The sequence below is a fragment of the Nymphaea colorata genome, chromosome 10 (genome assembly GCF_008831285.2).
Source record: "Nymphaea colorata isolate Beijing-Zhang1983 chromosome 10, ASM883128v2, whole genome shotgun sequence".
NCBI classification, from domain to species: Eukaryota; Viridiplantae; Streptophyta; class Magnoliopsida; order Nymphaeales; family Nymphaeaceae; genus Nymphaea; species Nymphaea colorata.
The window spans coordinates 12040163-12101110 of record NC_045147.1 but is presented as its reverse complement, the minus strand read 5'-3'; the positions used below and the strand labels follow the sequence as shown (position 1 = coordinate 12101110).

General features: G+C 39.4%; 6 protein-coding genes and 1 long non-coding RNA gene across 10 annotated transcripts in view; 6 read left to right on the top strand and 1 right to left on the bottom strand.

Annotated features, from left to right (window-relative positions):
• Window positions 1-608: 608 nt before the first annotated feature.
• On the top strand, window positions 609-10440 carry LOC116262287 (cytochrome P450 704C1-like). Of its 3 annotated transcripts, none has more exons than XM_031641513.1 (6): window positions 609-1016; window positions 1167-1382; window positions 2191-2478; window positions 2577-2909; window positions 3594-3794; window positions 3946-4259. In XM_031641513.1, exons 1-6 carry the CDS (start codon window positions 720-722, stop codon window positions 4129-4131), a joined length of 1521 nt encoding a protein of 506 aa, XP_031497373.1. In that variant the 5' UTR covers window positions 609-719; the 3' UTR covers window positions 4132-4259. The 3 variants fall into 3 exon arrangements, with proteins under 3 accessions (XP_031497373.1, XP_049936008.1, XP_031497372.1); XM_050080051.1 differs by lacking the exons at window positions 1167-1382; window positions 2191-2478; window positions 2577-2909; window positions 3594-3794; window positions 3946-4259 and adding exons at window positions 7279-7494; window positions 8303-8590; window positions 8709-9041; window positions 9727-9927; window positions 10085-10440 and having other exon boundaries at window positions 613-1016; XM_031641512.2 differs by lacking the exons at window positions 609-1016; window positions 1167-1382; window positions 2191-2478; ... (1 more) ...; window positions 3594-3794; window positions 3946-4259 and adding exons at window positions 6449-7128; window positions 7279-7494; window positions 8303-8590; ... (1 more) ...; window positions 9727-9927; window positions 10085-10440.
• Window positions 10441-16066: 5626 nt separating this feature from the next.
• On the top strand, window positions 16067-20125 carry LOC126410452 (uncharacterized). 2 transcript variants are annotated; one of them, XR_007574465.1, is made up of 2 exons: window positions 16067-16850; window positions 17225-20125. It is a non-coding gene; the product is annotated as an uncharacterized LOC126410452 (long non-coding RNA). The 2 variants fall into 2 exon arrangements; XR_007574464.1 differs by having other exon boundaries at window positions 16067-16860.
• Window positions 20126-23680: 3555 nt separating this feature from the next.
• LOC116262615 (cytochrome P450 704C1-like) lies at window positions 23681-25593 on the top strand. The gene is made up of 4 exons (XM_031642103.1): window positions 23681-23966; window positions 24062-24390; window positions 25073-25273; window positions 25423-25593. Exons 1-4 carry the CDS (start codon window positions 23681-23683, stop codon window positions 25591-25593), a joined length of 987 nt encoding a protein of 328 aa, XP_031497963.1.
• Window positions 25594-28026: 2433 nt separating this feature from the next.
• On the bottom strand, window positions 28027-30879 carry LOC116262289 (uncharacterized). Its single transcript, XM_031641514.2, has 2 exons — window positions 29120-30879; window positions 28027-28829 (listed from the first exon to the last, which is right to left on the bottom strand). Exons 1-2 carry the CDS (start codon window positions 29384-29386, stop codon window positions 28713-28715), a joined length of 384 nt encoding a protein of 127 aa, XP_031497374.1. The 5' UTR covers window positions 29387-30879; the 3' UTR covers window positions 28027-28712.
• A 2567-nt stretch (window positions 30880-33446) lies between these two features.
• On the top strand, window positions 33447-36354 carry LOC126410450 (retrovirus-related Pol polyprotein from transposon TNT 1-94). Its single transcript, XM_050080049.1, has 3 exons — window positions 33447-33834; window positions 33993-34208; window positions 34669-36354. The coding sequence occupies exons 2-3, from the start codon at window positions 34197-34199 to the stop codon at window positions 36346-36348; spliced, it is 1692 nt and encodes a 563-aa protein (XP_049936006.1). The 5' UTR covers window positions 33447-33834; window positions 33993-34196; the 3' UTR covers window positions 36349-36354.
• LOC126410451 (cytochrome P450 704C1-like) lies at window positions 34716-41765 on the top strand. The gene is given in 5 exon segments (XM_050080052.1): window positions 34716-34792; window positions 39730-40107; window positions 40110-40439; window positions 41095-41295; window positions 41452-41765. Coding segments are annotated over 4 exon segments (759 nt in total). The 5' UTR covers window positions 34716-34792; window positions 39730-40065; the 3' UTR covers window positions 41638-41765.
• Window positions 41766-60369: 18604 nt separating this feature from the next.
• The window catches only part of LOC116262356 (serine/threonine-protein kinase Aurora-2-like), a 2278-nt gene continuing 1699 nt past the window's right edge, over window positions 60370-60948 (top strand). Inside the window, exons 1-4 of the mRNA XM_031641655.2 lie at window positions 60370-60457; window positions 60578-60643; window positions 60715-60825; window positions 60913-60948. The exon at window positions 60913-60948 is cut by the window's right edge and continues 111 nt beyond it. Coding sequence (XP_031497515.1) covers window positions 60617-60643; window positions 60715-60825; window positions 60913-60948 — 174 coding nt within the window. The 5' untranslated portion in view covers window positions 60370-60457; window positions 60578-60616. The remainder of the gene's footprint in view (window positions 60458-60577; window positions 60644-60714; window positions 60826-60912) is intronic.

Here is a 60948-nt window from a genome sequence, read left to right as displayed (position 1 = left end):
AACCACCAGACCCATTATCCCGTATCTTAGAAAATTTCTTATATTTAAATTATAAATGGAATTTGAATTTTTTTTTTTGGAATATGGAAACTTTGCACTTTAAAATTCACCAGAGTAACTTGCACTATAGATTTTCGGATATTATTAATATTCATGGTTCTTAAAAAACCGTTGTCTGCTATTATGTTCTCTCTAGTTTGGTGATCGGTGTCAAAGCAGCCTTTTGCATGCGACTTTCCCTTTAACCCAAGAGAAATTCAGAAATTCAAAAGAAGACGTTTCTATTGGAAACCAAAGGTTTGGCTGTGTTATTTTAGGTGGCATATTTGAAAAGTGTTTTTTTAAGACAGGTGTATGATTTCTTAGTTTTTCTTTTTCATTTTTCGGCAGGTGTCACATACATTTTCAAAGCTTTTCTTATATTATGACTTTTTTTCTCATTTGTCATATGCAATTCATTGCTATTGACTTCGTTTTCAGTTTTGTGGACTGCTCAATTGGTTGGATTGAGTGGTGGATAGTGCAATTGGTTGAATTGAGTCGAATAAAAAAATGTTGAACTTATTAAGAGTTCTGTTGTGGAGGCTACCAACCGGTTCTTAGTCCTTCCCTCCTCCCCCCTTCCCCTCCCTCTCCCTCTCCTTCTCTCTATTGTTTTACTAACCTCTGATTCCCCCTTTGGACATTCGCTGACACGGAGTGAGAGAGGAGGAATAGAGATGGCAATCTTCTTCTACATCTGCTGCGGTGCAGCTTCCCTTCTCCTGTTGTTTCCGTGTCTCTGTGTTTTGAGAATATTCATAGGGAAATCTCTAGGCAGCAAGGCGTACCCACCTGTGAAAGGAACTATGTTCCATTTGCTTAGATGCTTGGATAGTCTCTATGATTACCAAACAGAAGTTCTTGCCCATAACAAGACAGTCAGGTACCTTTTCTTCTCCCATAGCGAAGTCCTTACTGCAGACCCGCAGAACATCGAGTATATCCTGAAGACCAACTTTGCTAACTATGACAAGGTAACCAACAAGGGCCACCTTCTATCGTTTGCTCTGTTCTTGGTGGTTGTTACAAGCTGGCTTTTTGAGGCAAAGTTATTGAGTCGAGATGACGACTCAATGAGCAACCAGTGGTGGACCATGAAATGCTTTAATTCATTGCTTTTGCAGGGAGCGCATCATCAGGAGATAACGAAGGAACTTCTTGGAGATGGTATTTTTGCAGTGGATGGTCAGAAATGGCGTCACCAAAGAAAAGTAGCAAGCTACGAGTTCTCCACCAAGATGCTGAGAGATTTCAGCTGCGTCGTTTTTAGGAGGAACGCAGCTGTTCTTGCACAGAAGATTTCAGATAACGCAGAGGCCGATCTGCCCATGGATATGCATGTGAGCGTATTCACTTTGTTCACAAGACGTCCTGTCTTGCGCATGGATTAAGTAGATGTGCTTCTTAAGTTGCTGAATTTTCCATCCAATTTTCTAATATCAGAAATATACGCTTCGACACCACCATGTTTTTTCTTAAACGGCGACGCGAACATTTCAAAGCACAGTTAAACAGTAGTTGCCGAAACATCTGAATTGGTGACGAGCGCTGGTTGGTAGAACAAGGCTGATCATAAGGCTCCAACAACTCTGCGGCCCTTTTGGGGCAAGAGACCAGTATAGTTGCAGAGATGAAAGCTTAAAAGTTCAAGGAGCTTTTATCTAGTTCTTCTACCCGCTCGGTACTCTACCCTCCCAGAAAGCCCATGGTGGAGCGAGAGGTTAAAGTAACTAGTTCCACCTCGTTTTCCAACACTGAAGTAGTTCCTCTGTTCTCAAAAAAAATACAAATGCTCCCACTAAAGTAAAGTTGTTTCTCTGTTCTCCAGAGAAATGAAAACGTCCAGTTACCAGATTGGTGCGCTGCATCTTCTGGTTCCATGGCAAGACGACCATGCTTTTCAGTCTTCAATTATCGTTTTTCTTTTTCTTTTGGGGGTTTCTGTGCCAAATTCAATGTGTTAGTTGATCAGATTAATGTAGAACCAGAAAGGTTATCAAGTTGTTCAAAAGAAAGGTCTACCGATGCATGTGGTCATAATTCAAGAGCCTTTTTATCCTTTTGTTACTGTTTCTGTTAACTGTGCAGAACAAGTATTACGTGTGGTGTGTGATTGCTTTCATGTACGTAGCTCTGTGTCCAATGCAGGAATTATTCACTAAATATTCCATGGACTCCATATTCGAAGTTGGATTTGGGCTCAAATTGAATATTTTGGATGGATCTAATGAGGAAGCGATTACATTCGCCAAGGCTTTTGATGAATCAAACGCTTTGACATATCACCGTTACGTTAACTTATTGTGGAAGGTCAAGAGATTTCTTAATGTTGGTACAGAAGCAACACTCATAAAAAATATTGCAGTGATAGATGAGTTCATCTACAAAATCATCAGTACTAGACGGAAGCAGTACTCGTGCCATCAAAGTTCACATGTAAGCGTAAACCTTTTGGACCCTTTCATTTGGACGTAAATTACGTAAGTATTTTAAATGCAGAGACATGATTTGCTGGGTTTTGAAAATAATAATAGGTGAAGGAAGATATTCTGTCTAGGTTCCTTTTGGAAAGTGAGAAGACTCCGGAGACCATAAACGATCGTTGCTTGAGGGATATCATTTTGAACTTCATGATTGCCGGGAAAGATACCACTGGTGGCACGCTTTCATGGTTCATATATTTGCTCTGCAAGCATCCCCTTATACAAGAGAAGATTGCACAGGAGGTCAAGAAGATAGTTGGTTCTTGTGAAAAAGGACAGTTTACTCAGTTTGTGGAAAGACTTACAGAAGGGGCATTAGAAAACCTGCAGTATCTTCATGCTGCTTTGAGTGAAACCTTGAGACTGTACCCTGCAGTCCCCCTTGTAAGCATTATCATTCCTCTGCTTTGACACTCTTGTCTGACTGAAGACATTTTGGTTTAATACATCTTCGATAAATAGCATATAACATAACAGTTCCGTTATATAAGACATAGAAGCTTTGCACATGTTTGCACGCACCTGCACATACACGCACAGATTTGATGATGGTGTTTTGTCGTTCGGACTCTCTCAGAGTGTAGTTCAGTGCTTTTTCTATTCCCCTTTTTCAGATTTTAGCAGTAAAATGGTACTTCAAGTCATTAACTTGTTCACCAGTGACTAAAGCACATTGAAACATGGCATCACTCAAATAAAATAACCCTACCTTTCAATTTGCAGCTTTTACTTGTGATGACAGTTACTGCAAGAAAGTCTAGCAATTTTAGCAGAGAGACCACGGTGAAAGTGTCAATGTTTATGATATGCCACAAGATACACACGACTAGAGTTCCCTGTGTGAAGCTTGTGGTATGAAATCTCTAAGATAGTTATAGGCATTTGACAGTCTTCTGAAGAATAACTTTCAAAGATGGCCCCTCTTGTTTCTGAAATTGTAGGACTGCCTTTTTCTTTTTCTGGAATAGGGAAAGTCACGGTCATGCTGGCTTTTTGCTTTAAACTTGATCTTGATTTCTTCCAGCCACTCAAAGCAGATAAATATGCATCTTAATTGGGTTTTCCCAGGATAGACAGTGTGCGTGCAAGAATGACGTTCTTCCTGATGGATTCAAAGTGAAGAAAGGTGATGGTGTCAACCATGTAACCTATGCGATGGGCAGAATGAAGTATATCTGGGGCGACGATGCGGAGGATTTCCGACCTGAGAGATGGCTCCACGACGGAGTTTTCAGACCAGAATCCCCTTTCAAATTTCCAGCATTTCATGTAAGTAGAGTTCTTTATACAATCATATACGTACGTTAGCTCTCGAATGTTTTGCTGCATCGTTTAAACACATGATAACTTACATTATAGCAAGATCCATGTCAGGCCAGAAGAAAGAAAATCTCAAAAAAAAATTCATTCAATGTTACAGGCTGGTCCACGAACGTGCTTGGGTAAAGATTTCGCGTATCGGCAGATGAAGATAGTAGCTGCACTGCTTACTGCTTTCTTTAGATTCAAATTAAAGGACCCATCTAAAGAGGTGACTTACAAAACCATGCTGACTCTTCACATTGATCAGGGCCTTCATGTTCGTGCAGTTCACCGCCATCTGTGAGAGTCAACCGTCTTATTCATGAGAGAACGTCATATGAAATATGAATGTATGGTTGGGAAACTTTGTTCTTTCCATGTTTAAACAGACTGCCTAACATAAGCACTTAAATTAGAAGAGGGCAACATATCTTTTTCGTTCTACTAAGATGATTTGAAGGTTAGATTTGTCACTTCCGATCGGTTCCTGGAACTTCAGAAATCGTACGGTTTTTTTGAACCTTTCCACATTGAGCTATGGCTTGTGGTTTTGTTTTCTTGATCATCTTGGTATCAGGACCTCAATCTTTTTTGTATGTAGAATTTTATAAATTTTAGGGTGATTGCCTCCATAGAGTTTTCTTGATCCCACGCGTCGGTGAATTCATCTTTTTTTGTAGCGATAAGAGGTTTCTTGATCTTACTAAGGTGATTCAAGACAACTTGATTTCCAAAATATGACACTTTTGATCAAATCTTAGCTCATTAGGATCTTTTGAATTTCACCAAGGTGACTCTTAGGCATCTTGAGTTTTCAATTGTAGTGGTTGGTGAGTTGATGTAAGTTTCCAAAAGAACCACACGTTATCCAAAAGAGAATACTTATCAAAGTTTTGTTAAGCATTTCTGTAACCCCTAAAAGGAAGTGATTAATTCAAAATAAGACCCAAAGGAAAAAGTTTATCACCGGAAAAGTCAAAATGACCAAAACACCCTGTGGAGGGACTTAGTAATTCAATGAGCCATTTTCCAGTGGGGAACGAGGGTATTCATTAAGAAAATTTTCTACCACCCCACTTCCCTTTTAATTCAGCACCAAGGAATCCTGAAAAATGAAATATCATATTTTTGTGTCTTCAATAATTTTCCTTAAGTAGAATAAGGAATCTCATGCCTGGGTGGAGGCAAGCTATTTGTTGGTGGCATCCATGGAGACGACAGTCGCTCGGGGGCGGAACTAGAAATTTTTCATGAGGGAGGTGAATTAAAGTTTCTAAATTTTGATAGGTTCCGGAACAGTTATTTTTCAAAAATTTTATTTAAGACAAGTGAAATTTTTAAAAAATTTACATGTAAATTTTTTTTAAAAATTTGGGGCCAATGCCCTTGCGCCTCTTCACCTTAACCACCTCCTTCCCTCTTCCTTCATCTCTTCTTCTTCCTCCTTCTTTCTAATGATGGGTGGCCTGTAAAAGTACCTATGATGTGGAGCAGAGATACGTACAGTCTCTGAGTTAGGCACTCATGAAACCGAAACAATAAAGGTTGAGAACGAAAAGAGTAACATAAAGATAAAGAGAGGAGAAAGCCTCTTCGGTGACAACAAGCAGGACTAATCCTTAAAATAAATAATATGGTTTACAATATCAGACGTTACATGGTTGGAAATAATTACAAAATATGATAACAAGATAATGAAGGTAATATGCAAGGGACTACAACATAATTTTAAAATTTTAAAATTTCTTCTCTAAGTTGTGCTGATCCACCACCCGGCGATCTCATAATTCAATGGAATTCCATTGAGTCCAATTTGAACTAAATGTTCATTTGGAGTATGATAGCCAGCAGCATCAAAAGTCTCAACTAAAAGTTTAGTTTTTTGCAACTAAGAAACTATATCTAAATTACCTTTCTTAATAAACATAAGATCTTTTTGCAATAACATGACTCCAAGTAGGAACTGAGACCCATAGGATTTTTCCAAAGCAAACCATACTTCTCGTGTTGAGCAAGCCTTGATTATTTGACCAAAAATAGCTTCAGAGACGGTGGCATTAATCGGTGGCATTAATCAGCTTAAAACCAAGGTCTCGAGTTTGGTGATGGAAATACCAATCAAACAATATTAACTTCAGACAATTACGAAATACAGTAGTCGAACAGATCTTTATGGGATGAATCATAAATGAAATCTATAATTATAATCATTTGAAGGTGATATCGATGGGAGGCAGAAAAAGCTCAATGCCTACGGCAAGATTATATTACTGTATGCAACTAATTGACCAAAAATACCCTTATCTCTAGGGCATATTACTAGCAATAAGGTGATATCGAACACATCTTTACGGGATGAATCATAAATGAAAAATGCAAGGTCGGTTTTCATGGATTCGGACCAAATATTACATCATGGGAACAACCCATTGGGAAAATTATAATCATTTGAAGGTGATATCGAAGAGAGGCAGAAAAAGCTCAATGCCTACGGCAAGATTATGTTACTGTATGTAACTCATTGCAAAAATACCCTTACTCTAGGGCATACGAAAGAAATAAAAAAATCTCTTCACCGGACTCCCTAAAGAGGCTCGCCGCACAGAGACGGCCGGCAGCCTTCACTGATCGGCGAGCATCACTGTCGACCCTCGCTGTCCAATGTGGGTCACTGTCGACCCAATTTCGCCAAATAGTTTTACTCATAATTTTTTTTCTCATTTCTCATATGCAATCCATTGCTGTTGACTTCGCTTTCAGTTTTATGGACAGCTCAACTGGTTGGATGGGCGGTGGATAGTGCAACTGGTTGAATTGAGTCGAATAAAAAAAATGTTGAACTTGATTAAGAGTCCTCCTATAGAGGCTACCTACCGGTTCTGAGTCCTTTCCTCCTCTCCCCATCTCCTCTCTCTCTCTCTCTCTCTCTCTCTCTCTATTTCTTTACTAACCTCTGATTCCCCCCTTCGGACACTCGTTGACACGGAGTGAGAGAGGAAGAGAGATGGCAATCTTCTTCTACATCTGTTGCGGTGCAGCTTCCCTTTTCCTGTTGTTTCCGTGTCTCTGTGTATTGAGAATCTTCATAGGGAAATCTCTAGGCAGCAAGGCGTACCCACCTGTGAAAGGAACTATGTTCCATTTGCTTAGATGCTTGGATAGTCTCTATGATTACCAAACAGAAGTTGCTGCCCATAACAAGACAGTCAGGTACCTTTTCTTCTCCCAGAGCGAAGTCTACACTGCAGACCCGCAGAACATCGAGTATATCCTGAAGACCAACTTTGCTAACTATGACAAGGTAACCAACAAGGGCCACCTTCTATCGTCTGCTCTGTTCTTGGTGGTTGTTACTTGCTGGCTTTTTGAGGCAAAGTTATTGAGTCGAGAAGGCGACTCAATGAGCAACCAGTGGTGGACCATGAAATGCTTTAATTCATTGCTATTGCAGGGAGGGTATCATCAGGAGATAACGAAGGATCTTCTTGGAGATGGTATTTTTGCAGTGGATGGTCAGAAATGGCGTCACCAAAGAAAAGTAGCAAGCTACGAGTTCTCCACCAAGATGCTGAGAGATTTAAGCAGCGTCGTTTTTCGGAGGAACGGAGCTGTCCTTGCACAGAAGATTTCAGATAATTTAGAGGCCGATCAGCCCATGGATATGCATGTGAGCGTATTGACCTTGTTCACAAGATTTCCTGTCTTCTTCATGGATTAAGTAGATGTACTTCTTTAGTTGCAGCCTTTTCCACCCAATTTTCTTATGTCAGACACATACGCTTCGACACCACCATGATTTTTCTTAAACAGGGAAGCGAACATTTGAAAGCACAGTTAAAAAGTATTGCCGAAACATCTGAATTGGTGACGAGCGCCGGTTGGTAGAACAAGGCTGATCATAAGGCTCCAACAACGCTGCGGCCCTTTTGGGGCAAGTGACCAGTATAGCTGCAGAGGTGACAGTTTAATGAGTTCAAGGAGCTTTTATCTAGTTCTTCTACCCGCTCGGTGCTCTACCATCTCAGAAAGCCTATGGTGGAACGACAGGTTAAAGTAACTAGTTCCACCTGGTTTTCCACCACTGAAGTAGTTTCTCTGTTCTCAAAAAAATTACAAATGCTCCCACTAAAGTAAAGTTGTTTCTCTGTCCTACAGAAAAATGAAAACGTCCAGTAACCAGATTGGTGCGCTGCATCTTCTGGTTCCATGGCGAGACGACCATGCTTCTCAGTCTTGAATAATCGTTTTTATTTTTCTTTTGGGGGTTTCTGTGCCAAATTCAATGTCATAGTTGATCAGATTAATGTAGAACAAGAAAGCTTATCAAGTTGTTCAAAAGATAGATCTACCGATGCATGCGGTCATAATTCGCGAGCGTTAATTATCTTTTTGTTACTGTTTCTGTTAACTGTGCAGAACAAGTATACGTGTGGTGTGTGATTGCTTTCATGTACGTATCTCTGTGTCCAATGCAGGAATTATTAACTAAATATTCCATGAACACCATATTCGAAGTTGGATTTGGGCTCAAATTGAATATTTTGGATGGATCTAATGAGGAAGCGATTGCATTCGCCAAGGCTTTTGATGAATCGAACGCTTTGACATTTCACCGTTACGTTGACTTATTCTGGAAGGTCGAGAGATTTTTCAATGTTGGTACAGAAGCAACACTCAGAAAAAATATTGCAGTGATTGATGAATTCATCTATAAAATCATCAGTTCTAGACGGAAGCAGTACTTGTGCCATCAAAGTTCATATGTAAGCATAAACCTTTTAGACTAAGCATAAACCTTTTAGACCCTCTCATTTGGAAACAAATTATGTAAGTTTTTCAAATGCAGAGACATGATTTGCTGGGTTTTGAAAATAACAATAGGTGAAGGAAGATATTCTGTCAAGGTTCCTTTTGGAAAGTGAGAAGAATCCGGAGACCATGAACGATCGTTACTTGAGGGATATCATTTTGAACTTCATGTTTGCCGGGAAAGATACGACTGGGGGCACGCTTTCATGGTTCATATATTTGCTCTGCAAGCATCCTCTTATACAAGAGAAGATTGCACAGGAGGTCAAGGAAATAGTTGGTTCTTGTGAAAAAGGACAGTTTACTCAGTTTGTGGAAAAACTTACAGAAGGAGCATTAGAAAAGCTGCAGTATCTTCATGCTGCTTTGAGTGAAACCTTGAGATTGTACCCTGCAGTCCCCCTTGTAAGCATTATAATTCCTCTGCTTTGACATTCTTATCTGACTGAAGACAATTGGTTTAATACATCTTCGATAAATAGCATATAACATAACTGTTCTGTTATATAAGAAGACGCATAGAAGCTTTGCACATGTTTGCACGCACCTGCACATACACACACAGATTTGATGATGGTATTTTGTCATTCAGAGTGTATGTCAGTGCTTTTTCTATTCCCCCTTTTCAGATTTTAGGAGTAACATGGTACTTCAAGTCATTAACTTGATCACCAGTGACAAAGCACATTGAAACATGGCATCACTCAAATAAAATAACCCTACCTTTCAATTTGCAGCTTTTTTCACTTGTGATGACAGTTAGTGCAAGAAAGAGTTTCTAGTAATTTTAGCAAGAGAGACCATGGTGAAACTGTCAATGTCTATGAAAGGCCACGAGAGACACACGACTAGAGTGCCATGTGTGAAGCTCGTGGTATGAAATCTCTAAGATAGTTATAGACATTTGCCCATCTTCTGAAGAATAACTTTCAAAGATGGTCCTTCTTGTTTCTGAAATTGTAGGAGCGTCTTTTTCTTTTTCTGTAATAGGGAAAGTCACTGTCATGCTGGCTGTTTGCTTTAAACTTGATATTGATTTCTTTCAGCCACTCAAACCAGATAAATATGCATGTTAATTGGGTTTTCCCAGGATAGACAGTGTGCATGCGAGGATGACATCCTCCCTGATGGATTCAAAGTGAAGAAAGGTGATGGAGTCAACCATGTAACTTACGCGATGGGCAGGATGAAGTACATCTGGGGCGACGATGCGGAGGATTTCAGGCCAGAGAGATGGCTCCACGATGGAGTTTTCCGACCAGAATCCGCTTTCAAATTTCCAGCATTTCATGTAAGTACAGTTCTTTATACAATCATATATGGCACGCATGTTAGCTCTCGAATGTTTTGATTCATCATTTATACACATGATAACTAACATTATGTCAAGATCCTTGTCAGGTTAGAAGAAAGAAAATCTCAATTTTTTTTTTCATTCACTGTCACAGGCTGGTCCACGGACGTGCTTGGGTAAAGATTTCGCGTATCGGCAGATGAAGATAGTAGCTGCATTGCTTACCGCTTTCTTTAGATTCAATCTAAAGGACCCATCTAAAGAGGTGACTTACAAAACTATGCTGACCCTTCACATTGATCAGGGCCTTCATGTCCGCGCAGTTCATCGGCTTCTTTGAGGCTCAATTGTCTTATTCACGAGAGAATACTGGAGATAAAATATGAATGTATGATCGTAGTGAAACTTTGTTCTTTCCTTGTTTAAAGCAGACTGCTTAAGCTAAGAACTTAATTGGATGCAGTACAAGAATCCCTAGTGAAAACACTAGAGCTGAAAAATCTTTAGAGATGACTTCTTCTCTCTTTTCAAGCATACAACCATGCCATGGCGTCTGAGAAGCTGATGCTTTCGATGATGCGTCTACGGTTAATTTCTGATTCTTAACATGCCAATCAAAACTGTGCTCAAATTTTTCTAGTCAGCGTAATCAATCGAGTTTGTTTGTCAGGTTGCCATGCTTCTATTTTAGACCCATAAACATGTAAAAAATATTCAATGGTTCATTCAAAAAACCACCAATGAGCGTCATTAATGAATGGAGCATGGGTAGTTCCTTCTGTGACTGCAATGTACACCCATTAGACATGAACAGCATTAGTGACAATAGAATCAATGTCAGTGAATTAATTTAATGACGATCACACAATCATCTTCCCTCACGGTCGGGCTGTCTCTGGACTTCAATAAACTACTGTGAAGGTTTCTTCTAACACTTTGGTTTGTTTACAAGTGTATCTTACAAACCTCCCAGGTGTAACCATGTTCTCATATATGATTTGAATGCAATAGGATATTTCCTTTGTTCTATATGAAAAACTGAGGTTAGGTCGGGTTGCACACAACAACAAGTATATTTAGGGCAAATTAATGATACACTGACAAAGTAGTTGTGTTTCTAAACTACTTATATGAGATAATATATATATATATATATATATATATAATATTGAATAATGGCGTTCTTAGAACTTTAACTTTTAAGATCTCTCTCTCTCTCCCTTTACTTTCTGCTTCATCCGATCAGTCCAAAGCCGACTAAGTGGGCCAGTTCGTGCCTCGTGCATTGATTATTATGCCTTGTGCAATAAATGAGCTATAAATGGGTTAATGAACCAAGGAAAGTGGATGTTCGCATTTGGACGAAATATTAAACTAATTACGATCTGTATCCATCTTTATCACATATTTGTATATATGGGAAACTTATATTAATTACGGTTTGGTGTTGGAAACTTTGGGAATTCCACGGGATACCCTTGGTCCACCTCCCTTCTCTTCGTCCCCTACACGAAATACCCTCTTCGATTTTAATGGCGCAGGAAGGCATCCGTGCCTTTGAAGAAACACCTTTTCAGGCGTGGAGGGTTTAAATTGCCATTGTTTGACTGCGATTTAGGCGTTTAGGTAACGGAGACCACGATTATAAAGACCTACGAAGGGAAACACTCACTACTTTCAGCTGCAGTTTTTGCTGCAGACTAATACTTTTAGTTTAGTGACACTTTTTGTTGAATGCTACTGAACGTCAATGTTCTTGCGGTGGTCTCTGTTGGGGAAACTTACGATGCAGCGGAAGTTGCAAGTCGTCGCCTGTAAACTAACATACTCTTCACCAGCGGCTTTAGTTTCATGTAGAACTCGTCCCTATAGTAAACAACACAAGAGGAAGAGGAGGAAGTTGAAGAGTATGTTAGTTTTTGGGGTTTCCTTCTAAGGGGCTCCTCATGTGTAATCAACGAACTATTACTTAGTCTCGCTGGATATAAATAGCCAGCCCCTTAGGTTTTTCCCAAATCCAGCAGCGGTTACAGTAATTGAAAGATTTTAGGTGAGCATTAAAGCTCGTAACTGCAAGTGGGCCTCCTTGCAGTTACGAGATGAATGGGTAGGGCTCATGGCCACTACCACTATCCAACATCTCTCACTTGGCCATGAGACCGCCAGTTTGCTTCCACTGTATGTGGGTTTTCTTAATTTTTAGTTACGAGATTTTCCATAATTGGTTTGGCCATCGTAACTTGAATTTTCATTCAATGATTGTAGCAAGGTTTTCCTTTTAACGGTTTTCCATCGCAACCTTTCAAGTATTCAATATATTTCACATTATAACATATTAAAACTTAGTTCCATGTAGACCACAAGTTTTATATAAAACATCAAGAATTCTCTTGATAATAATGCTAGCAATCATGTACACATTTGAAATATACATGCATATTCTCTTCTTGTTCAACAACAAAAACAACCTGGATATTTTTCAACTATCTCATAAAAAGGCAAACCAGGATTTTTTTAGCCCCATAAAGGCTAATAAACCAGGATTTTTCTAGCCCCATAAAGGCTACATGCATATTCTCTTCTTGTTCAACAACAAAAACAACCTAGCAATCATATGAATATATTTCATTCATATATCTGAGAACATATCAGCCTTAAAATAAGTCTAACCTGGACTCTCTCCATGTATACTGACAAGTTAAATTAGATGCTTGTATCATTTCCAGCACACAAACTAATATACATCAAAAGCCAATGATATATTTCCTTTAATTGTTTTCCACAATTACTCAACTCCTTTTAACAACAAGAGTTCTATAGCATTCATGCAATGCATTATCATATGACAAAATAATATTAGCTTTCGAACATAGCAAAGAAAATATTCAAGTGTGCTCCCACTTATCAAATATTTACATAGCCATCAACTTGATTAGTGTCACTTAATCTTTATTATGACTATTTAAGAGAATAAGCAATCTACTCATAGTCTATCATACAAGCACTGTTCATCTTGTATAATTTTCATCAATGTACTCTCTCAGACAATGAGTTTCATTTAACTCATCAAGGTCAATACATAATTTTGACAACCCATGCATGCAATCAACAATTCACATACAAGATGATCAATAAGACCATTAATAAGCTTCAGTTGGACGTTTAATACCAAACTGATTTTTAGTCGGTTCATTACTTGACCGCTTATTAGCATATTCAATCAATCAAACTTGATCACCAAACAATTATTCACATATAATCATAGAGATCACTACCCAATCGGTTCATTACCAGATTGATCATTATACGAATCATGCACAGTTGATTCATTATTAAATTGTTTTCCAGTCGGTTCATTGCCAGATTGTTAGCCAGTTGGTTCATTGCCAAACTGTTCCTCAGTCGGTTCATTGTCAAACTGATTATCTAAATAAATCAGATCCTCTAGTATTATGATCTCCCACTGGAATATTGTCTCTTTTATTTTTATTCGAACACTTCAAAATCATGTATAAAAAATATCATATACCCTACTTTTATTTGGGTATCCAATACATATGTATTTGCAAACATATCATTTCATTTTTATATATGCATTTAACATGCATTATAGATCTCCAAGGATCTCAATATGGATCTAATTAGTGTGGATCTCATTATATTCATGAGTGTTATTTTATACCTCATGAAAAATTAAAATCAAATTCATCCTCAAACAGCAAGCTAGCTTTGTTTGATCTAGAAACGAACAAATAACATAATATGCTTGGATCTAATATAAACAGGATATGGATGTTTAACCATATATCCAAAAGCCACATGAATATAAAGATTCAGATTATATTAGCATAGATCCAAACTAGTAATATCCACAATACTACTAATATGATATTTAAAACACATGATCCTCATTGAAATATTACACAATATGATTCAACAACCATATTTGGATCACTGCTAACTCATCTCTCTTTTGAGAAAAACAAGTTATCATGTACTAGCACTTTAGTGCTACAAAGCTACAAACGAATGCATTCTTGCCAATATGAATTTTGGTCCAAGAGTATTATATTACATCTCTTGAGTATGCATTAAAACAAATTCATTTTCCTAAGAAGGAAAAAAAAAATGAAACTTTATTCAATAATTCTCCATAATCACCTTTGAATTTAGAATGACAACACATATTACAATATGATCATATCCAAAGGCAAACATGATAACATATATTGGAACTAAAACAACAGGATATGAATTATTCTCACATATCCAAACAAGTCAGTTTAGATCTACAACTAAACTTTACGTAATGTGGATTTCATTAGTTCAAATATGGAAATTTGGATCAAACCAACAATATCCACAATACAATAATCTGAATTTGAAATACAAATGATCCATATGAAGTATTGTGCAATATGATTTCAATAACCATGCTTGGATCCAAACAATAGTCCAACTGTTGAACAAGGTGAAACAAGAAAAGTTTCTTTACCTTGAGATGATGCACGTTTGTACCCAAACTTATCCATCACCCTTAAGAGCAAATAAAGTAAGTCTTTAAATCAAGACATTCAAACTTATATCAGTTCCAGTCCAAGAGTGTTACATTACACCTCTTGAATATATATTTTAAAACAAGTTCACCTCATTAATGGAGTAAATAAAGCTTTGTTCAATAGCACTCTAGAATGATTTGAATCTAAAAGGACAACAAATATCACAATATCATTGGATCCAAAAAGCAAACATGATATATTGTGTTTAGTAACAGTACGAGAATTTGAATCCAATGATTCAACCAAGTTAATTTGGATCTTAATGTATCACGACCCAACATAATGTTATAAGGATCTCACCATGTCTAAGAGTGGTGATTTACACCTCTTAGCATATCAACATGCAATAACATAATCATTCCTTCTAACTGGAATTCATCTTTAGCACTCTAGTGTTACACATTGAAAATGTACAACTTGTAAAACCATTAGCTCTAAAAATCAATGTTCATCATAATATGTTTAGATCTAATATAAGCAATATATAGATCTTGAACAAGTCAAATTAGATCATGCTCCAAAAGAGTGCAACGTTTAGTGTGAGATCCAAAATTCAACAACTAAATGAATATTTAATTCAAAGCTTTGGTCATATCTAATATCTGCATAGACCCAAAATGACGAAGAATATTCATAAATCAAGTATAATAACATATACTTGAACCAACATAAACATGATATGGATTTTTAACCAATATCCAAACAAATTTAGATCTGAATATGTCATGATTCAAACTGAATCCAAATATGGGTTTAAGCAACAATCAGATCCAAAGCAAAAAATCCAAATGATTATTGAAATTCAGATCAATTTCAATGTGGATCCAAACATAATGATATCAACAGAAGGATCCAAGTTCAAATCCAATATGAACATGTTTCTACATAATATCCATATCCAAATATTATTTTGTTAGTGTAGAAACACTAGGTTTATGCCACCATTGGGTCATGTATGCACAAAAAATAACAAAATTGCATAAGCATGCAAATATGTTGCTAACCATTTTTTTTCAGTTTTCACCAGTTTGAGGCTCCCACTTTTGAAGTCATTTTTAAATCAATTCCATGAGAAACGTAAAGCAATAATACACGGAAAGCAACAAGGAGAATAATATATCGAAAGAACTCCAATAACATTCCAAGGTACCACTTAAAACAAGGAAAACTCAATATTAAATTTTTAGACCGTGAATTTCCCTTCTTATTTTGAAAGTTATTTTTAGAACCCTTTTTTCTGAAATTTTAATAAGCTTGAGTGGTGCCTATATGCAATTTTACATAAAATCTCCTGTCTCCACTGAAATTGCAAAACAATTTTTTTTTTGAAACCCTCTTTCAGAAATTTATAATAACTCAGAGGGTACCACTTCGAAATTTCATATAAAATTCTAGGTTTTCACCGAAATTAACTTTCGCAAGCCTCTTTCTGAAAAACGTTTTAGAAAAAAGTTGCGGCATTAAATTCTATAATTTATAACAGCCTTTTCGAGAATTTCGCTAACAAGGTGGACTATTTTTGTAATTTCTCAAATTTGATATGAAAATCCGTCGAACCCTCGTTTTTCTTCATTTCTCGCCCCTTTTTCTCTCTCCTCACGAGAGTGCCTCTTTCTTCTTCTAGTGCGACCGACGGTGGAGCTTCCACCGTTCTTCCATGACCAAAACCAGAGAGGGGAAGAGAGTTTTGTTTCTGCGTTTGGGTTTCCCACGCCGCCACGCCACCGACGGACCACGCCGCCAAGCCACCGACGGACCACGCCTTCAGCCGCCGTCGCCTCCTTCTCTGCTCTCCTCTATCAAGCGTTCATCTCCCCTCTCGTGAAACCCTAACCGAGGGTTTTGCCCGCCGTCGGCTTCGCCAACATCACCGGCTTCTTCATCATCTCCGGCCTGGCAATGGGGATGGAGCCCATCTACGGCCAGGTGTTTGGAGCCAAGAAGCATTCCCTCCCGGATTTCCTTCACCGCCACGGTGAGGTCGTCTTTCTATTCCACTTCTACCGCACAGAGGGCGGCAAAGGTAGAGTCCGACTAGCAGAGAGCAACTTTGAGCCATCCTTTTCAGATTAGGGTTCGTCCGGCGCTTCAGGCCGCCGCTGCCTCTTCCTCAGTTCTCGACGTTTCTGTGCTGCCATCCTGAGGAGGACAACCTCTCAATCTCTGCTCTCGTTGAAACAGAGGTGCACCGGCAGACCCAGAGGAACGACAGAGGAGGTTTGCAGGGCTTCAAAAGCGGTTTTCGTCCTTTACTTAAGTTGCCTCTCTGCTACCAGCATGAGAAAATCTCAGCTTTGGTCAGACGGAAGAATCCCGTCCTTTACCATGAGGCTGTTGGGTCGGACTCTCAATCGGCATACGGTGAGCCAAGGTTATATATTTTCTTCTCTTTTACGTGTTTGTTTAATTTTGAGTTTGATGTATGTCGAGCATAGCAGGCTGTGCAACCTTTACAACTGCTCGCCTGAGGGGCAGGTTCATAGTTCTTGACATAGCGGTGGAGCGATTTAGGAACAGAACAGGCTCTGTTCGCGTTTTCTCAGAATCATTGGAAAAGAGAATGCGTAGTTCAGGCATAATACAGAAACCAGAGAGTTTCATAAAGTAATTAAGGCTAGCATATATCATGCTTCGAATAAATATAGCCTAGCATGCACTAATTTCAAGAGCTAGAGATTAAACAGCATAATACATAGGCGACTAGCATGCTCACGCAGGTAATATGATCTTCACAGGCTTCACTATGATCAAGATCGAATTTCACTTATTGGAATTCGATACGTATGGCTCTGATACCACTGTTGGAGAAACTTACGATGCAGCAGAAGTTGAAAGTCGTCGCCTGTAAGATCACCAGCGGCTTTAGTTCCATGTAGAACTCATCCCTATAGTAAACAACACAAGAGGAAGAGGAGGAAGTTGAAGAGTATGTCAGTTTTTGGGGTTTCCTTCTAAGGGGCTCCTCATGTGTAATCAACGAACTATTACTTAGTCTCGCTGGATATAAATAGCCAGCCCCTTAGGTTTTCCCCAAATCCAGCAGCGGTTACAGTAAATGAGAGATTTTAGGTGAGCATTAAAGCTCGTAACTGCAAGTGGGCCCCCTTGCAGTTACGAGATGAATGGGTAGGGCTCATGGCCACTACCACTATCCAACAGTCTCAACCATCCAGCAATCAAACCTGTCCACTATTGAGATATGTACCCTGAACTTATATAGTAAAATTTGGATCCATTGGTAAGGTCTAACCAGTTCTATCATTGAATAGACTCCGAGAGAGTATGACGTTGTTCAACAAGTCTTCGAGATTCGATAAAGATCTGATGCATTGAGATCCTGGTCATATTCTTGTATGATTTAAGATATTCAAATCTGAATCTAGAAAATTGGATCTCCCTTGTCAAGTCTCTACGGTCAGTAGCCAGTTAGGCGAAGACCCATCTTCATCACCTCATGGTTTTGCATGTTTACTGTAACAAACCCCATACTGTCTATGGGTTCATCGTTTAGATAATCTCAAGTCACCCCATATGAACTTTGTCATGGTTTTGCATGTTTACTGTAACAAACCCCATACTGTTTTTGGGTTCATCGGTTAGACAATCTCAAGTCACCCCATAGGAACTTTGTTTTCTACTTTAGAAAGACAAGAAACTCCGATAATTAATCATTTAACCAAGTTACGGGCACGTGTGTGCACAACCCTCTGTGCATTACATCCGTCTCTTTGACTCACTTTTATTGGGTCCCGAGTGCACTCTTTGAGTACATGTCATGCACATGGACTTGCGCATGTTTGCATTGTGCACAGGCCTGTGCATATAACCAGCTAATACATCCTTTATGTGCATGAGAGACTTTAGGTAAAACTAGATTCACCTTGATATTGACATGAGGCTTCTAGTAGCAAATCTTTACCCATCTTCAAACAGCTTTGATTCTTGTTCTAAAAAGGGTAAGAAGCACTAGAACTAACTATTTCCCTCAAATGTTTTCAATAAACTTTAATACATGATTAAACTTTTTCATAATGTCGTGGAAGCGTGGCACGCATTCAAGGCAAAAGACAAGGATGTCTAAAACATATCGTTAGGTTTGGAGGAATGTTTCTGGCAGACGTTTTTCTTCATGTTTGACTCAATGTGTGGAACAAGAGAAGTTGAATTTTAAGTAAAATGCTTACTCCTGCCAAAATCTTTTTAAATAATAAACGAATTTATTTGCAGAAATAAAAACTCTAAGCACAACTGCAAATTAGAAATAATAATTTTCACCTTTCATGTAGCTTGACTTTCATTAAGAGTGATCTGGAAAGAAAATTGAGAAAAGAAAGACAAAAGCACCGCTCAACTTCTCACTTCCAATAGATCACCGCCTAGCTTTGATATGTCAGTTCTTTTCAAAATACCAAAAAATCACCCTCTCCCTCTCTCCTTCATCCAGTGGCGTAGCCACATTGTAGCTGGTGTGGGCAACTGCCCACACCAGCCTCTTAGAAGTTTTTTATTTTTAAATAAAAATCTTAAATATTTATTCTTATATATATATCAGTGCCCCATCATATTTGAGTTTGTTTAAACAATTGCCCCTCCAGCCAATTTTTCTGGCTCTGCCACTACCTTCAGCCTGCCTAACTCTTTCTGAGAAGGCTCATAATGCAAAAACACGGAATTCTATGAAGTCTAATATTCCATAAACATTCAAATTCACTCAGGCCATTTTTGAGTGCATAGAATTCCACTTATGGAAGTGGAACTAAGACTCAAAAATTTAGGAAAATAGCATGGCAACGCAAAAATGGAACATTAATCCGAAGTGTTTTTGCTAAGTCCTAATATCTTTGTTTTAGCATTAAAGTTTCATCTAAACAGGTTAAAGTTTTTGAGAAAAAGAAAGAAACGTGGCTGTTAGAGTTCCACCTAAATAGGTTTGACAAACGTTTCTAAGCCATCATACAAGATGTGGTAAATGTCTATCATTTTATTACCGCTCATTCAAACATGGCCACATAAACCACTGTATTCCAAAGAATATGCTTGCATGATTGGTTGAAGAAATCAACCTTCACATTTTCTTGTTCCTCAAATTGATGTCTTCCATCATAATATTGCATTCCTTTTTTCTGTTCAACAATGTTTCATCTTAATCCACATAATCATCGTCCTTTCCTAATTTTCGTTTAGTTAACACTGCTTTTCAAGCAATGGTACTCCCGTTGATCAACATGTTGTCAGGTAGATTCCTAAGCTGAAGCCTTTTTTCTGTTTTTCACTCTCAATTACTGCATTGTATTAGATAAATGTATTAACCAGTTACAGTAGAAAGCTATGTCTTGTGCACCCAGGGACTATTGATCATTATATCTTTCACCATTAGTCTTGCCAGTGAAAAGGGAAGCCATCAGATCAAGTCTTTCTTTTTTTGTTTTTTGATAATTTTTTTGCCTATTGAGGTATTCCCCTGATTCCTTTGTAGCAAATTATATTTCTTATCTTGTTTGTAATCACCAGTTTAATAATTCTGGGACAAAGACCTCTAGCCACCTCGCAAAGGAATTGGTCCCTTCAAGTTGAATTGAAGGAGGTCAAAGTTGTTGTATGGTTGGTATCGAAACAAATAAAAGTGAGTTTGTCTATGGCTATATTGTCATGCCCAGCTGCATTTTCGGATGTTTTCTGTACGACCAAAATCATGCATAAGATGAAAATATTCTATGTTTTCGGGTATCAACATATTCTTTTGATATCTTTTCTGCTCTTTTATGTGAAGTGTCACGAGTTACTTATCATTATCACGAAATGGAAATAAATAGATGATGTTCTATTGTATTTACTGTTAGAGCATGGAGAACACATTGTCATTGGACAGGTACACGGTCATGTCCACATCTTCAAAGCATTTACCAGCATGTAACTTGATGATCCATAGAAAATCTTGGCTTAGTTATGTCTGATCAATTGTGGTTAAACACCATGTTGGAACCTTGATTATTGAAAAGCTTGCATAGGTTTTTATTTTCTATGTCATCTGTTTAAAATTGTTTGTGCGAATCCATGTTTTGCAAGACAGTGATGTTAGCGTGATAAAAGAACTAAAATCCTCTTAGGAATTAGTTTGATAAAGGACCTAAAACGCTCTCAAGTAAAACCAATTTATACAAGCGCACCCAATAATCAGTAGGTCAACTATACTCAATTTAGTTAATTTTCCTAATCTAATTAGTTAGGTGAATGACTTTTTTCTTCATTAATTCTTAAAAGCTAACGGCCCCTTATATGTATCCACGTAGTTATTTTTCTTTTTCAGGTCAATTCTTATAAAGGAAAAAGTAAAATTTTACTGATTTAACAATCATTTTGACAAAAAATGATGTTGGTGTCTTAAATATCTGCTTTTTGTGTTTAGGAAATTTTGCTACTGTTTTTTAGAAGAAGTTTAAGGCAGTCCAGTGTTGAGCCCCTCCAAACATACCTTGTGATTTAATAATTCGCTCAAGAAATGAGGAGATGAAATTATTATAGCAATTCGGAAGTACATACAACATGAAATGTACGAAGCAACTCTCTCTCTCTCTCTTCCCACACTCGCACTTAAATTCGAACTCAATTGATCGTGAATCATGCATACCGGATCATCAAACCATTCATATAAGATACAAAAGCATCTGCAATCGATGGGTTTCAATGAAATTTTTGGTTTTTTGTGGTAGCGGGGCGACTTGGGTATCGAATCATCGTAGTCTAGCTTTTTAAGTCCTTTTAAGGAAAATCTTTTATTGCTCCAAGAATTCTTGACCACCCGAAAACAAACCAATATTTATATGCCATTCAAAGCTATTGTCCTCTCACCCCTAGTTGGGGTCCAAGATCCTCGTCGGCTGAATAATGTTACCCGTCCCAAAATATACTTAAGGTAATTTACCCAGCATTTTTTACCCTTCTTCTTTTACTAACATTCAAACACTAGTTTAATCTAGGGCTAAGCTGGGACGAGTCTTGAGATCGTTTTTGCATAATCATGATAAAAAATAATGTTTTCCAATTAATATATGGTGGTGCATCAAGCTAAAGATCTTAGGTTAAAATTGATTATTTTATATTGGCAAACTTGATATGAGATGGAAGAATTTGAATCTTATCTTTAATTCGGTGCATTAAGATCATAGGTTAAAATTGATTATTTTATGTTGACAAACCTGATATGAGATAGAAGAATTTGAATCTGATCATTAATCCGTGTGTCTCATATCTAAATCATAGGTTCCAATTAGATGAGTGGTAATCAAATGTCTTCAAAGGGGATTTTTTGTAACAAGTGTTCGTGATCCGTTGAAGTTGTGATGCATTGAGATCCTACTCTTTTTCTTGTGTGGTTTAAGAAATTCAAATCTAAATCTAGAAAATTGGATCTCCCTCTTCAACTCTCCATGATCAGTGGCCAGTTGGGCAAAGACCCACCTTCTTCACCTCATGGTTTTTTATGTTTATTGTAACAACCACCACAGGGCTCATAGTTTAGATAGTCTCAATCCATCACATAGTAACTTGTATGCCTACATTAGAAAGACTAGAAACTTGGATAATTAATCATTTAATCAACTCACTTGTGCATCCTTGTGTCTGTCCCTATGAGGCCTCAGGTATGAGTGTCAAGCCTGACATGATGCCAAATATTAAAACTAGATTCGTTCATTTTGAACATCGAGTTGGGGGTTCTAGTTTATCGGATACCTACCCATCTTCAAGCAAGCAGATTCGGTCTGTTCTAAAAAGGGTAGGAAGCAAGACAACTAACCATTTAGTCAACTTTCTTATCAACCCTCAGAAGTTTCTGATAATCATTAATCCATGATTAAGCTCAAAAGTTTTCAACAATCATTAATACATGATTAATTTTTTTAGTAATGAAGTGTAACAGGTACGACAGGCAAAAAACACAAGGAGGCATTAAAAGATATGGCTAGGTTTTGAGCGATGTTTCTTGCAGTAGCAGACGTTTTTCTTCATGTTTGACTCAATGTGTGGATCCAAGAGAAGCTTAAACAACAAATTACGAGAATTTTGGATATTATACTTTATAGTTGGCATGTTATTTTCATAAACTAAAAATACCAACAAAAATACACATTACTTTTCATATTCATTTGTAACTATAAATTATTTTCAGATTAACTGAATTTTTGAAAGTTTAGACATCAAATACTAAAATCATGAAAAAACTAAAGTCTAGCAGAAAAACAAAGATTATAAAACTAATTTTCCAATCTTATGAAATTTTATCATTAGGTAAAATATTTATTCCTGCCAAAACCTATTTAAATAATAAACGAATTTATTCTCATAAATAAAAACTCCTACCAACATTGCAAAGTAGGAATGATATTTTTCAGGTTTCATGTAGTTTCACTTTCATTTAGAGCGATCTGAAAAGTAAATTGAAAAAAGGAAACGAAGCTCACCTTTTATCAAATAAACGTAAAAGTTGAAACTCTATTGGTACGAAAAAGTTTAGACGCGATTTTCTTCAACATTGTTTTCTAAAACTGTTCTTTACGGGTTTCTTTGAATTTTCAAAAAGACCCTCCCAATTTTTGAGGGATTCACAAAGTACTACTGAACTTCTCACTTTCAACATATCACCACTTAGCTTTTAGTCTAAATTCTCAAAGAATCGCGTGTTGAATGAAATATGCCATTTATTTTCAAAATATCAAAAATCATCCTCTCCCTCTCCTGTTGCCTTGAATACACTTCTTAGAGGTTCAGACTTTTATTCACGTGACCAAGTATTGGGTCATCCGATCGCCCGATCCCAATCAGAAGATCGGTTTTCTTAGTAAAGCGGACCCCAAGTAAAGTTGTTTCTCTGTTCTCCAGAGAAATGAAAACGTCCAGTAACCAGATTGGTGCGCTGCACCTTCTGGTTCCATGGCAACACGACCATGCTTCTCAGTCTTGAATTATCGTTTTTCTTTTTCTTTTAGGGGTTTCTGTGCCCAATTCAATGTCTGAGTTGATCAGATTGATTTAGAACGAGAAAGCTTATCAAGTTGAACAAAAGCTAGATCTACCGATGCCTATGGTCATATGTCGCGAGCGTTATTATCTTTTTGTTACTGTTTCTGTTAACCGTGCAGATCAAGTATTACGTGTGGAGTGTGATTGCTTTCATGTACGTATCTCTGTGTCCAATGCAGGAATTATTCACTAAATATTCCATGGACTCCATATTCGAAGTTAGATTTGGGCTCAAATTGAATATTTTGGATGAATCTAACGAGGAAGCGATTACATTCGCCAAGGCTTTTGATGAAGCGAACGCTTTGACATTTCACCGTTACGTTAACTTATTCTGGAAGGTCAAGAGATTTTTCAATGTTGGTACAGAAGCAACACTCAGAAAAAATATTGCAGTGATTAATGAATTCATCCATAAAATCATCAGGTCTAGACGGAAGCAGTACTCGTGCCATCAAAGTCATAAACCTTTTGGACCCTTTCATTTGGAAGCAAATTATGTAAGTTTTTTAAATGCAGAGTCATGATTTGCTGGGTTTTGAAAATAATAATAGGTGAAGATATTTTGTCAAGGTTCCTTTTGGAAAGTGAGAAGACTCCGGAGACCATAAACGATCGTTACTTGAGGGATATCATTTTGAACTTCATGATTGCCGGGAAGGATACCACTGGTGGCACGCTTTCATGGTTCATATATTTTCCCTGCAAGCATCCCCTTATACAAGAGAAGACTGCACAAGAGGTCAAGGAGATAGTTGGTTCTGGTGAAAAAGGACAGTTTACTCAGTTTCTGGAAAAACTTACAGAAGGGGCATTAGAAAAGCAGCAGTATCTTCATGCTGCTTTGAGCGAAACCTTGAGATTGTACCCTGCAGTCCCCCTTGTAAGCATTATAATTCCTCTGCTTTGACACTCTTTATCTGACTGAAGACATTTTGGTTTTATACATCTTCGATAAATAGCATATAACATAACTGTTCTGTCATATAAGAAGAAGCATAGAAGCTTTGCACATGTTTGCACGCACCTTCACATAGACATACGGATTTGATGATGGTGTTTTGTCATTCAGAGTGTAGTTCAGTGCTGTTTCTATTCCCCCTTTTCAGATTTTAGGAGTAACATGGTACTTCAAGTCATTACCTTGATCACCAGTGACCCAAGCACATCGAAACATGGCATCACTCAAATAAAATAACCCTACCTTTCAATTTGCATCTTTTTTCACTTGTGATGACATTTAGTGCAAGAAAGAGTAGTAATTTTAGCGGAGATACCACGGTGAAACTGTCAATGTTTACGAAAGGTCACGAGAAACACACGACTAGAGTTCCATGTGTGAAGCTCGTGGTATGAAATCTCTAAGATAGTTATAGGCATTTGGCAATTTTCTGAAGAATAACTTTCAAAGATGGCCCTTCTTGTTTCTGAAATTGTAGGAGTGCCTTTTTCTTTTCCTGTAATAGGGAAAGTCACGGTCATGCTGGCTTTTTGCTTTAAACTTATATTGATTTCTTCCGGCCACTCAAACCAGATAAATATGCATCTTAATTGAGTTTTCCCAGGATAGACAGTATGCATGCAAGGTTGACGTCCTCCCTGATGGATTCAAAGTGAAGAAAGGTGATGGAGTCAACCATGTAACTTATGCGATGGGCAGAATGAAGTATATCTGGGGCGACCATGCGGACAATTTCCGGCCAGAGAGATGGCTCCACGACGGAGTTTTCAGACCAGAATCCCCCTTCAAATTTCCAGCATTTCATGTAAGTAGAGTTCTTTATACAATCAAATATTGCACGTACGTTAGCTCTCGAACGTTTTGCTGCATCATTTACACACATAATAACTAACATTATGGCAAGATCCAGGTCCGAAGAAAGAAAATCTCAAAATTTTTCATTCACTGTCACAGGCTGGTCCACGAACGTGCTTGGGTAAAGATTTCGCGTATCGGCAGATGAAGATAGTAGCTGCACTGCTTACTGCTTGCTTTAGATTCAAATTAAAGGACCCGTCTAAAGAAGTGACTTACAAAACCATGCTGACTCTTCACATTGATCGGGGCTGTGAAGAAGACTTGTGAAAGAGACTGGACGAGCACTGAACCAGATCGAGAAGAGAAGAGAAAGAAACAAATTGGGCACAGAGAGAGGGGAAATAGAGAGAAAGAGAAGAGACGACGAAAAGAGAATTCCTTGCTTCTTTTCACTGATCTTCCAACTTATATACAAAAATTTGTACAAGAGTTCAACAACATTTGGCTCATCTTATCCCACAACTTTCGAGTTCATCCAAATGCAGTTTCACTTATCGTTAAGATAAGCAACAAATAAGGAGGAGATGAGATAAGAAAGGTCTTTTTTTAACAGTCCCCCTAAAACTGAGCGTAGAGATTTCTTACACTCGGTTTGGATAAAAGTTGATTAAATGATTCCTTGCCTAAAGCCTTAGTGAATAAGTCTGTTGTTCTTAATGTAACTGGTCCTTACTAGACCTTCATTTATTTTTTCTTGCACCACATGACCGTCTAAATCTATATGCTTGGTACGTTCGTGAAAAACTGGATTGGCTGCAATATACATAGCAGCCTAATTGTCGCAATATAGATTTGCTGGTTGTGAATGTCTCACGCCTAGATCCATCAACAAGAACTTTAACCAAGTCACTTCACATACTGCATTTGTCATTGCCCTGTATTCTGCTTCTGCAGAGGAGCGAGATACTGTGGGCTGTTTTTTTGTTTTCCATGAAATTAGAGAATCACCAAGGAGAACACAGTAACCAGTTACTGACCTTCGTGTTTCATGACACGCCGCCCAATCAGAGTCACAAAATACACACATTTGAAGATTGGTTTGTTTACTAAGAAGAATGCCTTGTCCTGGCTTCAACTTGATATACTTGACCACTCTTAATGCAGCTTGAAGATATATCTCACGTGGTGTTTGCATGAAGTGACTTAACAAGTGAACTGCAAATTGAATATCGGGCCTTGTTATACTTAAATAGATTAGTCGTCCTACCAGCCTTCTATACGTAGTCGGATCTCTTAGCAACCGACTTTGTGTGGAGTCGAGTCCATGCTTTTGTTCCATTGGAAATTCCACTAGCTTGGCACCCAACATACCTGTTTCGCTTATAATGTCAAGAGCATATTTTTGCTACGAAACATAAATTCCTGCACTTGAACGGGCAATTTCTAGACCCAAAAAATATTTAAGAGTACCGAGATCTTTCATACGAAATTTCTGGCATAAAAACTGCTTAAATTTGTCAATTTGCTCCTTGGTGTTGCCCGTAATAATAAGGTCATCTACATAAACAAGAACAACAACAAAAAATTGACCTTGTTTGTAAGTGAACAATGTGTGATCTTTGATTGATTGAATCCAAACTCTGTCAGTGCTAATGATTACTTGTGAAACCAGTTTCGAGGAGACTGCTTGAGACCATAGAGAGATTTATGTAATTTACATACTAGATTCTCCCCCTTACGGTCATATCCTGGTGGAACTTGCATATAGACCTCTTCAAGTAAATCACCATAAAGAAAGGCATTATTCACATCCATTTTGTATAGTAACCAATCATTTGCTGCAGCGACTGAAAGTAGAGTTCGGACAGTTACCATTTTTGCGACTGGTGCAAATGTCTCATTGTAGTCGAGTCCTTCTTGTTGGGAATAACCTTTGGCAACCAGTCGTGCCTTGTATCGCTCAATAGTACTGTCTGATCTGAACTTGATTTTGTAAACCCACTTACAACCGATGGGCTTAACTCCTTCTGGCAAGGTGATCATCGTCCAAGTGTTGTTTTCCTTTAGTGCACTAATTTCTGAGTTCATTGTCTCTCGCCACTCCCTATGTCCAACTGCCTCTTCAAAGGTTTTTGGTTCAGATGTGGACACTATGGCTGCTAAGAAATGAGAGTACTGAGAGAGAAACGAGAAAGTGAAATAAAGTTAGAAAGAGGATACCTTGTGCCTTTCATTTCACTGGACGTCGAGATACCATTGATCGAGGGAGCCGGAATAAGAGAGCAATAGAAATCTCGCATCCAGGTAACTGGCCGTTTTGGACGAGTGGATCTTCTTAATGATTCAGTGGGCTTTGGTTCAGCAATAGAACTTGATGCACTGGATTGAGGTGGTTGAACAACCTCGCTTGATGACTCAGGTGATGGGTCATTTTCATGATTAATGGACATATTTGATGGGTTATGATTTGGTTCAAGTATAGGTGTATTTGGACTGTCGTTATTATGAATAATGTTATCCAAGGGACTAATTTCATCAACTTGGGTAATTGGCAAAGGCAATACGGGCAAACTTTCGTTCTCTCTTTCTTGCTGAAAAGGCAAAATATTTTCATAGAAAATAACATCTCGACTAGTAAAAAGCTTTTTACTTTCTAGATCATATACTTTGTATGGTTTCTGTCCTTGAGGGTAGCCAAGAAATATGCATTTATGAGCTCTAACATCAAATTTATTTCTATTGTGGTCATTGTTTGTAGCATAACAAAGTGATCCAAAAATACGCAAATGCTTGAAGTTTGGTCTTTTGTTAAACAATTTTTCAAATGGTAACTTTCCTTTCAAAACTGGAGTTGGGATGCGATTGATTAAGTAAGTTGCTGTCAAAACACACTTTCCCCAAAAACGTTTTGGTAAATTTGCATCAAAACGCAAAGCTCTAGCAATTTCTAAAAGATGTCGATGTTTTCGCTCTACTACTCCATTCTGTTGTAGAGTAGCGACACAATTGTGTTGTAAAGTGTCTTGCATTTGAAAAAAAGATTTTATCTCATATGAAAAAAATTCAGACCCATTATCTAAGCGCACATTATTAATACAGACTCCAAACTGATTTTTAATCATGGCAAAAAAAATTTTCATGAGATGAAATGTTTCATGTTTATGTCTCATTAGAAAAACACATGTAGATCTTGTATAGTCATCAACTATACTTAAAAAATAATGTGCTCCAGTAAGGGTGGACTGAGTATACGGCCCCCAAATATCATAGTGTATTAATTCAAAAAGCTTTGATGTTTCAATACTACTTAAATCAAACTTCAAACGAGTTTGCTTTACGCGATGACAAGCATCACAACAAATTTCCTTATTCAAATCGCAATTCAAACCTACATAAGAATCAACAAGTTTAAGACCAGAAAGAGAAAGATGACTGAACCGCCTGTGCTAGAGATTTTGGGAATATAACACAGTAAAGCAGCTTGTGGATGAAGTCACTGGATCGAGTTCATATATGTCTTCTTTTTCTTTCTCCTGACCAAGCGTCGTCCTCGACGCTAGATCCTGCAAGACACAATGAGTAGGAAAAAAAGTTACGGAACAGTTTAGTGCTTTGGTCAATTGACTCACAGAGAGTAGGTTCACTTTAAAAGAGGGAATATGCAATGAATTTTCAAAAGTAAAAGGTGGTAGTTTAACACCACCAGATTGATCAACAGTTATTGTATGTCCATTAGGTAAGTTTATAGGTACTTGGCAATTTGTTTGTTTTTGGAGTAAAGAACTATCGGCACAAATGTGCCGACTTGCTCCAGAATCGATGATCCAAGAAAGATGAGATGAATATATATTACCTGCGAAATTGATAAAGGCAGAGGGAGTTCTAACAAGTGATAAGAGTTTATGATACTCATCCATAGTGAATGAGGGTACAACTTCCTTGAAAGATTGACCGTTTCTATCAAAGAAACTAGTACCATCGCTCGCATGGGGTCCACCAGCCTTTGATTATGAATGGTAGCTGCAACAAGTGATGGGCGAAAGTTAGGAGATATCACCTGAGAACTTTCATAGCCATTAGTATCTTCCGGCCTGCCAATATCCTTTGCTGTCGACGCCATGACTGCTCCTTAATGACTGAAAAAAAACAGAGTAGTGGCAGGAGAAGAGAATTGCCACAGGAAAAACGACAGAAATTTAGAAGATCCGGCGACTGCTAGTTTCCGATGAAGCGACAGAGGCTACAGAGGCGTCCTTGATGCAGCGGCTTCTTCTCGTCTGAACACGGATTTCAGTAACTGTAGCAGGCTTTACGCCTGGCCTTAGCTCTTGATACTCTCTGCTGGGGATGTCCCTCGATTAGCAGTAGACGTCTTCCTCCTTCCTTAGAAAATAGAGAAGTCATAGTTGCAGGACCTAGAGGGGAATGGATGAAAGATCTTCATCGATGAATCTTGACTCGGTGGCGAAGGCGTGCGAACAGAGCAGGCCTCGCGAATTTCTACCAGGACGCTTCGATGCTCATGTTCAAGGGGCAGAAAAAAAACAGTGATGTCAGAATATCACCATCATTCTCACCTTATAGCAATCAGAAAAAGAGTTCAAAGCGCCCCTCAAAAAATTACAGTCCGATAGCCCCAAATTCTATTTCCTCCCTCTTTCCTTCGCTGGAAAAACTCTGTCTAAAATCAGAGAAGAAACCAAATCTTTCTGTTGACGTTGATGATGCTGACGCTCCTCGTCAAGCTCTACAGGTTTCTCGTGCAAAAGAACGCAATTGAGGCGGTGGAGAAGGAGAGTAAACCCAAACGGCTCCATCAGACGCTGATTTTCAGAAGGAGAAGGAAGTATAGCAGATGAACGAGCTCTGATTTTCACATTCTCTTGGATGCGAAGTCATCTCAGTTTAGGCGAGATTGGGCAGGAAAACATTCTTCTCGATACGATTTTGGCGGATCACTAGGGTGTCGCTGTCTGCAACGATGTTGGTCTACCAGGATTTGCTCACCGGGGGCGAGCTCCTCTCTGATTCATTCCCATACACTGAGGTCCAGAACGGGATTCTGTGGGAGGTTGAAAAAACAGTTGATGTAGATATTGGAGCGAACCCATCTGCAGAGGGTGCCGATGAAGATGAAGGTGTTGATGACCAGGCAGTCAAGGTGGTAGATGACACCTTCAGACTTCAGGAGCAGCCAAATTTCTTCTCTCCATGCTCTGATACCATGTGAAGAAGACTTGTGAAAGAGACTGGACGTGCACTGAACCAGATCGAGAAGAGAAAGAAACAATTTGGGCAAAGAGAGCGAGAGGGGAAATAGAGCCGATAAAATGGGAGGAAAAGAGAATTCCTTGCTTCTTTTCATTGATCTTCCAACTTATATACAAAAATTTGTACAAGGAGTTCAACAACATTTGGCTCATCTTATGCCACAACTTTTGAGTTCATCCAAATGCAGTTTCACTTACCGTTAAGATAAGCAACAAATAAGGAGAAGATAAGATAAGAAAGGTCTTTTTTTAACATTCATGTTCGTGCAGTTCACCGCCATCTGTAAGAGTCAACCGTCTTATTCATGAGAGAACATCATATGAAACATTAATGTATGGTTGTAGTGAAACTTTGTTCTTTCCATGTTTAATACAGACTGCCTAATTTAAGTACTTAAATTAGAAGAGGGCACCATATCTTTTTCGTTCTACTAAGATGATTTGAAGGTTAGATTTGTCACTTCCGATCGGTTCCTGGAACTTCAGAAATCGTACGGTTTTTTTAAACCTTTCCACATTGAGCTATGGCTTGTGGTTTTGTTTTCTTGATCATCTTGGTATCAGGACCTCATTCTTTTTTGTATGTAGAATTTTATAAATTTTAGGGTGATTGCCTCCATAGGAGTTTTCTTGATCCCACGCGTGGGTGAATTCATCTTTTTTTGTAGTGATAAGAGGTTTCTTGATCTTACTAAGGTGATTCAAGACAACTTGAGTTCCAAAATACGACACTTTTGATCAAATCTTAGCTCATTAGGATCTTTTGAATTTTACCAAGGTGACTCTTAGTCATCTTGAGTTTTCAATTGTGGTGACTGGTGAGTTGATATAAGTTTCCAAAAGAACCACACATTATCCAAAAGAGAATGTTCATCAAAGTTTTGTTAAGAAGCATTTCTGTAACCTCTAAAAGGAAGTGATTAATTCAAAATAAGACCCAAAGGGAAAAGTTTATCATCGGAAAAGTCAAAATGACCAAAATACCCTGTGGAGGGACTTCAGTAATTCAATGAGCCATAGTCCAGTGGAGAACGAGGGTATTCATTAGGAAAATTTTCTACCACCCCCTTCCCTTTTAATTCAGCACCAAGGAATCCTGAAAAATGAAATCTCACATTTTTGTGTCTTCAATAATTTTCCTTAAGTAGCAATAAGGAATCTCATGCCTGAATGGAGGCAAGCTATTTATTGGCAGCCTTCATGGAGACGACAACCATTCAACTAGAGTGAGAAATTTTTCATGATGGGGACTGAATTAAAGTTTCTAAATTTTGGTAGAGGCCAAAATATCATTTTTTAAAATTTTTATATAAGACAAGTGAAATATTTTTAAATTTTTTTTAGGTCACCTCCCCTGACTCCCCCCTGCAGCCACTGCTGCCACCACCTTAACCAACTCCTTCCCTCATCTTTCATCTCTTCTTCTTCTTCTTTCTAATGATAGGTTGCCTGTCAAATACTTATAATGAGGGGCAGAGATACTTGGAGTCTCCATGAGTAAAAAATTCAAGGAGCTGAAACAATGAAGGTTGAAAAAGAAAAGAGTAACACAAGAAGAGGAGAAAGCATCTTGCGTGATAACATGCAGGAGTAATCCTTCATATATAATATGGTTTACAATATCAGATGTTACAACTGCTGGAGATAATTACAAAATATGGTAACAAGATATTGAATGAAATATGCAAGGGATTACAACATAATTTTAAAGTTTTAAAATTCCTTTCCTTCGTTGTGCTGATCAACCACCCTCATCTCACAATTTGATGGAAGTCCATTGAGCACAATTTGAACTAAATCTTCATTTGGCGTATGATAGGCCGAAGCATCAAGAGAGTCAACTAAAATTTTAATTTTCTGCAAGTAAGAAACCATATTTGAGTTACCTTTCTTAATAAACATTAGTTTTTTTTCAATAACATGACTCGGAGCAGGGATTGAGACCCGTAGAATTTTTCCAATGCAAACCAGGCTTCTTGCACTAAGCAAGCCCTGACTATTTGACCAAGAACAACTTCAAAGATGGTGGCTTTAATCCAGCTTAAAACCAATTGATCTGATTTTCTCCATATAATGAACTCAGGATTGTGTTTAGTCCATAAAAAATGGGAAAATGAAGCCCAGTTTTTTTATTTCTTAGCAAAACACATGCACATGAGTTTAGATGAGAGAGATGATCACCAACCAACAGGTCTCGAGTTTGATGATGGAAATACCAATCAAATAAAATTAACCTGTCACAATCACGAAATACAATAGTCGAACAGATCTTTACGGGATGAATTTGAAAATTTTTATTTGGAAAATGCAATGATTAAATCATGATTAATGAATATGAAAACTTTGCACCTCAAAATTCACCAGAGTAACTTGACACTATAGATTTCGGATATTATTAATATCTATAATTCATGGTCCTTAAAGCCGTAGTCTCCTATTATGTCCTCTCTCTCTCCTTGTATGGTGTCTAAGCAGTCCCTTTGCATGTTACTTTCTCTTTTTCCCAAGAGAAATTAAAAAATCCCAAAGATGACGTTTCTTTTGAAAACTAAGGGTTTGGCTGTGTTATTTTAGGTGGCATATTTGAAAAGAGTGTCTTTATGACAGGTCAATGATTTTTTAGTTTTTCTTTTTAATTTTCGGCTGGTGTCACATACATTTTCAACTTTTTGGCAGCCTGCTCTTATCTTTAATTTTACTTATCATTTTTTTTTTCATTTGTCATATGCAATCCATTGCTTTTGGATTCGTTTTCAGATAGTGCAACTGGTTAGATTGAGTGGTGCAGTTTTATAGATAGCGCAACTAGTTGGATTGAGTGACGGATAGAACAACTGGTTGGATTGAGTGGTGTTATATTCATGTCCACCGAACGTTTGCGCTCTATTATGGCGGCTACCTAACGGTTCTCAGTCCTTCCCGCTTCCCCCTATCTCCTCTCTCTCTTACTAACTCCGATTCCCCTTTGGACACTCGTTGACACAGGGAGAGAGGGAGAGAGATGGCAATCTTCTTCTACATCTGTTGCGGTTTAGCTTCCCTTCTCTTGTTGTTTCTGTGTCTTTGTGTTTTGAGAATCTTCACAGGGAAATCTCTAGGCAGCAAGGCGTACCCACCTGTGAAAGGAACTATTTTCCATTTTCTTAGATGCTTGGATAGTTTCTAAGATTACCAAGCAGAAATTGCTACCCATGACAAGACATTCAGGTACCTTGCCTTCTCCCAGAGCGAAATCTACACTGCAGACCCGCAGAACATCGAGTATATCCTGAAGACGAACTTTGCTAACTATGACAAGGTAACCAACAAAGGCCACCTTCTATCGTCTGCTCTGTTCTTGGTGGTTGTTAGTTTGTTACTTGCTGGCTTTTTGAGGCAAAGTTATTGGGTCGAGAAGGCGACTCAATAAGCAACCAGTGGTGGACCATGAAATGCTTTAATTCATTGCTGTTGCAGGGAGAGTATCATCAGGAGATAACGAAGGATCTTCTTGGAGATGGTATTTTTGCAGTGGATGGTCAGAAATGGCGTCACCAAAGAAAAGTAGCAAGCTACGAGTTCTCCACCAAGGTGCTGAGAGATTTCAGCAGCGTCATTTTTTGGAGGAACGCTGCTGTTCTTGCACTGAAGATTTCAGATAATGCAGAGGCCGATCGGCCCATGGATATGCATGTGAGCGTATTCACCTTGTTCACAAGATTTCATGTCTTCTGCATGGATTGAGTAGACGTACTTCTTAAGTTGCTGAATTTTCCATCCAATTTTCTAATATCAGACACATACGCTTCGACACCACCATGATTTTTCTTTAACGGCGACGCTAACATTTCAAAGCACAGTTAAACAGTAGTTGCCGAAACTGTTAGTTAATGTGAACGTGTGAGCAATATGTGGAAGTGGAGATCGTGTAAACATGTGGTGGTTTTTTTTAGTTTCTTTTCTTTAGCCATAAAAATAGGAATTAGTGGTTATGTGTCTACAAAATGGGGCTGCTTTTTGGCAAGTGGCATTAGTGGGTAGTTTTTTCTTTTGTTCTATAAATACTAGTTCCATGCGTGTAATCCAAGGTGTGAGAAAAAGAATGAAAGTGTTGAGGTCTTTTCAAGTTTTATTTTAACGTGCCCTTTTGTAGTGTTGTTTGGTGTGGGAGTTAGAAAGACTTCCTTCAATCTTGGTATCAGAGCGCCAGGTTGCGTGGGCATCTCAAGTATCTTGGAGCATTGCAGAAGCAAGGAACTCCAAATCGCGTGTTATTGGTAAGAGTTATTTTTTGAAAGCTGGTATGGCTAATTCAAATACTCTCAATTTATCCCAATCCTTAGTGCCTATTTTTAATGGTGAGAACTATGAGTTTTGGAATATCAAAATGAAGACTTACTTCATTTCACAAGATCTTTGGGAGTTAGTTGAAAATGGTTATGCAGAAACTGAAGTATCAAAGGCAGCAGGAAAGTCAATAGAGAAAATTGATGTTAAGGAATTTCGGAAGAAAGATGCAAAGGCACTCTCAGTATTGCAGCAGGCTGTATCAGAGACTGTCTTCCCAACTATTGCTGGTGCAGAGAAGTCAAGTGAAGCGTGGCTATTCCTCAAACAAAAATTTCATGGAGATAAGAAGATTACTACAGTTAAGCTCCAAATCTTAAGGAGAGAGTTTGAAACATTTTGCATGAAAACTGGTGAGTCCGTTCAAAATTATTTTTCTAGACTCTCTACTATTGTAAATCAAATGAAGAGTTTCGGTGAAGCCATAACCGAGCAAAAGGTGGTTGAAAAGGTGTTAAGAAGTCTTCCTTCTAAATTTGATCATGTTGTCACTGCAATAGAAGAATCCAAAGATTTGTCTATTTATTCTATTGATGAACTAATGGGGTCTCTTTTAGCACATGAGCAACGTATGAATAGGTCAACAGAAAAAGGAATAGAGCAAGTTTTCCAAACAAAGATAGAGTTTTCAAAAGAGAAGAATGGAAGCTATGATCAAAGAAATGAAGGAAGGAGTCAAGGACGAGGAGGCTATAGAGGAGTCACTCGTGGTTATGGTAGAGGACGTGGAAGATTCCATGAAAATTTTCATAAAACCCATGACACAACAGGGAAAGGTAATCAAAATCAGTACTTTAGAGGAAAACAATGTAACTTTTGCAAGAAGTTTGGTCATATAGAAGCTAAATGTTTTGAAAAGGCAAAACAACAAGCTAGTTTTGTAGAAGAAAATGAGAATTTATTTCTTACAACTATGGATGCTAACAGTTGCAAGAGTGAAGTTTGGTTTGTAGATAGCGGCTGCAGTAATCATATGACTGGTAACAAGAGTTTTTTCAAAGACATTGATGAGACTATACAATTGGATGTGTGGCTTGGAGACAATAATAGAATAAGTGTGAAGGGCAAAGGAACTGCTATCATCAAATCAGAAACAGGTATGGAAAAATTTATTAATGATGTGTATTACGTTCCCGGGTTGGCTCAAAATTTGCTTAGTGTTGGGCAATTGGTTCAAAAAGGGTACACACTTTTATTTGAAAATGATGCTTGTGAAATTAAAAATAAAAGTGGTGTAGTTCTTGCGAAAGTAAATATGGTTCGAAATAAAATGTTTCCTCTTGAGACAAATGCTTTTATGACAAAAATTGATGATTCCAAGCTATGGCACGTGAGATATGGACATCTTCATTTTAATGGATTGAAGCTCTTACATCAAAAATGTATGGTATATGGACTACCATCTATTGATTGTCATGATGATGTATCTGAATGGTGTATTTATGGTAAACAACATAAATTACCATTTCAAGTTGAAAAATCATGAAGAGCTAAAATACCGCTTCAATTAGTTCATGTTGACATATGCGGTCCAATGAAAACTTCTTCATTAAATGGTAGCAAGTATTTTTTGCTATTTACTGATGATTACACTAGAATGAGTTGGGTATATTTTCTCAGTCACAAATCTGATGCAATGGATAAATTTAAAGAGTTTAAAGTGTTTGCAGAAAAAGAAAGTGGAAATGTAATAAATATACTACGTACGGATAGAGGGGGAGAATTTTTGTCTGACGAATTTGGTTTATTTTGTAAAAATCATGGCATTCGTAGACAGTTTACAGTAAGGAAGACCCCACAACAAAATGGTGTGGCCGAAAGGAAAAATCGGACAGTGGTGGAAATGGCACACAGCATGTTAAATGAAAAACAATTACCAAGTGAATTTTGGGCTGAAGCAATCCATACGGCAGTATATCTTCTCAACATTTCTCCAACAAAGGCAGTCAGAAACAAAACTCCATTCGAAGCATGGTGGAATCGCAAACCAAATGTAAGTATGTTAAAAGTCTTTGGATGTGTTGCATATGCATTAATTGATCCTAATGAAAGAAGCAAGTTGGATAAGAAGAGTGAAAAATGCATTTTCATTGGTTATAGTAGTGAAACTAAGGGTTATCGTCTTTATAATCCTATCACTAAGAAGATGATTATAAGAAGAGACATTATATTTGATGAAAAGCTTGCTGGGATTGGGTTAAGAATGAAACCATGAAACTCCAAGTTGACGGGGAAGAAGTGAATCCAAGTCATATTGACGAAGAACCAAGGGAGAAAGATGAAGCCTTGAAGGAGACGATCAATGAAGGTATTGAATCCATTTCTGAAGAAACTCCTCCAAGAAAGGTACGATCCTTAAATGACATTTATAAGTGTGCATTCGCTTTTGGTGTTATAGAACCTTCAACTTTTGATGAAGCATGTGTAGACAAAAATTGGATGAATGCTATGGAAGAGGAAATACAAACCATAGAAAAGAATGACACATGGGAGCTCTCTAAGTTGCCGTCGGGAAAGGAACCAATTGGAGTAAAATGGGTCTATAAGGTGAAGTATGATGCTCAAGGTAACGTGAAAAAATATAAAGCAAGGCTGGTTGCTAGAGGTTTTGTGCAAGTATATGGAATTGATTTTACTGAGACGTTTTCACCTGTTGCAAGATTTGAGACAGTAAGAATGGTTCTTTTTATTGCTGCTCAATTTAAATGGAAAGTTTTTCAGTTTGATGTCAAGTCTGCTTTCCTAAATGGCTATTTGAATGAAGAAGTGTATGTTGATCAACCACCTGGATTTAAAATTAAAGGAAAAGAAGACAAGGTTTATAAACTTAAAAAGGCATTATACGGACTTAAACAAGCTCCTCGTGCTTGGTATAGTCGTCTTGATAAATTTCTTCATCAAAATGGCTTTCAAAGAAGTGATAGTGAGCCAACTCTTTATGTCAAAGTGAGTGAAAATCATTTACTTATTGTAAGTGTTTATGTGGATGACATTATCTATACTGGCACTTCTTCTAGTCTTATTGCAGAATTTAAAAATTGTATGATGAGGGAGTTTGAAATGTCTGATTTGGGATTGTTGCATTACTTTCTTGGTCTTCAAGTAGTACAAAGTGATGAAGGAAACTTTATATGGCAAGAAAAATATGCATTAGATACTCTGAAAAAGTTTAAAATGATGAATTGTAATGGTTGTGCAACTCCCATGAACACCAACGAAAAGCTGAATGCAGATGATGGAATGGTAAAAGTAAATGAAAAATATTTCAGAAGCATGGTCGGTGCATTGATGTACTTGACACATACCAGACCTGACATTGTGTTTTCAGTGAGTTTGATATCAAGGTTCATGCAAGATCCTTCAGTGCAACATCTTGGTGCAGCAAAAAGAATTCTTCGTTACATTCAATCTACACTCAACTATGGAATTTTTTATAAACCTGTGACTAACTTTGGTTTACTTGGATATACTGATAGTGATTGGGCAGGTTCTGTTGATGATCGAAAAAGTACAAGTGGTTTTGTATTTGGATTTGGTTCAAGTGCTGTGTCGTGGTGCTCAAAGAAACAAAGTTCAACAGCCTTATCATCTTCGGAAGCTGAGTATATTGCTGCTACTGCTGCTGCATGTCAAGCGATATGGATGAGACGTATTTTAGAAGATCTTCAATTGAAGCAAGAGAATCCAACTCAGTTATACTGTGATAACAAATCTACTATTTCCATGGCAAAAAATCCATCATTTCACGGAAGGATTAAACATATAGAGTTACGTTATCACTTTATTAGAGACGTGATTGAGAAAGAAGAAATTGAGTTGAAGCAATGTTTCACAAAAGAGCAAGTTGCGGATGGTTTTACAAAAGCACTACCACCATCAAAGTTTTTCAATTTTCGAGAAGCGATTGGAGTACAAGATTTTTCACATTAAGGGGGAGAAATGTTAGTTAATGTGAACGTGTGAGCAATATGTGGAAGTAGAGATCGTGTAAACATGTGGTGGTTTTTTTTAGTTTCTTTTCTTTAGCCATAAAAATAGGAATTAGTGGTTATGTGTCCACAAAATGGGGCTGCTTTTTGGCAAGTGGCATTAGTGGGTAGTTTTTTCTTTTGTTCTATAAATACTAGTTCCATGCGTGTAATCCAAGGTGTGAGAAAAAGAATGAAAGTGTTGAGGTCTTTTCAAGTTTTATTTTAACGTGCCCTTTTGTAGTGTTGTTTGGTGTGGGAGTTAGAAAGACTTCCTTCAGAAACATCTGAATTGGTGACGAGCGCTGGTTGGAAGAATAAGGCTGATCATAAGGCTCCAACAACTCTGAGGCCCTTTTCGGGCAAGTGACCAGTACAGTTGCAGAGGTGAAAGATTAATGAGTTCAAGGAGCTTTTATCTAGTTCTTCTACCCGCTCGGTACTCTACCATCTCAGAAAGCCCATGGTGAGCAACAGGTTAAAGTAACTAGTTTCACCTGGTTTCCCACCGCTGAAGTAGTTTCTCTGCTCTCAAAAAAAATACAATAGCTCCCAGTAAAGTTGTTTCTCTGTTCTACAGAAAAATGAAAACGTCCAGTAACCAGATTGGTGGGCTGCATCTTCTGGTTCCATGGCAAGACGACCATGCTTCTCAGTCTTGAATTATCGTTTTTCTTTTCTTTTGTGGGTTTCTGTGCCAAATTCAATGTCTGAGTTGCTCAGATTGATGTAGAACGAGAAAGCTTATCAAGTTGATCAAAAGCTAGATCTACCGATGCCTGTGGTCATAACTCGCGAGCGTCATTATCTTTTTGTTACTGTTTCTGTTAACTGTGCAGAACAAGTATTACGTCAGGAGTGTGATTGCTTTCATGTACGTATCTCTGTGTCCAATGCAGGAATTATTCACTAAATATTCCTTGGACTCCATATTCGAAGTTGGATTTGGGGTGAAATTGAATATTTTGGATGGATCTAACGAGGAAGCGACTACATTCGCCAAGGCTTTTGATGAAGCGAACGCTTTGACATTTCACCGTTACGTTTACTTATTCTGGAAGGTCAAGAGATTTCTTAATGTTGGTACAGAAGCAACACTCAGGAAAAATATTGGAGTGATTGATGAGTTCATCAACAAAATCATCAGTTCTAGACGGAAGAAGTACTCGTGCCATCAAAGTTCATATGCAAGCATCAACCTTTTGGACCTTTCTTTTGGAAGTGTAAGTTTTTAAATGCGGAGACATGATTTGCTGGGTTTTAAAAATAATAATAGGTGAAGGAAGATATTCTGTCAAGGTTCCTTTTGGAAAGTAAGAAGAATCCGGAGACCATGAACGATCGTTACTTGAGGGATATCATTTTGAACTTCATGTTTGCCGGGAAAGATACCACTGCGGGCACGCTTTCATGGTTCACATATTTGCTCTGCAAGCATCCGCTTATACAAGAGAAGATTGCACAGGAGGTCAAGGAGACTGTTGGCTCTTGTGAAAAAGGACAGTTTACACAGTTTGTCGAAAAACTTACAGAAGGCGCATTAGAAAAGCTGCAGTATCTTCATGCTGCTTTGAGTGAAACCTTGAGATTGTATCCTGCAGTCCCCATTGTAAGCATTATAATTCCTCTGCTTTGACACTCTTATCTGACTAAAGACATTTTGGTTAAATACATCCTAGTTAAGCGAATAACATAATTTATAAACTCTGCTCATTTTTGCACCCACCTGCACATACACGTAAATTTGATGACGGTGTTTTGTCATTCAGAGTGTATGTCAGTGCTTTTTCCATTCCCCCTTTCCAGATTTTAGGAGTAACATGTACTTCAAGTCATTAACTTGATCACCAATGACAAAAGCACATTGAAACATGGCATCACTCAAATAAAATAACCCTACCTTTCAATTTGCAGCTTTTTTCACTTGTGATGACATTTAGTGCAAGAAAGAGTAGTAATTTTAGCAAGACAGACCACGGTGAAACTGTCAATGTCTATGAAAGGCCACGACATACACACGACAAGAGTTCCATGTGTGAAGCTCGTTGTATGAAATCTCTAAGATAGTTATAGGCATTTGGCCATCTTCTGAAGAATAACTTTCAAAGACGGGCCCTTCTTGTTTCTGAAATTGTAGGAGTGTCTTTTTCTTTTTCTGTAATAGGGAAAGTCACTGTCCTGCTGGCCGTTCGCTTTAAACTTGATATTGATTTCTTTCAGCCACTCAAACCAGATAAATATGCATCTTAATTGGGTTTTCCCAGGATAGACAGAGTGCATGCAAGGATGACATCCTCCCTGATGGATTCAAAGTGAAGAAAGGTGATGGAGTCAACCATGTAACTTATGCGATGGGCAGGATGAAGTATATCTGGGGCGACGATGCGGAGGATTTCAGGCCAGGGAGATGGCTCCACGATGGAGTTTTCCGACCAGAATCCCCTTTCAAATTTCCAGCATTCCATGTAAGTAGAGCTCTTTATACAATCATATATGGCACGCATGTTAGCACTCAAATGTTTTGCTTCATCATTTATACACATAATAACTGACATTATGTCAAGATCCTTGTCAGGTTAGAAGAAAGAAAATCTCAAAATTTTTTTCATTCACTGTCACAGGCTGGTCCACGGACGTGCTTGGGTAAAGATTTCGCGTATCGGCAGATGAAGATAGTAGCTGCATTGCTTACCGTTTTCTTTAGATTCAATCTAAAGGACCCATCTAAAGAGGTGACTTACAAAACCATGCTGACCCTTCACATTGATCAGGGCCTTCATGTCCGCGCAGTTCATCGGCTTCTTTGAGGCTCAATAGTCTTATTCACGGGAGAATACTAGAGATAAAATATGAATGTATGATCGTAGTGAAACTTTGTTCTTTCCTTGTTTAAAGCAGACTGCTTAAGCTAAGTACTTAATTGGATGCAGTACAAGAATCCCTAGTGAAACACTAGAGCTGAAAAATCGCTAGAGATGGCTTCTTCTCTCTTTTCAAGCATACAACCCTGCCATGGCGTCTGAGAAGCTGATGCTTTCGATGATGCTTCTACGGTTAATTTTTGATTCTTGACATGCCAATCAAAACTGTGCTCAAATTTTTCTGGTCAGCGTAAACAATCGAGTTTGTTTGTCAGGTTGTCATGCTTCTATTTTAGAGCCATAAACATGGAAAAATATTCAATGGTTCATTCAAAAAACCACCAATGAGCGTCATTAATGAATGGAGCATGGGTAACTCCTTCTGTGACTGAAATGTACACCCATTAGATATGAACAGCATATGTCAGTGAATTAATTTAATGACGATCACACAATCATCTTCCCTCATGGTCGGGCTGTCTCTGGACTTCAATAAACTACTGTGAAGGTTTCTTCTAGCACTGTGGTTTGTTTACAACCGTATCTTATAAACCTCCCAGGTGTAACCATGATCTCATATATGATTTGAATGCAATAGGATACTTCCTTTGTTCTATAAGAAAGCCTGAGGTTAGGTCGGGTTGTAAACAGCAACAAATATATATATTTACGGCAAATTCATGATACACTGACAAAGTAGTTGTGCTTCTAAACGACCTATATGAGATTGAATCAATGGCTTTCTTGTTACTTTAACTTTATGACATAAATATATACAAAGTAGTTGTGCTTCTAAACGACCTATATGAGATTGAATCAATGGCTTTCTTGATACTTTAACTTTATGACATATATATATATATATATATATATATATATGTATATATATATATGTATATATGAAATTGAATAATGGCGTTCTTAGAACTTCAACTTTAAGATCTCTCTCTCTCTTTCTCACCCTTTACTTTCTGCCTCATACGATCAGCAGAAAGCTGACTCAGTGGGCCAGTTCGTGCCTCATGCGTTGATAATGATGCCGAGTGCAATAAATGAGTTAATGAACTAAGCAAAGTCGATGTTCAGGCATCTGGACGAAATATTAAACTAATTACGATCTGTATCCATCTTTGTCACATATTTGTATATATCGGAAAGTTCTATCAATTATGGTTTGGTGTTGGAAACTTTGGGAAATCCACGGGATTCCCTTGGTCCACCTTCCGTCTCTTTGTCCACTACACCAAATGCCCTCTTCACTTTTAATGGCGCAGGAAGGCATCCGTGCCTTTGAAGAAACACCTTTTCAAGCGTGGAGGGTTTGAATTGCCAATGTTGACTGCAACTTAGGCGTTTAGGTAACGGAGACCACGATTATCAAGACCTATGGCGACCCACAGTCACAATTGAAGGGAGGATTAACGAGTGGATTTTGGTATTAGGAGTTAGAGAAAAGGAAAAGAAAAGGTTTGGCAGAAGATCCCTCCTTTTCCTGAAATATATATTCGTTAAGATCCATTCATTTGATGAACTATAATTAAGCAAATGAACGCCTTAAATCTCATTTGTATCAACATGCATTAGTTTTTCCCTTAACCTAAAAAGACCATTCACGGGATTGCTACTATGGATGCCATAAAAAATCTACAGGGACACTTTTTGAGTGTCACTGAATGCTTTTAGTAGCACATAGTCTTTGCGATAAAAGGTTTGCATTTATGGCATATGCAAGTGATACCACTCAAGGGAAACACCCACTCTACTTTCAGCAGCATTTTTTACTGCACACTAATACTTTTAGTTTAGTGATGCTTCTTGAATGCCACTGAACGTCAATATTCTTGCAGTGGTCTCAACCATCCAGCAATCAAACCTGTCCACTATTGAGATTTGTACCCTGAACTTATATAGTAAAATTTGGACCCATTGGTTAGGTCTAACCAGTTCTATCATTGAATAGACTCCGAGAGAGTATGATGTTGTTCAACAAGTCTTCAAGATTCGATAAAGATCTGATGCAGTGAGATCCTGGTCATATTCTTGTATGATTTAAGATATTCAAATCTGAATCTAGAAAATTGGATCTCCCTTGTCAAGTCTCTACGGTCAGTAGCTAGTTAGGCAAAGACCCATCTTCATCACCTCATGGTTTTGCATGTTTACTGTAACAAACCCCATACTGTCTATGGGTTCAACGTTTAGATAATCTCAAGTCACCCCATATGAACTTTGTCATGGTTTTGCATGTTTACTGTAACAAACCCCATACTGTCTTTGGGTTCATCGGTTAGACAATCTCAAGTCACCCCATAGGAACTTTGTTTTCTACTTTAGAAAGACAAGAAACTCCGATAATTAATCATTTAACCAACTTACTTATACGTGGGACATGGTTACGGGCACGTGTGTGCACAACCCTCTGTGCATTACATCCGTCTCTTTGACTCACTTTTATTGGGTCCCGAGTGCACTCTTTGAGTACATGTCATCCACATGGACTTGCGCATGTTTGCATTGTGCACAGGCCTGTGCATATAACCAGCTAATACATCCTTTATGTGCATGAGAGACTTTAGGTACAAGTGTTAAACCTGTCGTGATGTCGAATACTAAAACTAGATTCACCTTGATATTGACATGAGGCTTCTAGTAGCAAATCTTTACCCATCTTCAAACAGCTTTGATTCTTGTTCTAAAAAGGGTAAGAAGCACTAGAACTAACTATTTCCCTCAAATGTTTTCAATAAACTTTAATACATGATTAAACTTTTTCATAATGTTGTGGAAGTGTGGCACGTATTCAAGGCAAAAGACAAGGATGTCTAAAACATATCGTTAGGTTTGGAGGAATGTTTCTGGCAGACATTTTTCCTCATGTTTGACTCAATGTGTGGAACCAAAAGAAGTTGAATTTTAAGTAAAATGCCTACTCCTGCCAAAATCTTCTTAAATAATAAACGAATTTATTCTCAGAAATAGAAACTCTAAGCGCAACTACAAATTAGGAATAATAATTTTCACCTTTCATGTTGCTTCACTTTAATTAAGAGTGATCTGGAAAGTAAATTGAGAAAAGAAAGACAAAAGCACTGCTCAACTTCTCACTTCCAATAGATCACCGCCTAGCTTTTAGTCTAAATTGCCGAAGAGTCGTGCGTTGCATGGAATATGTCAGTTCTTTTCAAAATACCAAAAAATCACCCTCTCCCCCTCTCCTTCATCCAGTGGCATAGCCACATTGTAGCTGGTGTGGGCAACTGCCCACACCAGCCTCTTAAAAGTTTTTCATTTTTAAATAAAAATCTTAAATATTTATTCTTATATATATATATATATATATATATATATATATATATATATATAAAGTGCCCCATCAGATTTGAGTTTGTTTAAACAATTGCCCCTCCAGCCGATTTTGCTGGCTCTGCCACTAGCTTCAACGTGTCTAACTCTTTCTGAGAAGGCTCATAATGCAAAAACAAGGAATTCTATGAAATCTAATATTCCATAAACATTCAAATTCACTCAGGCCACGTTTGAATGCATAGTATTCCACTTATGGAAGTGGAACTAAGACTCAAAAATTTAGGAAAATAGCATGGCAAAGCAAAAATGGAACATTAATCCGAAGTGTTTTTGCTAAGTCCTAATATCTTTGTTTTAGCATTAAAGTTTCATCTAAACAGGTTAAAGTTTTTGAGAAAAAGAAAGAAACGTGGCTGTTAGAGTTCCACCTAAATAGGTTTGGCAAACGTTTCTAAGCCATCATACAAGATGTGGTAAATATCATTTTAATACCGCGAAGTCAAACATGGCCACATAAACCACTGTATTCCAAAGAATATGCTTGCTTGATTGGTTGAAGAAATCAACCATTACATTTTTTTGTTCCTCAAATTGATGTCTTCCATCATAATATTGCATTCCTTTTTTCTGTTCAACAGTGTTTCATCTTAATCCACATAAATCATCATCCTTTCCTAATTTTCCTTTAGTTAACAAACTCTTCAATGTCCTATATATATTTTTTTCAAGCAATGGTACTCCCGTTGATCAACATGTTGTCAGGTAGATTCCTAAGCTGAAGCCTTTTTTCTGTTTTTCACTATCAATTACTGCATTGTATTATATATAATGTATTAACCAGTTACAGCAGAAAGCTATGTCTTGTGCACCCAGGGACTATTGATCATTATATCATTCATCATTAGTCTTGCCAGTGAAAAGGTAAGCCATCAGATCAAGTCTTTCTTTTTTTTCTTTTTCTTTTTTTGAATAATTTTTTTGCCTATTGAGGTATTCCCCTGATTCCTTTGTAGCAAATTATATTTCTTATCTCGTTTGTAATCACCAGTTTAATAATTCTGGGACAAAGACCTCTAGCCACCTCGCAAAGGAATTTGTCCCTTCAAGTTGAATTGAAGGAGGTCAAAGTTGTTGTATGGTTGGTATCGAAACAAATAAAAGTGAGTTTGTCTATGGCTATATTGTCATGCCAAGCTGCATTTTCGGATGTTTTCTGTACGTCCAAAATCATGCATAAAGTGAAAATATTCTATGTTTTCGGGTATCAACATATTCTTTTGATATCTTTTCTGCTCTTATATGTGAAGTGTCACGAGTTACTCATCATTATCAAGAAATGGAAATACATAGATGATGTTCTATTATATTTACTGTTAGAGCATGGAGAACACATTGTCATTGGACAGGTACACGGTCATGTCCACATCTTCAAAGCCTTTACTTGCATGTAACTTGATGAGCCATAGAAAATCTTGGCTTAGTTATGTCTGATCAATTGTGGTTAAATACCATGTTGGAACCTAGATTATTGAAAAGCTTGCATAGGTTTTTATTTTCTATGTCATTTGTTTAAAATCGTTTGTGCGAATCCATGTTTTGCAAGACAGTGATGTTAGTGTGATAAAAGAACTAAAATCCTCTTAGGTATTAGTTTAATGAAGGACCTAAAACGCTCTCAAGTAAAACCAATTTATACAAGCCATCCCAATAATCAGTAGGTCAACTATACTCAATTTAGTTAATTTCCCTAATCTAATTAGTTTGGTGAATGACTTTTTTCTTCATTAATTCTTAAAAGCTAACGGAACCTTATATGTATCCACGTAGTTATTTTCTTTTTCAGGTCAATTCTTATAAAGGAAAAAGTAAAATTTTACTGATTTAACAATCATTTTGACAAAAAATGATGTTGGTGTCTTAAATATCTGCTTTTTGTGTTTAGGAAATTTTGCTACTGTTTTTTAGAAGAAGTTTAAGGCAGTCCAGTTTTAAGCCCCCATACCCTATGATTTAATTCGCTCAAGAAATGAGGAGATGAAATTATTATAGCAATTCGGAAGTACATACAACATGAAATGTACGAAGCAACTCTCTCTCTCTCTCTCTCTTCTCACACTCGCACTTAAATTCGAACTCAATTGATCGTGAATCATGCATACTGGATCATCAAACCATTCATATAAGATACAAAAGCATCTGCTGTCGATGGGTTTCAATGAAATTTTTGGTTTTTTGTGGTAGCGGGCCGACTTGGGTATCGAATCATCGTAGTCTAGCTTTAAGTCCTTTTAAGGAAAATCTTTTATTGCTCCAAGAATTCTTGACGACCCGAGAACAAACCAATATTTATATGCCATTCAAAGCTATTGTCCTCTCACCCCTAGTTGGGGTCCAAGATCCTCGTCGGCTGAAGAATGGCCGTCCCAAAATATACTTAAGGTAATTTACCCAGCATTTTTTACCCTTCTTCTTTTACTAACATTCAAACACTAGTTTAATCTAGTGGCTAAGCTGAGACTAGTCTTGAGATCGTTTTTGCATAATCATGATAAAAATTTATGTTTTCCAATTAATATATGGTGGTGCATCAAGCTAAAGATCTTAGGTTAAAATTGATTATTTTATATTGGCAAACTTGATATGAGATGGAAGAATTTGAATCTTATCTTTAATTCGGTGCATCAAGATCATAGGTTAAATTGATTATTTTATGTTGACAAACCTGATATGAGATAGAAGAATTTGAATCTGATCTCTAATTCGTGTGTCTCATATCTTAATCATAGGTTCCAATTAGATGAGTGGTAATCAAATGTCTTCAAAGGGGATTTTTTGTAACAAGTGTTCGTGATCCGTTAAAGTTGTGATGCATTGAGATCCTACTCTTTTTCTTGTGTGGTTTAAGATATTCAAATCTGAATCTAGAAAATTGGATCTCCCTCTTCAACTCTCCATGATCAGTGGCCAGTTGGGCAAAGACCCACCTTCTTCACCTCATGGTTTTTTATGTTTATTGTAACAACCACCACAGGGCTCATAGTATAGATAGTCTCAATCCATCACATAGTAACTTGTATTCCTACATTAGAAAGACTATAAACTTGGATAATTAATCATTTAACCAACTCACTTGTGCATCCTTGTGTCTGTGCCTATGAGACCTCAGGTATGAGTGTTAAACCTGACATGATGCCAAATATTAAAACTAGATTCGTTCATTTTAAACATCGAGTTGGGGCTTCTAGTTTATCGGATCCCTACCCATCTTCAAGCAGATTCGATTTGTTCTAAAAAGGGTAGGAAGCAAGACCACTAACCATTTAGTCAACTTTCTTATCAACCCTCAAAGTTTCTGATAATAATCATTAATACATGATTAAGCTCAAAAGTTTTCGACAATCATTAATACATTATTAAACTTTTTAGTAATGAAGTGTAACAGGTTCAGAAGTTTGCCCTGACGCGAGAGAGAGAGGAATTTACCTCGCAGATGTCACTACTGCTTGACCCTGGCAATGAAGGAAGGTTAGAGATATGGCTGGCTTGCTCGATCGTGGTGGCGATAAAAGGCTGCAGAACAGATATGCGAGTGAAAGGTTGGGCGCAGAAGATGCGGTGCATAGTCTTTCCTACAATGGTAGTAAACTCTGCAAAGAGGGATGCAGAGACAGGGCAGCAAATCAAACGCCCAAATCTCTGTCCGAGGAGAAGCGAGAGAGATATCGAGAGACTCATGGGGCAGTATTAGAGGGGAAGGAGCGACAACTCTAGCAGCGGCGGACGCTGCCCTGTCTCTGCGTCTCTCTTCCCTGCCGGTGAGAAGCCAAAGAAGAAAGGGAGAAAGTTTACTGGCGGAGGAGCGGAGAGGCGACGGCGCAGCAGCGATGGTGAGAGTGATGAGGTCTCTGGTGCGACGGTGAGAAGGCAGGAGGGAGGAGGAAATGGGGAGGGAAGTCGAGCGGGATGAAATAAGCGCCTGAAACAACAAACTCGAGCAAGTGAAATTTCACCTGCTCCCTTTTGCGTTAAACGGGTGAAATTTCTCTCCGTTTGCTGGGTTTTCAATCGGGTGGGTGAAATTTCACCCGCCCGTACAGATTTCCCCCTCCTCACAAGATTTCACCCGCCCGTACAGATTTCCCCCTCCTCACAAGATTTCACCCGCCCATCAAACGAGCCCTAACAGATATAGCTAAGTTTGAGGGATGTTTCTAACAGTAGCAGACGTTTTTCTTCATGTTTGACTCAATGTGTGGATCCAAGAGAAGCTTAAACAACAAATTAGGAGAATTTTCGATATTATACTTTTTTATATTCTCCACTCGTGATAGTTGGCATGTTATTTTCATAAACTAAAAATACCAACAAAAATACACATTACTTTTCATATCCATTTGTAACTATAAATTATTTTCAGATTAACTGAATTTTTGAAAGTTTAGACATCAAATACGAAAATCATGAAAAAAGCTAAAGTCTAGCAAAAAAACAAAGATTTACAAAACTAATTTTCCAGTCTTATGAAATTTTATCATTAAGTAAAATATTTACTCCTACCAAAACCTATTTAAATAACAAACGACTTTATTTTCAAAAATAAAAACTCCTACCAACATTGCAAAGTTTTTCACGTTTCATATAGTTTCACTTTCATTAAGAGTGATCTGAAAAGTAATTTGAAAAAATGAAACGAAGCTGATACGTGCCTAAATTTGACACCTTTGAGGCCAGCCGGCAGCGTGGCCGAGGGTCCTTGCACAAACCTAACTAGCGGCATAGGGTGTAGCTGGGCACATCGATTAGCATCTGACAAGCCTACACCCTCTTTATCTTGTGAGGTTAACCTTGGCATGGTTTAGGGTTCAACACTTGTAGACCCTTCGGGCATTACTTATATGGCTGCAGTGGGAGGAGTGGGCAGAGCAACTAAGGTCGAAAAGGGTGAACCATGGATTGGACCGAGTTCAGAGATAGACAGGGATCAGGGCAGTAAACCAGGACCTGGTTTAGGCAAGATCAAAACAGAGCGTCGAGACCTCAACCAAGCTACGGAGCAGCCTAGGACGGACCTAGGCAAGTTATACTCGGACCTACAAGTCCAGGACACATTGGAGCTGGCGAAATGAGTTTGGATCTATGCGCCCATTTGCGTTTAGTTTTTGGATCTAGTTACTTTTGTACCGTCTCGGTTTGAGACACTTAGACTCGTATTTGCTTTTGATTTATCTCGAGTTAGAGTTAGAACCGAGACACTTGATGTATATAAGCTTTGTAATTAGGGTTTCTGAAATGCTTTTCGATAATGAAGAATTGAGTTCGTGACTTTCTCAATCTTCCCCCGCTGGGACTTATCCTTCTCCTCTCCCCCCATCTTGATCGTCTTCTCGGTGACGGCCGAAGGATTCTTCCAACCTCCATTATCAGCAACGACTGGTTGTGTTCTCCTTCAACCTTACGGCCTTCTCTTTCTCAACTTCTTCTCTCTTCGAAACTCCTTTCTCCCCATGGTCGAAGGAGCTACGGCGGAAGATCTCAAGGTGAAGCTCACGGGCAGCTCCTTGTCTTCTTCATCTCACGTTTTGCAATCCTCAACCAGCAAGCTATGAGGATCTTAGTGCACTCCTCCTCAATCACACGGAGATTTAGAAGCCGAATCGTCAATAGGGAAGGCTGCGAAAATTGGTTCACCATTCAAGCAAGGTCGACCTTCAAAGAGACCCAAAAACGAGGAAGATTTGAGATCTCCTCGGTATTTTGCCTTGGGTCGTTCACGGGAGAAAACTCGTTATCGGTTGCGCGTACGCAGGCGGAATTCCATAAATATCCGCCTGTTCAAATAGCCATATCTGAAGATCTACCAGGTGTTAGAGGATGAGCCATATACCGTTGGAATCGTCTCAACGTCCTCTACAATATAGCCAAATTTAATGGCATTTGGTATTCATTTGGTCAGTCAAATCGTACGAGAAACAGAACATTCTTTGTTGTCGTGTTTCTGTCATTTCCAGCGATGGGTTGCTGTTCTTCGATCTGGATCTGACGATTCTCTGGGAGTTTTATCGCGTATAATACGCCGTTGAAATTTTATTGAGGTCAGTTATCATTTGTAAAAATTTCATTAAGATCGGAATTCATTTGGGTATCCAAATCTGCGGTGAAATAGAACTGTATCGCCGCCGCCGTTCGGCCGCGACTAGCTACAGACCTGTCTGATCAACGGCCGTTTTTCGACGATCCGTCGAGAGTCTGAAGGAGTTCTTGGTACCGTTGGATTCATCTTCTTCTCATCTACGACATATCCAAATTTTGCGAACATTAAATATCATTTGGCTGAAAAAAACATTGACAAAAACAGGATTCTCTGCAGACCAGCATTGGAGAACTAGAGCCAATTGCACCAGCATGGCCAACCGGTGAAAGCGACACCCATTCTGACAACGAATTGGGTTTCTGGTGATTCGGTGAAGTCCCCAAAATACCCCTATATTATTTGAATATTATTTAATTTTGGTTCTTTATCATTTGCTGTTTTGGTTCTTTGTACAAGCTTAGGGGGTGTGGAATTCATTTGCAAACCTTAGCCGCCGCAAGCTTTCCTCTTCCTCCGTCGCTAATTCCGGAAGGTGTCCATCTTGCCTAGCTAGCTTCTCACGTGATTCATCTTGGCCCTCCACCTGTCCTCCATCTAGGGCGTGACTAAAAAGGCAAGGAGCTGCACATGAATCTGGTCGACCAGCTGTCCAAGTCCGTGGGTTCAAATCGGGCAACCCTCTAGCAACATTTTAGGAAGGAGATTGAGAAAGGATTAGTCATTCCAAAAAGACAATCCTTTCCACCTATTTTGGAGGAGTCAATTGTAGAAGGAGCTCCCCCATGACGACACCTCATCTACTGCAAAAGGCAAGTTCACCTCGACGCGCCACCTTACCCTATTCACCTTCCTTCCATAACCGATTCCCGATTAGCCCTCAATCCATTAGCACCAAAGTAGGAAACCTCTTCACACACTTTCCTTATCCCTCACGGTCCTTACCCACTCGCTACCTTTCATACTCAGCTACCCTAGCCGCCAAGGCCACCTCATCCTTAGTTGTTGCCAAGTGAAGATCTTCCTACTCAAGTGGAAGTGCCACCTTGCGCAATAATCTCTAAACTCTATTCGCACTTCTTTCCCATATTACCCTTGACCGCACTTATCCTCGCATGAACCTAACCCAGCTGGACTCATATGACCAAGCCCACCTAAGGTCAACTTGACCGAAACCTAGCCCACCTTTTAGACCTTGACCGAACCCACCAACTTAACCTCACCTGAACCCACTTCACCCGGGTTTAGTCCACACCCATCCGACCTAACCCAAGTCAGACCTACTCGACCTAGCCTACCTCCCATCTAAGATGGACCACCTCGTCTAGGAAGCCGAGCAAGGAGTGCATCTAAGTGGACGACATCTTCACAAGGGAGTTGGTGCCAACTTCACCTCTTCCATAGCGGCAAGGCGTGCCGCTTCTCAAGGTAGATCTCAGCCCACGAGCAATAGCCATCTGCGAAGGGAGACTACCTCTTCCTCGGCCAGGAGGGCCGAGCCTCTTCATTGCCCGCTGCAATACTCGAGGTCAGGTTTTCACCTTCGGGTCATCTTGCGGACTTAGCCAAGCTTAGCCTTGGCCGGTAATCTTCTCAACCCCCTATGGCTACATGAATTGGGTGTTTTATTACATGCTTTGTTTTTAGCCTGGCTACGGTCATTGCCTTGACCAGCGGTACCTCTAATGCTCAAGAGCCGAGGACACGACTGCAGGGGTAGCAACCTACTAATTGGGACTGAGTGTGGTTTGCACGTTCATTAGGCATGTATGACATGATGATTTGGTTGTTTGGTTTGTGAGTGAGGATTGAGAGCTTCATTTGTATCGCTCGTGCTTTGTACAACCTTCAAACTCATTCTTTGTTGTAGGGAGTAAACCTCACGGGTTGGGATACACCAGACTTGTACCGCTACTTAGGGGATTTTGCGTCGGGGTCCTGTCCGGCCGGGTTTTGAAATTGTAAATAATTTGTTTTTGGTTTTGTTCGATGGCACCTCCGAAATATCTTGAGAGAGGATCGACATCTGGCAGAGTTCTTGGACGACGCCGAGTCTTGGTCCTAACAATTGATATCAGAGCGATATCGGAGTACAGTCGTAAAGTTTGTGACAGTTTTCAGATTTTGGTACTTTCGGTGTTAGTACAAGTTGCAGTTTTCAGTTTGTAGTTAGTCAGATTTCTGTGGTGCAACCACCTTGGACCAACTGATACCAATCTAACAATTAGTATCAGAGCAACTCGAGGATTCAACCGTCAGTTTTCAATTTGTGCATTTTCAGTTTCAGTTTTGGAGTATAGCAGATTTTGTGTTCTTGCGGTAGTATAGTAGTTGTTGTTTTATGCATTGTAGCAGCCAGCAGTCGTGCACGGCCGATTTTGTAGGGCAAACAAGCTCGGAATCATCTGAAAATTGGTGGAGAACTTCGTAATTATATGTGATTTAAAAGTCTTCTAGGGAACCAGGCGAGATTCTTCCGAAAACTTGGAATTTTGTCCCTACACCGGACTGATAGCCTGAGCGGACAGAACCTGTCCGGGTGATAGTCTGCTAGGTAGATTGTGTTGGTTTGAAGACTTCTCGTGGTCAAAACGAACTGAAATTTTGAGGATAGTTAGATAACTATCCCAACTTTGTGCTGACTAATTTTGGGGGCGAAATTCCTCAATTTGGAATTTCTGTGCGTCAATTTTTGACTGCCTGAAAAACAGTCTAGACTGTGGTTGTGCACGCCGCACAACACTAAGGTGCTTGAGCTCGAGGTGCGCTGTCGAGGCGTCAGGCGGACACAACAGTTTAGGCCCCACTTTTGGGCCCGGCTGAGAGCGAGAGTTAGCCACCGAGGTGCCAGGTGGGTGCGGTGACAGGTGGACATGTTCCACCTCCCTTAGATGCACTTGGGCAGATTGCAACTAGTGACCGCAGCAGTAGGAGCAGTTTTTCAGTGTTTTTTTTTTAGCCATAGTAGTCTTGGGTGCAGCAAGAATTGAAGTTCAGATAGATTTTTAGTGACTTCAGAAATTCTTGAAATTCAGCTTTCACCTAGTGATAGTTTTCAGTAACTTGCATAGTTAACTCTGTAGATGTGCCAAAGAGTTAAAGGGGTTTAAGTGAAATTCAGTAGATTAGCATGGCGAAGGGACTTTGCTAAATTCTGAAGTGTGGAATTTCGATAAGCGGTAACAGCTTGACCTGGTCAAACAGTTGAATATGTTGATTTCCTAGCGATCTGAAGACGGATCCTACACTGACGCGTTCAGAATTATCACGGACATACTCTGTTCAAATTTGGTGCAAAAAGGAGTTCGTTTGGACAAGCAAAAGTTAAGTTTATACATCTTCGGCCTGCGGAATACAGTTTTTGTAAAAACAGAACCTTCACTAGATTCCGACGGCCGGTGTTGTCAGCTCTGACGTCAAAAAAGGTCGAGCATAGGCTCATTGGAAGCGCCCTTGAGTCAGAAATCTTCATTTTAAATTTCAGAATTTTTGGAGTTACGGATCAAAAGTTATGAGTTTTTGAGTGAACCCCCTATCACTGGAGAACTTCCTGTGCAAATTTACATAGGCAGCAGACTGGACAGAACCTGTCCAGGCGTGACTTTCATAAGAACGAGTGTAGCACTGGAGCAGAGTTAGATGCTGAAATTGGTGGCGTTGGAATCCCTATTGTGTCTAGTATTTTACCACCAAATTTCATAATTTTTGGAGTTCTGGTTAGAAAGTTATCGATTTTATAAGCAAGACCAGTTTTCCAGAAAACCCCTGCTACTAGTTCAAAAATCGCAGCACCTTGGTATTCTCTTTGACAGATTTGAGCAGAGCAGACGTGATTTTGTGTCAGCATAGTTAGTTTATTTCAGTAGTTTTCAGTGTTTTCTTCCGCAGCAGCAGTTGTTCAACACTTTACTTAGATAGAGTAGATGGCGGACACATGTGCGCACCTTAGAGAATCAGAAGTAGATCTGGTTTTCAGCACCTATAGACATGGCAAGTTCATGGAAAAGACCTTGTTGGTCCCTAGAGCAGAATGGCACCAACGTCTGAGGCGTGTCCGTTTCTTAGTGGGGCAACATGCTCGATGTAACGTCATCCTACACCACCCGAGCATTATGGACTATCATTGCGAAATTGAAGTGGACAAGGTGACCCGCAATATTGAGGTCACGAACGTGACCCGTTTTGACAAAATTAGTGTTGTCGGATTCGAAATCCTATCAGAGAAATATCTACAAATCTACCCGAGAGAAGCTATCCAATTGGGATCATTGAACCAATATTTTGTGTTGGAAACAATCCCGACACAAAAGGCCGCCAAGAAAGAAGAGCATGATGGACGGAATGTCCAAAGCCCTAGACCCCCTACTTGGGACGAAATGGTGCAAAAGATCATCGAAAAAATCAACATGATGATAGAAGGAAGGAAATATGAAGAGTCGGACATTAGTGAGATAGCACCAAATAATATGGGCCCTGCACAACAACCGGTCTCGGAGCAAACTCACAAGGTTTGCGAATCCAATCAAACAGTCATACAGCCCAAAGAGGACCAACGAGCTTCGAAGAATACTATCTCAATCCAGTCGGCTAAGAGATTTAAAAAGGGGATCCGAATTCTTAAAGTAAAAATCCAAAGGCCTAAAGCCAAGAGAATTTTAGTTCTTACTAAACCCTTCAAAATGAAAAAGCACTAGCTGATTCACTTAGCGGGTATGAAAACGTGAAAGGGTATAACCGAGTCTACATGGGACTCGAATGGCAGGAATTGACCGGGAGCGAGCAAGTTCTAGTGGACAAAGAATTGTCCCTTAACACCACCACAGATTTTACAATGGGCAGCAAACCATCAGTAGTGGCAAAGACCTTGCCGCCACAAGCTTTCACCCCACATGATACAGCTCATTCCAAGGAGGGTGGTGACAGCATGGGGCATGAATCGATACCGCTCCCTGTGACCCTACGTCAGGATAAGCTATTTCCTAAGGAGGGTGGTTATGCCCCAAAATACAATTCGTTGAGAATGAGGCTATAAGAAAGGGCAGCTCGAGAACTTAGTCGAAGCTACCCAAGCAAAAGCATGACTGTCAAACATGAAGAGATGGGCACTAGGATGGACAGCATACTTCCAACGCCCTGAAAGAAATCTAATGACCCGGTCCTACAAGGCTATGCGTTGGAGCTCAAAGGACCATCAGACTCTCTATGGGTCCAGACTCTCTCCCATGCCATCTTCGATGAGTGAACCAAGAGAGAGAAGCGCAGATGAAGCGTGGGTGGGTGTGGAAATGTGGGTCTGCAACAACAACGGACGGACCATTTTGGAGGTACAAGAAGCAAACACCTATGGCTGACCTATGTTGAGGGCTAGCCGAAGAAGACATGCCCCAACCAGACCGAGCAACGTTTAGACCAACCAGGGTCACTACTCGGGAAGATACCTAGGGACTATGCCCAAACCGTGGCAGGTACAGGGCAGTCGAGCCTTGGTTAGAGGACAGCTAGCCAAGGCCACCTTACAGTCTTACCCAAAGGGTCCTAACCAAGTGTTGCAGTACCACCAGATCTTCTTGGAATTGTTACCCCGAGATTATGGACCAGAACCCCAATACTTTTATGTGGAATCTTAGGAAGTACGAGTTCATGTCACCCTAGGAAACGAGTTGACATGAGCTTGGGGTCAAGCTCGATGTAAAGAGGGTGGATCTGATACGTGCCTAAATTTGACACCTCTGAGGCCAACCAGCAGCATGGCCGAGGGTCCTTGCACAAACCTAACTAGCGGCGTAGGGTATAGCTGGGCACATCGGTTACCACCTGACAAGCCTACACCCTCTTTATCTTGTGAGGTTAACCTTGGCATAGTTCAGGGTTCGACACTTGTAAACCCTTTGGGCATTACTTACATGGCTACAGTGGGCGGAGTGGGTGGAGCAGCTAAGGTCGAACAGAGTGAAGCATGGATTGGACCGAGTTCTGAGATAGACAAGGATCAGGGCAGTAGACCAGGACTCGGTTTAGGCCAGACCAAAGCAGAGCGTCAAGACCTCAACCAAGCTACGAAGCAGCCTAGGGCGGACCTAGGCAAGTTATACTCGGACCTACAAGTCCGGGACACATTGGAGCGGGCAAAATGAGTTTGGATCCATGCGCCCATTTGCATTTAGTTTTTGGATCTAGTTTGGAGCGGGCAAAATGAGTTTGGATCCATGCGCCCATTTGCATTTAGTTTTTGGATCTAGTTACTTTTGTACTGTCTCGGTTTGAGACACTTAGACTCGTATTTGCTTTTGATTTATCTCGAGTTAGAGTTAGAACCGAGACACTTGATGTATATAAGCTTTGTAATTAGGGTTTTTGAAATGCTTTTCGATAATGAAGAATTGAGTTCGTGACTTTCTCAATCTCCCCCCGCGTGGGACTTCTCCTTCTCCTCTCCCCCCATCTTGATCGTCTTCTCGGTGACGGCCGGAGGATTCTTCCAACCCCCATTATCGGCAACGGTTGGTTGTGTTCTTCTTTAACCTTACGGCCTTCTCTTTCTCAACTTTTTCTCTCTTCGAAACTCCCTTCTCCCCATGGCCGAAGGAGCTACGGGCGAAAGATCTCAAAGTGAAGCTCACGGGCAGCTCCTTGTCTTCCTCATCTCACGTTTTGCAATCCCCAACCAGCAAGCTACGAGGATCTTGGTGCACTCCTCCTCAATCACACGGAGGTTTAGAGGCCGAATCGTCAATAGGGAAGGCTGTGAAGATTGGTTCACCATTCAAGCAGTGTCGACCTTCAAAAAAACCCAAAAACGAGGAAGATCCGAGATCTTCTCGGTATTTTGCCTTGGGTCGTTCACGGGAGAAAACTCGTTCTCGGTCTCGCGCATGCAGACAGAATTCTAGAAACATCCGCTTGTTCAAACAGCCATATCTAAAGATCTACCGGGAGTTAGAGGACGAACCATATACCGTTGGTATCGTCTCGATGTCCTCTACAGCATACCCAAACTTGATAGCGTTTTATGTTCATTTGGTCTGTCAAATCATGGAGAAACAGAACATCATCCGCTGTCATGAGGTCAGCTATCATCTGTTCAAATTTTATTAAGATCGGAATCCATTTGGGTCCAAATCTGCGATGAAATAGGACTATATCGTCGTCGCCGTTCTGCCATGACTAACTGCAGACCTGTCAGATCAATGACCGTTCTCCGGTGATCTGTCGGGAGTCTGAAGGAGTTCTTGGTACCGTTGGATTTGTCTTCTCCTCGTCTACGACATCATCGGATTTCGTGAAGATTGGATATCACTTGACTGACGAAACATTGACGGAAACAGGACTGTCTGCAGACCAACCTTGGAGAACTAGGGCCAATTGCACCGGCGTGGCCAATCGATGAAAGCGACACCCATTCCGGCAACGAATTGGGTTTCTGGTGATTCGATGAAGTCTCCAAAATACCCCTGCATTATTTGAATACTATTTAATTTTAGGTCTTTATCATTTGGTGTTTTAGTCCTTCGTACAAGCTTAGGGGGCATGGAATTCATTTGCAAACCCTAGCCGTCGCAAGCTTTCTTCTTCCTCTATCGCTAATTCCAGAAGGTGTCCATCTTGCCTAGCCAGCTTCTCACGTGATTAACCTTGGCCCTCCACATGTCCTCCATCTAAGGCGTGACTAAAAAGGTAAGGAGCTGCACATGAATCTGGTCGACCAGCTGTCCAAGTACGTGGGTTCAAATCGGGCAACAACTTGACCGAGACCTAGCCCACCTCTTAGACCTTAACCGACCCCACCAACTTAACCTCACCCGAACCCACTTCACCGGGTTCAGTCCACAACAATCCGACCTAACCCAAGTCAGACCTACTCGACCTAGCCTACCTCCCATCTAAGTTGGACCACCTCTTCTAGGAAGCCTTGCAAGGAGTGCATCTAAGTGGGCGACATCTTCACAAGGGAGTTGGCGCCAACTTCACCTCCTCCATAGCGGCAAGGCGCTTCTCAAGGTAGATCTCAACCTGTGAGCAATAGCCATCTGCGGCGGGAGTTTACCTCTTTTTTGGCCAGGAGGGCCGAGCCTCTTCATTGCCTGTTGCTGCAATATCCGAGGTCGGGTTTTCACCTCTGGGCCATCTTGCGGATTTAGCCAAGTTTAGCCTTGGCCAGTGATCTTCTCAACCCCCTATAGTTACGTGGATTGGGTGTTTTAGTACATGCTTTGCTTTTAGCCTGGCTACGGCCGTTGTCTTGACCAACGGTACCTTTAGGGCTCAAGAGCTGAGGACATGACCACGGGGGTAGCAGCCTACCAATTGGGACTGAGTGTGGTTTGCACGTTCATTAGGCATGTATGACAGGATGGTTTGGTTGTTTGGTTTGTGAGTGAGGATTGAGAGCTTCATTTGTATCGTTCGCGCTTTGTACAACCTTCAAACTCATTCTTTGTAGTGGAGAGTAAGTCTCACGGGTTGTGATACACTACCTAGGGGATTTTGCGACAGGGTCCTGTCCGACCAGGTTTTGAAATTGTAAATAATTTGTTTTTGGTTTTGTTCGACGGCTCCTCCGAGAGATCTTGGGAGAGGATCGACATCTGGCAGAGGTCCATGCCGGGTCTTGGTCCTAACAGAAGCTCACCTTTTATCAAATAAACGTAAAAGTTGAAACTCTATTGGTACGAGAAAGTTTAGACGAGATTTTCCTCAACATTGTTTTCTAAAACTGTTCTTTACGGGTTTCTTTGAATTTTCAAAAAGACCCACTCAATTTTTGAGGGATTCACAAAGTACTGCTGAACTTCTCACTTTCAACATATCACCACTTAGCTTTTAGTCTAAATTCTCAAAGAGTCGTGTGTTGAATGAAATATGTCATTTATTTTCAAAATATCAAAAATCATCCTCTCCCTCTCCTGATGCCATATCTTCCTGTGCTTATGGCCTTGAATACACTTCTTAGAGGTCCAGACTTTTATTCACGTGACCAAGTATTGGGTCATCCGATCGCCCGATCGGAATCAGAAGATCGGTTTTCTTAGTAAAGCGGACCCGAAGGAAACATGGTCCTTGCTTTGAACTCGTCACTGCGAACCGGTTTCAGTTCTCAGCACGACAAGTACCGTTTCGGAATATGGGTACTTGATTTGGCTTCGGGCCCAGCAACCCGGACCTCTAATGCCTTGGCCCAACTCCATCAGTCTTCCAAAACACACTGGATTTAATTTTGGATATCAATCACCGACTCGGATCTGGTGCGGGTCACGGCGGCTTCTTTGAGACGACGTTACCATTCAAATTTCAAAAAACTGCCTGGCGGCGTCCTAATGGGCGTTGCAGCTCTCTCTCTCTCTCTCGCTGTAGACTTGGTGACCCCATTTTCTGGTAATGAATTTTTCATTTTGTCGCTCTTCTCCCGTTTATTTTCTCTGAAACTGGATTCACTTGGCGATGCCAATCTCCTCCTGAAGCGAAAAACTGCTCCTTGTTCTCCTTTGCGTGCAGTTCTGCTAGTTGCTTTGGCGCTCTCGTCATCTCCTCCTAATGGCAAGTCACAAAGGCAATGTACCAGTGAGTAGCCTCCCATTCTAATGTATTAGTTTCCACACGATCTTTGGTTTTCATCGGCGATCCGAGTGCAGGATCCAAGGAGCAAGCAAGCTGTGAAACCGTGGTGCCTTCAGGATTTTGAGATCGGGAAACCCCTCGGTAGAGGGAAATTCGGCAATGTCTATCTCGCCAGAGAGCGGAAGGTACGCCGACCCCTTTTCTTTTTCCGCCAATCTTGAAGTCGATCTTCTCGTTCCAACTGAGAAAAAAACTGATGGGCATGCTTGCAGAGCAAATATGTTGTTGCGCTCAAGGTTATCTTCAAG

What these genes read in the sequence shown, in the direction of transcription:
- LOC116262287 (XM_050080051.1), top strand. Translation starts at nt 720, where the DNA reads ATGGCAATCTTCTTCTACATCTGCTGCGGTGCAGCTTCCCTTCTCCTG. An exon ending in ACTTTGCTAACTATGACAAG is followed by an intron (nt 1,017 to 7,278) that starts GTAACCAACAAG and finishes TTGCTATTGCAG; the next exon opens with GGAGGGTATCATCAGGAGAT. An exon ending in ATCAGCCCATGGATATGCAT is followed by an intron (nt 7,495 to 8,302) that starts GTGAGCGTATTG and finishes TGTCCAATGCAG; the next exon opens with GAATTATTAACTAAATATTC.
- LOC116262615 (XM_031642103.1), top strand. Translation starts at nt 23,681, where the DNA reads ATGCAGGAATTATTCACTAAATATTCCATGGACTCCATATTCGAAGTT. An exon ending in TGTACCCTGCAGTCCCCCTT is followed by an intron (nt 24,391 to 25,072) that starts GTAAGCATTATA and finishes GAGTTTTCCCAG; the next exon opens with GATAGACAGTATGCATGCAA. An exon ending in TCAAATTTCCAGCATTTCAT is followed by an intron (nt 25,274 to 25,422) that starts GTAAGTAGAGTT and finishes TCACTGTCACAG; the next exon opens with GCTGGTCCACGAACGTGCTT.
- LOC116262289 (XM_031641514.2), bottom strand. Translation starts at nt 29,386, where the DNA reads ATGGCGTCGACAGCAAAGGATATTGGCAGGCCGGAAGATACTAATGGC. An exon ending in TGCCTTTATCAATTTCGCAG is followed by an intron (nt 28,830 to 29,119) that starts GTAATATATATT and finishes TGTGTCTTGCAG; the next exon opens with GATCTAGCGTCGAGGACGAC.